Here is a 69,981-nt window from a genome sequence, read left to right as displayed (position 1 = left end):
ACAGGCGTCCACCACCATGCCCAGCTAATTTTTGTATTTTCAGTAGAGATGGAGTTTCACCATGTTAGTCAGGCTGGTCTCCAACTCCTGACCTCGTGATCCGCCCACCTTGGCCTCCCAAAGTACTGGGATTACAGGTGTGAGCCACCACACCCGGCCCTAGACTGTGAGATTTCTTATCAGCAACAATAGAGGTCAAAAGACAATGGTGGCCGGGAGCTGAGGCTCATACCTAGAATCCCAAGACTTTGGGAGGCTGAGGCAAGTGGATCACCTGAGGTCAGGAGTTCGAGACCAGCCCAGGCAAGATGGCAAAACCCCATTTCTACAAAAAAAAAAATACAAAAAAATTAGCCAGGTATGGTTGTGTGCACCTGTGGTCCCAGCTACTCAGGAGGCTGAGGCAGGAGGATCGCCTTAGCCCCAGGGGCAGAGGTTGCAATGAGCCGAGATCTTGCCACTGCACTCCAGCCTGGACAACAGAGTAAGACCCTGTCTCAAAAAAAAAAAAAATGAGTGTTAAAAATTTAACAATAGCTGGTAAAAAAAAATATATAGAAGGCATAAAACTTCCAAAATGGTACAAGAAAGAAAATGGTGGCCAGGCGCAGTGGCTCACGCCTGTAATCCCAGCACTTTGGGAAGCCGAGGTGGGCAGATCACCTGAGGTCAGGAGTTCGAGACCAGCATGGCCAACATGGTGAAACCTTGTCTCTACTAAAAGTACAAAAATTAGCTGGGCATGGTGGTGGGCACCTGTAATCCCAGCTACTCGGGAGGCTGAGGCAGGACAATCGCTTGAACCCGGGAGGCAGAGGTTGCAATGAGCAGAGATCCTGCCACTGCACTCCAGCCTGGGTGACAGAGACAGACTCTGTCTCAAAGAAAAAAAGAAAATGACAAGGGAATAAATAACACTCTACTGGAAATTGGAAAAGGAAAACAGTTAACAGAGGAAACCATGGAAACAGCACATTTTCTTTATATATATATATGTATCTTGCAACACTGAGGCTGTAGACTCTGAGAGCTGGCATCCTGTCTTGTTATATCCCCATGTGTATACAACAGCACCTGACACAAAGAAGTTGCTCATTAGCCCAGTGCAGTGGCTCATGCCTGTTATCCCAGCACTTTAGGAGGCTGAGGCGGGAAGATCACTTGAGCCAAGGAGTTTGAGACCAGTCTGGGTAACATAGGGAAACTCTGTCTTTACAAAAAAAACGAAACCAAAAAATAGCAGGCATGGTGGCACGTGCCTGTAGTCACAGCTACCTGGGAAGCTGAGGTGGGAAGATCACCTGAGCCCAAGAGTTCGAGGCTGCAGCGAGCAACAATCACACACTACACTCCAGCCTGAGCTGGAGACAGTGGAGTCAAAAAAAATTTTGTCCCCCCAGATTCTGGTATCTAAACATGTATGTCACTTTCTATATATTACTGAGTTCTATTTTTCTCTATAACGTAACTTTCAAGATCCTGTCTCAAAAAAAATAAAAAAAAATCCCATTCCAGCAGATATAGCTTAAAAAAAAAAGAATATAAATAAAAATTGAGGTCATGCCTGGCACAGAGGCTCACACCTGTAATCCCAGCATTTTGGAAGGCCGAGGTGGGCGAATCACTTGAGGTCAGGAGTTCGAGACCAGCCAGGCCAACATGGTGAAACCCTGTATCTACCAAAAATGCAAAAAAATTAGCCAGGCTTGGTGGCTCGCACCTGTAATCCCAGCTAATCGGGATGCTGAGGCAGGAGAATCACTTGAATGTGGAAGGCGGAGTTTGTAGTGAGCCAAGATCGTGCCACTGCACTCCACCCCAAACCCCGTCTCAAAAAAAAAAAAAAAATGCCGGCCGTGATGGCTCATGCTCATAATCTCAGCACTTTGGGAGGCCGAGTAGAACAGACCATTTGAGCCCCAGAGTTCAAGACCAGCCTGTGCAACATGGTGAAACCCCATCTCTACTAAAAATACAAAAATTAGCCGGGCATGGTGGTGGGCGCCTGTGGTCTCAGCTACTTGGGAGGCTGAGGCAGGAGAATCGCTTGAACCCCGGAGTCGGAGGTTGCAGTGAGCCCAGATCGTGCCACTGCACTCCAGCCTGGCGACAGAGCAAGACTCCATCTCAAAAAAAAAAAAAAAAAAAGGTCTTTTTTTTTTGAGACAGGGTCTTGCTCTGTCACCCAGGCTGCAATGTGGAATGCAGTGGTGCAATCATAGCCCACTGCAGCGCTGACTTTCTGGGCTCAAGAAATCCTCCCACCTCAGCCTCCCAAGTAGCTGGGACCAAAAGCATGCACCACTATGCCTGGCTAAGTTTTCTTTGTGTGTGTGTGTGTGTGTGTGTGTGTGTAGAGATGGGGTCTTACTATGTTGCTCAGGCTGGCCTTGAACTCCTGGCCACAAGCAATCCTCTGGCCTTGGCCTCCTGAAGTGCTGGGATTACAGGCATAAGTGACTGTACCCAGCCAAGGTCTTGATGTACACATCTTTCTTTCTTTCTTTTTTTTTTTTTTTTAAGACGGAGTTTTGCGCTGTTGCCTGGGCTGAAGTGCAATGGCGTGATCTCGGCTCACTGCAACCTCTGCCTTCCTGCCTCAGCCTCTCGAGTAGCTGGGATTACAGGCATGGCCACCACACAGGGCTAATTTTTTGTATTTTTAGTACAGACAGGGTTTCACTATGTTGGCCAGGCTGATCTCGAACTCCTGACATCGTGATCCTCCCACCTCGGCCTCCCAAAGTGCTGGATTACAGGCGTGAGCCACTGCACCCAGCCCACATCTTTTTGTTGTTGTTGTTGGAGATGGAGTCTCGCTCTGTTGCCCAGGCTGGAGTACAATGGCACAATCTCAGCTCACTGCAACCTCCACCTCCCAGGTTCAAGCAATTCTCCTGCCTCAGCCTTCCAAGTAGCTGGGATTACAGTTGCCCACCACCACGCTTAGCTAAGTTTTGTATTTTTAGTAGAGACCAGGTTTTGCCATGTTGGCCAGGCTGGTCTTGAACTCCTGACCTCAGGTGATCCGCCCGCCTCGGCCTCCCAAAGTGCTGGGATTACAGGTGTGAGCCACCGCGCCCAGCCACAAATAAATATCCTCACCCTTGTCTGTGTTCTCTGCTATACATCTTATCAAATCTTTAGACAGTCTATTGACTTCCTAAAAAGTTAATGATTTTGGTCGTGTGCAATGGCTCATGCCTGTAATCCCAGTACTTTGGGAGACTGAAATGGGTGGTTTCCCAGGAGTTCAAGACCAGCCTGGACAACAGAGTGAGACCATCTCCAAAAAAAAGTGACTTTTAAGTTTTAAATTTTTACATGATCAAGTCTTTCCATCGTTTATTTCTTCCGTCACTGCTGAGTTTAAAAAGTATTGGTTTTCAAATATCTCATAACTTCCAGTTCCCTTTGAATATGAGGATGTGTTAAACTCTGTATTAATAAGGAGAATACATTTGGGACATGCATGGTCTCAGGGTGTTTATATGACTTGGGAAACAGAAGTTGGTCTGAATTTACAAAGACATCAGTCTGTGAATCTGGAAGTATTCCTGTGCAGGGCCCATATTAGTAGCATTACAAAATATAAATATTGGAAACCTAAAAGGTGAACATGTTGGGTTTGTTTCCTCCTTCTGTCTTCCTTTCCTTCTTTTTGCTTTTTAATCAGATGGGGTCTTGCTATGCTTCCCAGGCTGGTCTCTAACTCCTGGGCTCAAGCAATACTCCTGCTTTCGCCTCTGAAAGCGCTGGAATTACAGGCATGAGCCATGGTGCCCAGACTGAAATTCAACAGACAGGTTATATGCCCACTGAAAAGGCAAAATTAATTAGAAAAGAGGTTATTGGCTGGGTGCAGTGGCTCATACCAGCACTTTGGGAGGCCGAGGTGGGCGCATCACTTGAGACCAGGAGTTCAAGCCCAACCTGGCCAACATGGTGAAACCCCGTCTCTACCAAAAATATAAAAATTGGCTAGGCGTGGTGGTGCGTGGCTGTAATCCTTGTTACTCCGGGTGCTGAGGCAGGAGAATGGCTTGAACCCGGGAGGTGAGACTCCATCTCAAAACAAACAAACAAACAAAAGGTTATCATCAAAAGATTAATCTTTTCACTATTCTCCAATGTTTCCTTAAAACAGTTTTCATAATTTTGTTTGACAGCATTAGTGATAAAGAGGCAGACTTTATTTATTTATTTATTTTGAGACAGAGTCTTGCTCTGTCACCCAGGCTGGAGTGCAGCAGTGCCATCTCAGTTCACTGCAACCTCCACCTCCCGGGTTCAAGCAATTCTCTGCCTCAGCCTCCCGAGTAGCTGGGATTACAGGCACCCGCCATCACACCCAACTAATTTTTGTATTTTTAGTAGAGACGAGGTTTCACCATCTTGGCCAGTCTGGTCTTGAACTCCTGACCTTGTGATCCGCCCACCTCAGCCTCCCAAAGTGTTGGGATTACAGGCATGAGCCACCGTGCCTGGACTAAGAGGCAGACTTTAATTTTTACTTTATTTATTTATTTATTTATTTGAGATGGAGTCTCGCTCTGTGGCCCAGGCTGGAGTGCAGTGGCGCCATCTTGGCTCACTGCAAGCTCCACCTCCTGGGTTCATGCCATTCTCCTGCCTCAGCCTCCCGAGTAGCTGGGACTACAGGCGCCCGCCACCACACTCAGCTAATTTTTTGTATTTTTAGTAAAGATGGGGTTTCACCATGTTAGCCAGGATGGTCTCAATCTCCTGACCTCGTGATCCATCCACCTCGGCCTCCCAGAGTGCTGGGATTACAGGCGTGAGCCACCGCGTGTGCCCGGCCTTAATTATTTATCTTTTTGAGACAGAGTCTCACTCTTGTCGCCCAGGCTGGAGTGCAGTGGCATGATCCCGGCTCACTGCAACCTCTGCCTCATGGGTTCGAGCAATTCTCCCACCTCAGCCTCCCGGGTAGCTGGGACTACAGGTATGGACCACCACGCCCAGCTAATTTTTGTATTTTTAGTAGAGATGGGGTTTCACCATGTTGGCCAGGGTGGTCTCGAACTTCTGACCTCAGGCGATCCACCTGCCTTGACCTCCCAAAGTGCTGGGATTACAGGTATGGGCCACCGCGCCCGGCCTCATGCTTCTTTATGTGCCAATTAAGAGACGCCTTTTGCCGATAAGTAAATTTACAGATCTCACATTGTAATAACGGCTTCTCGCCAATGTGAACAATCTGGTGCACTACCAGATTGTGGGAACTCTTGAAGGCCTGAGCACAGTATTCACAGACAGAATCCCTTTGATCTGTATGATGTTTGGCATGTCATAGAAGTTGCTTCTGGAGCCTGCAGAGTAGTCCACAGGAGGGATGCAGACATACATATTTTTTCTTCAACAAATGCTATTTAACGTGGTGCTGTCAATAGCCAGGATGGGCAAGGACAGTTCCACATCCTTCCATCTCACAACGGACATACTGGGTTGCAGGCTTTTTTCTCCTTCTGGGTAAATGTGGACTTTTGCCATCTTTCCATCTTCTTCCTCTCTTCCTCGGAGGTTCCTTATCCTCCCTAATTTCATTCTCCTCTTCTTTCACCTCTACCTCTACTTCCACTTTAATTTCCCTCCTCTCCTTCTCTCCTTTCACCTTCCCTGATTTTCGCGTGGCTTTGGGGTTTCCCTTTCTAAGAGGGGTTTGTAGGTCTCATCTCTTGGGTCAACTTTGAATGGCATCTCCTCTTCACTGATTAATCTCTTCTTCTTCCTCCTTGCTAATGCCACCTGGAGACTGATGCTCTTCTCCAACATCATAATCGAGTTGGTCTGTACTTGGTTCTGATTTGCAGATGAGCTGCAATGAACCAGTCTTGCACCGAGAGCTTCAGGTGTTCTCTGTATCACCATGAGGAGAAACACATGTCCTGCTCCTACTGCACCATCCCCGGCTAGGTCTGGATGCAGCAATGTAAACTTCCCGAGGGAGGGCAGAATCATCTTCCTCTTTTTCTTCTTTGCAATCTTTATCAGTTGTTGGCATAGGAGTCGTGGACTCTTCTTGCCCTGAACTGGAGGTAGGGATTTTGCGGCCTGGGGCTGCTGCCTGGGGACATCGGGAGGCCTGGCACGGGGGGCTGCTCCTCCCGCGCTGGGATACTCGGCCTTCCTCTGGTGGGATACAGCAGCCCTGCCTCGGTCCCGACCTCCCCTCAGCCCGCGGCTGCTAGTGGTCCCTGCAGGCGCCACCACCGCCTCAGACGGCCTTTGTTGGGGGGCTTGTCAGGAGCTGCCTTGGCCGAAGAGGCAGACTTCTAAAAACAGAATTTAGGGTACATCGAAATATAGGACTCAATGAAAGTGACATGCATCTTTTGATCTCAGAATTTGGGGGATCGACGTTTGATTAATGTTCCTGTTATCACTGCTGCTCTTGTGGGCATTGTTCATCTTGCTGAAATTCTCTTTGATCTCAGTGCCCTGCAGGTCATTGTTGGTAGCTAAGAGCTGCACTGTCCAATACATTAGTCACTCACCATATGTGACTATGAGAATTTTAAACTTATGGTCGGGTGTGGTGGCTCACACCTATAATACCAGCACTTTGGGAGGCCAAGGCAGGCAGATCACCTGAGGTGAGGAGTTCAAGATCAGCCTGGCTAACATGGTGAAACCCTGTCTCTACTAAAAAAATACAAAAATCAGCTGGGCGTGGTAGCGGGTGCCTGTAATCCCAGCTACTCACGAGGCTGAGGCAGGAGAATCGTTTGAACCTCGGAGGCGGAGGTTGCAGTGAGCCGGGATCGTGCCACTGCACTCCAGCCTGGTTGACAGAGGGAGACTGTCTCAAAAATAAATAAAATTTAAGCTTAAAATCCAGTTCCTAAGTCATTAGCCTACCATATGCAGAAGCTCCATGCAGCCAGTGGCTAGTACACTGGACAGTTCAGATATGGGATGTGCCCATCTCAAAGGAAGCTGTCTGACAGCTTTGCCTTGCGAATCTTTCAAAATTCCCAGTTGTCTCCTAGGCTGTTTCCCTCACCCCTATCTCACGAGCTCTCTCCTCAAATTCTGTAATTTCAGGTATTCTTGTTTCTCCTTGTAGCTCCACACTGACGCTATTCAAAATGGGGGCTCAATAAACATTTGCTAGTAAGTACGCAGTGCAGGCCGGGCACGGTGGCTCGTGCCTGTAATCCCAGCACTTTGGGAGGCCGAGGCAGGCGGATCATGGGGTCAGGAGATACAGACCATCCTGGCTAACATGGTGAAACCCCGTCTCTACTAAAAATACAAAAAAATTAGCTGGGTGTGGTGGCATACGCCTGTAATCCCAGCTCTCGGGAGGCTGAAGCAGGAGAATCGCTTGAACCTGGGAGGCGGAGGTTGCGGTGAGCCGAGATCGTGCCATTGCACTCCAGCCTGGGCAACAAGAGTGAAACTCCATCTCAAAAAAAAAAAAAAAAAAAAAAAAAAAAACGCAGTGCCACACAACGGAAGGGAGGCATACACCGCTGCTTTGAACCTGCTCCATGTTTGATGGACTCTAGCAGATCTGCCCCTACTCTGCTGTCATTGAATGTGCATTCTCCTTGTTTAGTTCCAAACTGCTCTTCCGCTGATGGAGAGAGGAGAGCCGGGTGTAGGCACAAATACTGATCAGAATCTACCCAGGACCTGCAGTCTCCCTAGTCCCATCTCCCATTCAGGAGTTGCAAACAGGTACTTTTATCTAGTCAAAGATCTTTACAGAAACTTGAGAGCTGTAACCACATATATTTCCTCAATATTTCTCACCGCAATTGTTAGGTTAGACCCTGACAACTGAGCTACACCACTACTGGGACTGACCCTTGACCCAGAACTCTCCCCAAGGAAAACTTCAATATGAGCTGGATATTCAATAACATGCAATACTTGTCAATGTTCCTAAGTGCTATAGTGCCCCATTCCTAGCAATGAAATACAGATAAAGCAAATAGCATGTTATCCGTTACATCAAGATGGTGAACACACAGGTATCAATGTACTAGTCTTTCCAGGTTTTCTGTAAGTATAAAATTTTTTGTAAAAAAATTATCTGACACCAGTGGCATATTTAGTGCTTTTTATTAACAGTATTACTAAGGCAACTCATCGATGCTGAAGTCCCATCTAGTATGCTATTTTTCATGCCTCAGGTCTAATAAATTTTAATAAAACCAGAATGACTAGATGCTATGGTCTGAATGTGCCCCCTCCCACCCAATTGATACATTGAACCCATCACTGATGTAGTATTAAGAGGTGGGGTCTTTGGCAGGTGATTAAGTCATGAGAGAATATCCCTCACGAAGGGGATTAATGCCCTTATAAAAGAGGCTGCGGGCTGGGTGCAGTGACTCATGCCTCTAATCTCAGCATTTGGGAGGTGGAAACAGGTGGACTGCTAGAGGTCAGAAATTCCAGACCAGCCCGGGCAACATGGCGAAACCCCGTCTCTACAAAAAATAAATTAGCCAGGCACGGTAGCTCGTGCCTGTGGTCCCAGCTATCCAAGAGGCTGAGGTGGGACGATCGCTGGAGCCCGGGAGATTGAGGCTGCAGTGAACCTTAATCATGCCACTGCACTCCAGCCTGGGCGACAGAGCAAGATCCTGCTGTATCAAAAAAAAAAAAAAAAAAAAAAAAGCCTGGTCCTTCCATCCCTTCTACCATAAGGAGTTGTTCATTCCCTATGGAAGATGCAGAAAAAAAGGCACCATCTTGGACCAGAAAGCCGCCCTTGCCAGACACTGAACGTACCAGCACCTGGATCTTGCATTTGCCAGCCTCCAAAACTGTGAGAAATAAATTCCTATTATTTATAGGTTACCCAGTCTAAGGTATTCTGTTACAGCGCAGGAACAAACTAAGACACTAAAACTTTCAGAAAGACTTATCTGGTTAATTTAGCTTTCTGGTGAAGTGAGGGTTTGACAACCCATCTTTTTGTTGTATCATTATGTTCCCAAATTCTTTCCTGATTTTACACAGTACAATGAGCCTAACAATGTTTCACAAATTGTGCAAGGTCTCCTAATAGCTATTTTCAATAGCAATATGCTGTCCTGCCCTGTAAACAATTTTTGACTGTCTTGCAGAATAGCTGACCAGGCTTTCAACCTATAACAGCATGAGGTTGCTTTACCAAGTTCCCTAGTATGAGCTGCTTTTTATTATTATTTTTTTTCAAGATGGAGTCTCGCTCTTGTTGCCCAGGCTGGAGTGCAATGGCATGATCTTGGCTCACTGCAACCTCCACCTCCCGGGTTCAAGCAATTCTCCTGCCTCAGCTTCCCAAGTAGCTAGGATTACAGGTGCCCGCCACCACACGTGGCCAATTTTTGTATTTTTAGTAGAGACAGGGTTTCACCACATTGGCCAGGCTGGTCTCGAACTTCTGACCTCTGGTGATCCACCTGCCTCGGCCTCCCAAAGTGCTGGGATTACAGGTGTGAGCCACCGCGCCCAACTGTGAGCTGCTTTTTAAATCTGCTTTTAATCACCTTGATAAATACCACTGATTAGTGCCTAACTATGTGCCAGAGAATTATATACTTCAGTATTCTCAGGTAGCTCACAGAACCCCTGGCACATAGGTGGAAACGCCAGTAAAGATGGTAGCACCGTGCTCCTCAGCTGCCATCTAGCACATGCCTGGATCGTCTGGGCTGCCTTCCAAGTCTCTTCTTCCCATTCCACTGCTTTAGTGCCAATCAGCAGATGTAAGTGCCTCTCTCAAGAAATAATTCTGCAGTACTCACTTTGGCAGCACATATACCCAAATTGGAACAATATAGAGAAGACAGCATGGCCACTGCCCAAGAATGACATGCAAATTCATCAAGCATTAAAAACAAAACAGTTAACTGGAGATTTGGGTAAGCAATTTCACTTTTTTTTTTTTTTTTGAGACAGTTTCGCTCTTGTTGCCTAGGCTGGAGTACAATGGTGCAATCTTGGCTCGCCACCCCCTCTGCCTCCCAGGTTCAAGCAATTCTCCTGCCTCAGCCTCCAGAGTAGCTGAGATTACAGGCATGCGCCACCACACCCCGCTAATTTTGTATTTTAAGTAGAGACGGGGTTTCTCCACGTTGGTCAGGATGGTCTCAAACTCCCAACTTCAGGTGATCCGCCTGCCTCGGCCTCTGAAAGCGCTGGGATTACAAGGGTGAGCCACCACGCCTGGCCCAATTTCATTTATTTTCCAAGTCTGATACTATCAGTTGGTAGGCTACCAAATTCTTGCACTAATTTCTATGAAGCAAGCTGACTTAATCATCTATCTATACTAGCTCATCTGCCTGAGATGCTAAGAATAGTGAACATTTACTGGAACATACTATATATCAGACACCTCTAGGCTCTTTGTAATAATTTCCTCTTCATTCAACCTTCTCAAAATACCCATGGGGCAGATACTATTATCCATATTTCACAATTGAGAACACCAATGAGGCTCAAAGAAGCGAAGTTGCTCAAGGATAAAAAGATTGGCCGGTGGCTCACGCCTGTAATCCCAGCACTTTGAGAAGCCGAGGTGGGAGGATCACTTGAGGTCAGTTCAAGACTAGCCTGGCGAACGTGGTGAAAACCCTGTCTCTACTAAAAACACAAAAAATTAGCCAGGCGTGGTGGTAGGTACCTGTAATCCCAGCTACTTGGGAGGCTGAGGCAGGAGAATCACTTGAACCCAGAAGGCAGAGGTTGCAGTGAGCCAAGATTGCGCCATTGCATCCTGGGCAACACAGCCAGACTCAAACTCAAAAAATAAATAAATAAATAAATAAAAATAAGAATTTTTTATTCTTGCCTTATTTCGTAGCAAACATAAAACCATCCTGATTTTAAAAGCCAACACTGTTCTTTCTCCTTTTTCCTTGGATCACAAGTTCATACAGAGTCAAGCAAGTGCCCCAAAGAAAAACCCCAAAATTGAAAACAAGTGTATTCCCTTCAGAAAAATCAAAGCTAGAATGTTTAGCTATTGAAGTGTTTTCCCCCAGACTGAGATCAAGTGACTTCACTGCAGTGGCTCAAGAGTGGATGACTCCCTCCTTCCAAATAAAGCACTTATTGCTAATTAGCAGGCCAGAGGCTTAGACTGGATCCCTCATAATTGGAGACTTCAAAGTGTTCAGAACTTCAAGCCTGGCCTATGAAGTAAAAAAAAAAAAATTTTTTTAAGTAGAATTGCAATTTTATTTTTCTCCAGAGAAGTTTTTCTTCAGTCCTTAACAACTCCGCTCCTTATATGGGGTTTGGTGGAGGTCATGGGGCAGCACCTGCAGGTCTACGTTGGGGTGGAGGTGTTTGGTCCTTGCCTGCTTCATGAGCTCAATTCCTGACCACTGTGCTGTGAATGGCACAACTCACATGGTAATGTAGCTTCACATCCAGCCTGGGAAGTACACAGGCGTCAAGGATGCTCATTTCAGAAACATCGCTGACTGCTGCGGCCTCTACATTTCAAATGATGAATTTCTTAGTAGCCTTGTCATTGGGCACACAACCACCACAGTTCATACAGCAAATGGGCTGCAGTGAACAGCGCACACCTGGTTGTGGACCTCTTTGGCACGACCATTGTTTCTTCTTTGTTATCTTGGAGGTGCAGGCCCAAGAAAGATGAAGTAAAAATCTTAATTTGAGGGTGACTAAATGAATCCTTCAAGACCACTTACCCCAAATCCACATTCTGCAAGACAGTTCAAGAAGAAAGGCAAAGTAGCCATCTATCTCAAGGGGCTATGGGCTCCACAATACTTAGCACTTGTCCCCAAGTGTAAACACTTCCCATGGCGTGCTTCTTCCGTCTCCCAGGTTAGGCACAACGATGCCAAGGTGCTGTCATCGACACTCCCATCCTTTAAGAATTTCAGGCCAGTTGTGGTGGCTCATGCCTGTAATCTCACCAGTTTGGGAGGCCAAGGCAGGGGGATCACTTGAGCCCAGGAGTTTAAGACCAGTCTGGACAGCATAGTAAAACCCCACCTCTATAAAAAATTTTAAAAATTAGCTGAGAGTTGTGGTGCACACCTGTGGCCCCAGTTATTTGGGAGGCTGAGGCAGCGGGGTCAAGACTTCAGTGAGCCATGACTGTACGACTGCACTCCTCCGGCCCGGACAAGAGTTAAGACCCTATCTCCATTATTAAAAAAAAAAAAAAAAAAAAAAAAAGCATTTCAAACTAACAGCGGTTTAATTCTTCCTTTATTATCTAGGTAAAACTGGTCTTTCTCTATAAAGTCTACTATGTTCTGGTCTAGTTTCAAAAAGTATAAACACCCTGAAATTAAAACATGAAATATTAAGAAAAAAGATGATGTGGAGGCCAAAAACCAGGAATGAGGTACTCAACAGTGTGGTTATGTGACCCCTCATCTCACACTTCGCAGAGGCACGTTCAGGAAGCCACTGGCTGCCACTGCACGAGGCTGCTCCAAGATTCCATGTCACCTGGGCCTGTGAGTTATTTGAAACAGCAACCTAACCCCACGTCAAGCTGGGCTGTTTTCTCCAAAGGAATTCTCAACTGTCTTCAACAGAATTTCTGTGCAAGTCAGCCCCAGACAGTGGGAAGGTGGTGTTATGCCTGGGGATGTGGTTTCTCCGAGCAGCAGTGATGTTTGGAGATTAATACTGAAAGCTGCGCTTTGTCTGGATATCATCAAGAATCTGCTGCAGTTCCTCATCTTCAAACCGTCCCTCCAAGCTACAAGAAAATGAAAAGAAATGAGTGATTTGGCGACTGGCAATTTCCCCACACTCTTCTTTGAGGCGTGCTAATCTACTGCCCACATCTCTAACACCTTTACCTTTCATCTGGATTTCTTTTCCACTTTTCCTGATAAAACATTACAAAATATTTCAAACATATAAAAGATAAAAGGTATAAAAAATATACCTTTACAGTTAGCCCCACTTGACTTAGAGGTTTTTTTTTTTCTTTTTTTTTGAGATGGAGTTTCGCTCTTGCCTCTTAGGCTAGAGTGAAGTGGCATGATCTCAGCTCACCGAAACCTCCGCCTCCAGGGTTCAAGTGATTCTTCTGTCTCAGCCTACCAAACGGAGTCTTGCTTTGTCGCCCAGGCTGGAGTGCAGTGGCGCAATCTCGGCTCACTGCAAGCTCCGCCTTCCGGATTCCCACCATTCTCCTGCCTCAGCCTCCCAAGTAGCTGGGACTGCAGGTGCCCGCCACCACGCCCAGCTAATTTTTTGTATTTTTAGTAGAGACAGGGTTTCACCGTGTTATCCAGGACGGTCTCGATCTCCTGACCTCGTGATCCGCCCGCCTCAGCCTCCCAAAGTGCTGGGATTACAGGCGTAAGCCACCACACCCAGCCCTCACCCAGCTAATTTTTATATTTTTAGTAGAGACGGGGTTTCACCACTGGCGAGGCTGGTCTCGAACTCCTGACCTCAGGTGATCCTCCTGCCTCAACCTCTCAAAGTGCTGGGATTACAGGCATGAGCCACCATGCCTGGCCCTGCATTTTTTCATTTACTGTCTTCATGTTTTCTAATGGTATCAACCTCCCAAAGTGCTGGGATGACAGGTGTGAGCCACCACACCTGGCCAGAGTTTTTTTTTGAGACGGAGTGTCGCTCTATTGCCAAACTGGAGTGCAGTGGCGCAATCTCGGCTCACTGCAACCATCACCTCTCGGGTTCCAGTGATTCCCCTACTTCAGCCTCCCGAGTAGCCGGGACTACAGTCGCACACCACCACACCCAGCTAATTTTGTATTTTAGTAGAGATGGAGTTCCACCATGTTGGCCAGGATGGTCTCAACCTCCTGACCTTGTGATCCACCTGCCTCGGCCTCCCAAAGTGCTGGGATTACAGGCTTAAACCACTGCGCCCAGCCCAGAGTTCTTTAATAAGCAGGAAAAGTGGATGGCTGTGTACACTCTCCTAGACCAGTACCTTCCCTCCTTCCCCAGAAATAACCACCATCCTCAATTTAGTATTTATCATTGCCATACATTTAAAAAAAATTTGTTTTGCCATACATATTTTTATACTGACTACACATTTATGGATACATAAATAATATGCAGCATAGTTTCAAACTTTATAAGAAATGGCATCATACTGTATTTATCCTTCTGCAATTTTTTTCCTCAAAATTCATTCTGGCATATGTTGATATTCCATGTGGTTCTAGTTCATTGATTTTTTTTTTACTGCTGTGTAATAAACATTGTATGATTATACAATGATTCATTTATCCATTTTCTTACTGGCCAAGAGATTATCAAATTTCTGCTATGATTAGCAGTGGAGCATGAGGCTGGGCACCGCAGCTCATGCCTGTAATCCCAGCACTTGTGAGGCTGAGGCAGGCAGATCACTTGAGGCCAGAAGTTTGAGACCAGCCTGGCCAACATGGTGAAACCCCATGTCTACTAAAAACAAAACAATGCAGCAATGAACACTAAAATATACGTCTCCTTCTAAACTTGTGTGAGTTACCTTTAGGATATGTACCAGGAATGGATTTTTGGAACTTGGAGTATATTCATCTTTACCAGACATAGCCAAATCACTCTCCAAAATGATTGTTCTAATTAACACTCACAATCCTACCATCAGCGTACAGAAGTTCCAGCTGTTTCATATTTTTGCTATCACTTGGTGTGGTATAAAACCATCATTCTCACACACTGTTAAAAGGGCACTTTCGGCTGGGCACGGTGGCTCACGCCTGTAATCCCAGCACTCTGGGAGGCCGAGGCGGGTGGATCAACTGAGGCTGGGAGTTCGCGACTAGCCTGACCAACATGGAGATACCCCATCTCTACTAAAAACACAAAATTAGCCAAGTGTGGTGGTGCATGCCTGTAATCCCAGCTACTCGGGAGGCTGAGGCAGGAGAATCGCTTGAACCCAGGAGACAGAAGTTGTGGTGAGCCGAGATCACACCACTGCACTCCAGCCTGGGCAACAAGAGCGAGACTCCGTCTCAAAAAAAAAAAAAAAAAAAAAAAAAGGCACTTTCATTCAATATTGGCAATTATGTACCCAAATATATTACGCATACACATTTTAGACACACCAATTCTATTTGTAGGAATTTATCCAGTATACAGAGAACTTATCACAACTGGTACTAACCTTGGGATTAGAGCCTTGGACTCCTCAGCAGTCTCTGGGCAAAGGTTGGCCAAACAGGCCAACTCAAACTTATGAAGCTTTTTCTGGAGTAGCAAGCTAATCAAAAGGAAAAAAAAAAAATCAAAACAATCAAAAACAAATAAACAACAAAAATCAAAGAGTAATCAACAGGAAAAAAGGGATCAAACGTAGCTAGTATTTAAAAATAGCTAGACGGCCAGGTGTAGTGGCTCACACCTGTAATTCCAGCACTCTGAGAGGCCAAGGTGGGTAATCACTTGACGTGAGGAGTTCGAGACCAGCCTGAGCACCATGGCGAAACCCCGTCTCTACTAAAAATACAAAAATTGCCAAGGCGCACTGGCTCACGCCTGTAATCCCAGCACTTTGGGAGGCCGAGGCGGGTGGATCAACGGAGGTCAGGAGTTCGAGACCAGCCTGGCCAACGTGGTGAAACCCCGTCTCTACTAAAAACACAAAAATTAGCTGGGTGCAGTGGCGGGCTACTCCCAGCTACTCGGGAGGCTGAGGCAGGAGAATTGCTTGAACCCGGGAGGCGGAGGCTGCAGTGAGCTAAGATCGCGCCACTGCACTCCAGCCTGGGTGACAGAACTAGACTCCGTCTCAAAACAGACAAACAAACAAACAAACAAAACCAAAAAAACAAAAAACTAAAAAAATTAGCCGGGTGTGGTGGTGTGTGTCTGTAGTCCCAGCTATTTGGAAGGCTGAGGCATGAGAACTGCTTTAACCTGGGAGGTGGAGGTTGCAGTGAGCCAAGATCGCACCACTACACTCCAATCTGGGTGATGAAGTGAGACTGTCTCAAAACAAAACGAAACAAAACAAAAAAAAGGTAGAAGACGCCAGGCTTAGCAGCTCATGCCTGTAATCCTAGCACTTTGGGAGGCCAAGGCAGAAGGATCACTTGAGTCCAGGAGTTCAAGACGTCTTCAGCCTGGGCAACATAGTGAGACCTTGTCTCTAAAATCAATGAATAAATACATAAAATAAAAATAGCTAAGGGAGACTTGACATGTTCCTAATACATAGAAATGATCAATACCCTCAATACCCTAACATACTCATTACACATTCTAAGTAACAAAATATCACATGTACCTCATACATAGGTACAAATACTATTATCTATCTATCTATCTATCTATCTATCTATCTATCTATAGGCTGGACATGGTGGCTTACCTCTAATTCGAGGACTTTGTTTTTTTTTGAGATGGAGTCTCACTCTATGTCACCCGGGCTGCAGTGCAGTGGCACGGTCTTGGCTGACTGCTACCTCCCTCTCCCGGGTTCAAGCAATTCTCCTTTCTCAGGCTCCCAAGTAGCTGGGACTACAGGCATGCGCTACCACGCCCAGCTAATTTTTGTATTTTTAGTAGACGAGATTTCACCATTTTGGTCAGGCTGGTCTTGAACTCCTGACCGCAAGTGATGTGCACATCTTGGTCTCCCAAAGTGCTGGAATTACAGGCATGAGCCACTGCACCCGGCCAATCCCAGCACTTTGGGGGGCTAAGGTTGGAGGATCAATTGAGGCCAGGAGTTTGAGACCAGCCTAGACAACATAGTAAGTCTCCCCATCTCTAAAAAAAATAACAAAAAAAGTTACTTCCCCACTAACAGTACCATTTAGATCACACATACTGGACTTACACAAAATATGACAGATTCATATTTGAATCTGTTCCCAGACTGGAGTACAGTGGCACAATCACAGCTCACTAAAGCCTCAACCTCCCAGGCTCACATGATCCTCCCACTTCGGCCTCCCAAGTAACTAGGACCATAGGTACCTGCCACCACACCTGGCTAATTTCTGTATTTTTTTTTGTAGGGACACGAGTTTCACCATGTTGCACATGCTGGTCTTGAACTCCTGGCCTCAAGAGACTGGTCCACCTCAGCTCCACAAAGTGTGGATTACAGGTGTAAGCCACCACACCTGGCTGAAATTCTGGTCTTCTAAGTTGCCCAGGTTGGAGTGCAGTTGCGCAATCTCGGCTCACTGCAACCTTGGCCTACAGATTCAAGCGATTCTCCCGCCTCGGCCTCCTGAGCAGCTAAGATTAATGGTGTGTACCACCAGCTAATTTTTTGCATTTTTAGCAGAGACAGGTTTTTGCTGTATCGACCAGGCTGGTCTTGAACACCTGGCCTCAAGTGATCTGCTGCCTCAACCTTCCAAAGTGCTGGGTGTGAGCCACCATGCCCAGCCTAACATTATTTTACTTAAATTCACAAGTGACACCTGGGAAAGGGGGAGGGGACAGCATTCTACATGCAGTTGTCCAATGGTTTGGATTAATAAAAACTTTCTTTTAGCACTCACCTACGAACACTGGCAATGGTCTCTCTGTTTTTGAAACGACTGAAACGGGCTGTGTAGTTTAATGTTTTCATGAAGACTTCTGAGAGCTCCTGTTCATCCTCTGCACTCTCATTCTGCTGCTTTCGATGTTCCAGAAGCATATGAACTTCTGAATTTAGAAGTGTCTCAGCTGTTTCAAACTCTATTTGTGAGAAGCATAAATGGCAGCTGAAAATACTCCTTCAAAAGTTTGCTTCTAAATGTTCACTGTGCATTTGAACATTTCTCCGCCCCTGCAGAAATCGAGGGGTTTCCTACTCCACATCTGCTTTTTTTTGAACTTTTATTTTAGGTTCAGAGTGCATGTGCAGGTCTGTACTACAGGGAAAATGGGTGTTGTGAAGGTTTGGCGAACAGACTATTTTGTCATCCAAGTGATAAGCATAGTACTGATACATAGTTTTTCAATTTGCACCACCCACCCCCTCAACTAGGCCTCAGTGTCTGTTGTTCCCTTCTGTCCATATGTACTCAAGGTTTAACTCCCACTTATAAGAATGTGAGGTGCTTGGTCTTTTGTTCCTGTGTTAATTGCTTAAGTGAATGGCCTCCAGCTCCATCCATGTTGCTGCAAAAGATATGATTTCGTTCTTTTATTTTTTTTTGAGACAGAGTCTCAATCTGTCACCCAGGCTGGAGTGTAGTGGCATGAATACAATTCACTGCAGCCTTGACCTCCCTGAGCTCAGGTGATGCCCCATCCCCATCTCAGCCTCCCAGGTAGCTGGACTGCAGGCACACGCCACCACACCCTGTGTGTTGTTGGTAGAGATGGGGGTTTCACCACACTGCCCAGGCTGGGATCTCCTTCTTTTTTATGCCTGCAGCTACTCCACATCTTTAAGTTCACCCACAGTTACATACCACAAGGCACAGTGGAGTTCACGAGACACTAACATTTAGCTTGTCTGAGCTAGATTCTGACACCAAAAACCTGACCTAGACATGCTACTAAGTAATAACACATAGACTAGTTACTGATTTCAAGAGTACACTGACAATTCCTTCCCCCTAGCCGGCATCAGCTCATCATCTTCCTACTTCCATAATGCTAGTATTATACTCTCAATTTTAAGAATTGTTACATGTTAAATAGGGCCAAGTGTCTGGAAATAAATATAATGTACCCCAAAATCTATTTTTGTGCACACACAAATGTTATAAGCAATTTTTAAGAATTAGGTTTGAGAGAAAAAGAAACCCATGGCCCCTTTTCATAATATACGGCTACCTTCTACATTTCTACAATAGTTCTGTTAAAAAATGCTGTTACCCTTGGGAAAATCATTCTCTCCCTTACGTTCCTGCAGGATCTTATATTCCTAATGTTTATCTCAAAGTATTAGAGATAGTTTTTATCTGCCTTTCTCTTAACAGTGAGTTCCCTTAGAGTAGGAACCATTCATAAACATGAATTCATGTTTATAACCCCACACTGAAGAGGAAGCAACAGTGAGGAAAAGCCAAAACGACTTGCAATTTCACATTTACATGTGCTATGGGTCTGTTTATTATCAGGGAAATCACTAACACCTCCCTCAGAGTAATGCCTTCCCATTTCTCAAGCCAGGTAACTGACAAGAGCTTCATTTTCCTTTTACAACACAGACAGTTTTAAGTGGTGGGTCAGGAGGAAACTGTATTTTTATTTGAAAGGTACTCATTGCTACTAAATAGAATAGGCTGCCAATACAGTTGGAGCACTATTGAAATAAAATTAAAATATAAATTAAAAAATAGGTAACCAAAAACTATTTTCTACCTGAGGGCAGGAGAGTTTAAACGAAAACCTCAGAACACCTTCTTTTTCAGTCTTCTAGCCTATAACAGGGGATGTACTACAGTGAGAGCCTATTTGTATACCAGGAAACTTACCTCTTTTAATCCTTAACACTGAGGCAGTATAGGTACAGAAGAAACTACTGCCTCACAGCAATGAGTAGAGGAAAAGGCATTATATATCAGGACTGCAGAACCTCCAAACTCTGAAGTGACAGTAACAAATGACATCAGGCCAAAAAAAAAAAAAAAAAAGGGAAGCAGCAGCTAATCAGTTACAAATCTGTTTGTTGGAACTTTGATGCTTTTACAGGTCCTGGAAAAATCAATGTTAAGAGATGCCTCCCAGGCTAAGAGCAGTGGCTCACGCCTGTAATCCCAGCACTTTGGGAGGCCAAGGCAAGTGAATCACCTGAGGTCAGGAGTTCGAGACCAGCCTAACATGGTGAAACCCCATCTCTACTAAAAATACAAAAATTAGTCGGGAGTGGTGGCACATGACTGTACTCCCACCTACTCAGGAGGCCGAGGCAGGAGAATTGCTTGAACCCGAGAGGTGGAGGTTGCAGTGAGCTGAGATTGTGCCACTGCACTCCAGCCTAAGGCAACAACAGTGAAACTCCGTCTCAAAAAAAAAAAAAAAAAAAAAAAAAAGAGATGGTCCCTTTCTGCACTAAACCAAATTACTTGTTAAATGGAAAGGAATGGAACTTTTAGGACACCAGGAAACTGGTCAACTGTCCCTATTTCTCATTAAGAACAATACCCAAGTACTACTAATACATTACCCTCATTCCCTTCAACCAAGGAAGGTCAAGGCAGCCAAACTGTAACTCAGAGGGCCTAGGAAAGTGGTGTCTGAGACCTACCACAGAGCTTTTGGGAGGCATTCCCAGGATTCAGCATCAACAAAATGGGGATGGGGGAGGCAGTTCAGACACTTTTGTGTAACTATGGAGAGGAGGGATCCAAGACTTCTCCCCATGGCTAATCCCAAGGAACATTTTCAAGTGAAAGCGCGCACACGCGCGCACATACACACACACACACACACACACAAAATTTATTTAGAAACAAAAGGAAATAGATCAGGGGATCTGCCTGTTATTTTCTCTTGTGCAAATATTTTAAGAACAATGGCCATAATTAATCTCTGTTGCTAAAAAAGGAAAAACAACTCCTTGGCTGTATGTCATCTGGAAATTTTACCGAGGATACGTCATTACGACCATTAATAGGCCAGGTGCAGTGGCTCACACCTATACTTTCTAACACTTTGGGTGGTCGAGGCGGGCAGATTACCTGAGCCCAGGAGTTCAAGACCAGCCTGGGCCACATGGTGAAACCTTGTCTCCACAAAAAAATACAAAAATTAGCCAGGAGTGGTGGCCTGCACTTGTAGTCCCAAGTATTCCAGAGGCTGAAGTGAGGTGAGAGGATTACCTGAGCCTAGGGAAGGTTGAGGCTGCAGTGAGCTGTGATCACACCACTGCACTCCAACCTAGGTAGCAGAATGAGATCCTGTCTCAAAAAAAAAAAAAAAAAAAAAAAAAAAGGCAGGGCGAGGTGGCTCACACCTGTAATCTCAGCACTGGGAGGCCAAGGTGGGTGGATCACTTGAGGTCAGGAGTTCGAGACCAGCCTGGCCAACATGGTGAAACACCGTCCCTACTAAAAACACAAAAATTAGCTGGGCATGGTGGCGGGCGCCTGTAGTCCCAGCTACTTGGGAGGCTGAGGCAGGATGGCTTGAAACTAGGAGGGGTAGGTTGCAGTGAGCCGAGATCACATCACTGCACTCCAGCCTGGGTGACAGAGTGAAACCCTATCTCAAAATAAAATAAAAAATAAAAAATAAAAAAAAAAATTAACAACTAAAATAGTAAGTTCTAACGTATTAAACCATAAAATACAAAAAACACATAATAAACATTTTTTCATTTTTATATTTTTTATTTCTTAGAGGGTAGTATTTCCGTTTTAATTTTAAATTTATTATTTTGCCAGGCAATGGCTCACATCAGTAATCCCAGCACTCTGGGAGGCCGAGCTGGGTGGATCACCTGAGGTCACGAGTTCGAGAACAGGCTGGCCAACATGGTGAAACCACAGCTCTACTGAAAATACAAAAATTAGCCGGGTGTGGTGGTGGGCACCTGTAATCCCAGCTACTCGGGAAGCTGAGGCAGGATAATCACTTGAGCCCAGGAGACGGAGGTTGCAGTGAGCCGAGTTCGTACCACTGCACCCCAGCCTGGGCAACAGAGTAAGACTCTGTCTCTAAATAAGTAAATGAATGAATGAATAAAAGAATAAGATAGGTCAGGTGCCGTGGTTAACTTAAGCCCAGGAGTTTGAGACCAGCCTGGGCGACATAGTGAGACTTTGTCTTTACAAAAAAAATTTTTTTAATGGGCCAGATATGGGGGCGTGCATCTGTGGTCTCGGCTACTTGGGAGGCTGAGGTGGGAGGATAGCTTGAGCGGTTGAGAGGTTGAGGTTGCAGTGGGCTCTGATCTTGCCACTATACTCCAGCCTCGACAAGAGGGCGAGACCCTATCTCAATCAATAAATCAATAAAGTGTAAGACAGCTGTATACATTTTCAAGTTTTTAAGCTGAGGACCTCATCCCTAGGAATACCCTCCCCAACCACTTAAAGTGCGTGCGTGAGAAAACTCAAGGCTGCCAAAATAATTTGTTTGTTCCAGCCAACAGCTGAAGATAGGACTCTGTCTCTCTGCCTCTGTGGGAGGGTAGGGGCCTAACTTCGACAGGTGCGCCAGTCAACAAACCAAGCTGGGTTCACACGGACCAATCCTCCTCTTCCCGCTTTTTTACATTTCTCACTTCCCCGACTCCCCCGAGCCCCGCTCACCACATCCTTATTCCCTAATTCTCCGTTAAAACGCCCAGAGGTTCTGTACTAATCGAAGTTGAGTTCGGTTCACGCTGGGCTCTTTTCCCTAGTGCAACAGTATATTACTGTTTAAAAATCTGTCCTTACCACCTGAGTGTCCGGCTTTGTTTATCTTTGACACAGGTCCCCGGAACTTCGCAGTTTGTTATCACATAAAATAACCCAGTTGCCCAGGCGGTCCCTCCCAAGGCCATGTTCCCTCCCCAGCCCCACGCCGCGCCGGGGCTTGCCCAAGCCGCCGCTGAGGCAGGGCCTTGGGCGAAGCGCGCATAACGCCAGGCCTGCGGCGACCACGCGAAGTGGCGCGGGGGAGTCTGGCAGCCCCGAGCCCAACCTTTAGGAAAGATGAGCTGTGAGGCGTCCTCCTCTACGTCGCCAGCCCGCGGATCGCTGCCACCCGCCGCCATCGCCGCTCCGCGCCGCGCGCCACCACCAGCGCCGCCGGAAGCAGAAGCGCGGAGCAACGGCCGCGGAAGGGGCGTGGTCTCGGGAGGGGCCCCGAGGGGTGGGCGGGGACGGGAGTGCGAGCCGGACGGGGCGCAGCGAGGGGACCGGTTGGTGAGGTCCTGGAGGCTCCCCGCCACCGAGGGGCGCCCTGCACTCCCTCTCTTCTCCCATGCTCCTCGCCGCGCAGACGTCCTGGGGCAGGTCCCTACGCCTTTCTGGACGGAGGAGGTCAGATGAGATGCAGGAACGCCTGCTGATGGAGAGCAGGGCAGCCGGCTCGGAAAGTGCCGGATCCAATTTCCTTCACCGACTTAAACTTCTAAAATTTTATTGATTTGTGGTGGATTATCTGATACTTCTGAGTACGCGGACAATGATATTCAGAGGCTTTTACCACACGTCTGTTGGAACATTTGGGTGATGCGTAGAAAATTAAGCAAATGACGGCCGGGCGCAGTGGCTCACCCCTGTAATCCCAGCACTTTAGGAGGCCGAGGCGAGGGGATCACCTGAGGTCAGGAGTTTGAAACCAGCCTGGGCAACGTAGTGAAACCCTATCTCTACTAAAAATACAAAAATTAGCCGGGCATGGTGGTGGGCGCTTGTGATCCCAGCTACTGGGGAGGCTGAGGCAGGAGAATCGCTTGAACCCGGGAGGCGGAAGTTGCAGGGAGCTGAGATCGCGCCACTGCACACCAGCCTGGACGACAGAGTAAGACTCCGTCTCAAAAAATATATTAAAAAAAAAAAGCAAATAAAAAATGATGCTGTTTTCGACACTGGAGAAAACAAAAGGTTGTACAATAAGGTAAATAATCATAGCTTATTAGTCAACAATATCTTAGCTCATTAGTCAACAATGTTTAGATGGTCATATTGTAAACTCTGTTGATTTAATAAAAAATGAATTGTGCCGGGCACGGTGGCTCACGCCTGTAATCCCAGCACTTTGGGAGGCCGAGGCTGGAGGATCGCTTTAGCTCCGGAGTTGAAGAACAGCCTAGACAACATAGTGAGACCTCGTCTCTAAAAAAATACAAAAATTAGCCGCGCATTGTGGCGCGTGCCTGTAGTCACAGGTATCGGGGAGGCCGAGGCGGGTGGATCGCTTGAGCGATGCAGTGAACTATGATTGCCTCGCTGCACTCCAGCCTGGGCAACAGAGACCCTGCCAAAAAAAAAAAAAAAAAAAAAAAAAAGGCAAAGTCCAGGCGCGGGGGCTCACGCCTGTAATCCCAGTACTTTGGGAGGCCGAGGGGTGGGGGGGGGCAGATCACCTGAGGTCAGGAGTTCGAAAGCAGCCTGGCCAACATGGTGAAATCACGTCTCTACAGAAAAAAAAAAAAAAAAAAGCCGGGGCGTGGTGGCGGGCGCCTGTAATCCCAGCTACTCGGGAGGCTGAGGCGGAGGTTGCAGTGAGCCGAGATCGCGCCACTGCATTCCAGCCTGGGCGACAGCGACAGAGTGAGACTCTGTCTCAAATAATTTTTAAAAAGCCTTAAAAAATTAAAAAGTAAAAAATGTAAAACTGAAGAAAAAGAAAACCTTTAGAAGGCAGTCCTGGGAATCCTGTCTGGCCTGTGCAGCCTGATCTCCTGCGAGGGCTCGTCCACAGCGTCTTGCTGTCTTGCAGTGCCGGCAATGTGGTCTCCCACCACCTGAGAAGTTCCCTCCTCCAGGGCATGCTCTTTGCTTCAGCACTGCTTCTCTAAGGAACCTGCCCAGACCTGAAGGGCTGGCCACGCCCCCTTTCACGTGCTCAGAGAAGCTGAAGGTTCCGGAGGGTTTGATGCTTGCCGGTGTTCCCCTGTACACCCAGCACTGAGTGACAGGCCAGATAACCACAGCTGCCCAGCCACTGCACCATGTGCTGGGGTCTGGGCAAAACATTTACTATTTTTACTTTTTACCTATGACTTCTCTAAGGTCAGGTTACTTTGGAGATTCACAGTCCTGTCACAAAGTAGGAAATGCCTTATAAATGGCAGGACCAAGATTTGCGCTTAGGCCTGTGGGACTGCCAGCCAGAGAAGATTCTAGCTGTCACCCGCCCTGGGTTATTTCTTTGGTTGGGAGCCACGATGTGATCACAGAATAGCCATACTGGGGGAGGGGGTCTGATTGGCAGCAGGAACTTGAGGGACTGATGGTGAACTGGAGACCTCTCTTCTCTGTTTTCCAATAGTTTTGAAATTGGAGTCCTCCCCCCACCAATTTTCCAGGGCATACAGAATCTGTGTGAGTAGAAATAATGCATAAGTGGCAGGAAGAGGCCCTTGAATCCTTGTCTGAGCTTGATTTTAATGAGGAAAACAGACACAGAAGGGACAGGACTTGCATTACATTCCTCAGGCTGCTACTCTGATTCTTGTACGGCATTGGTTCAGTCAAGCCATTCAACCAGCCCACTTAGTATTTCAGTCAGATTATTCAAGCCAAGGTTACAGACCTAGATTGATCTAAAAGCAGCTGTAGAGCACCTCCCCCACCCCCACTCCCACAATTAGCACCACTGACCTCTGATCAGATGGTTTCACACTCCAGAAGTCAACAGTGATGGCTAAAATTACAAATTTTGCTTTATCACCACACTCTCCCCCAAAATCAGTCATAGGCAACTCCACGCTGTTTAATTACAGGTACTATGGAATGTAATCTCTAGAACATTAATTTCCCTTGAAGAAACGAATTCCTCTTCACACACATCAGTTATTAACAAAGCCTGTAAACGTCTAACCAGCTGCTGGTAGTCAGTTTTCAAAATTACCTAACCCTGATAGCATGTTTTTATCTGTAGCCATGTGTTTTTGAGCTTTGCTAAGCGCTAAGGGCCTCAGAATTGAGTACCTTAAAAAAAAATTCTACCTCCCTGCAAATAAGTGTCAACTGCTGATCTTTGGGTGGGTTGGGTTAGGGGGCTGGAGCCAGGGAGGGACAAGCAGACCCCAGGGTGCTGCCCAGATGGAATACTGAATTATTTTTGCCAAGTTAAAAAAAAAAAAAAAGCGTAAACTGAAGATGTCCTTTTCTCCAAACACATCTCATCTTTTCTGGGCCATCCAAAAACAAAACGTCACTGGTTAGGTCAGACTGCACCAGTATGTCCCAGGGTCTTTGCTTGAATTAATTAACATCACCAAATTATATTAAATTTTAGTGTTTTTTTCCTCCCCAAGAGATTTTGGCTTTTTTTGGTAAGGTCAGTCTCATTTGAAAATCTAACAACAGCGAACCTGTCTGGAAAAACCCAAATCTTAAAGGGCTAACGAATGATTGCTCATGGAACTTGGCTCTAAAACACCAGTGACATTGCCACCAACCATAAAAATATACACAAGGGTGGGGTCACGAGCACCACACAAAATATCCAAGCTGACCGAATACTATCTTGTTGCCTGTCTTCAAAAATAAAACAACTGTTATCACCATTCCATATAAATCAAGTCACATGGTTAAAAAAGAAAAAGCAGAACAAAACGATTTTTATCCATTATGATTTATTCTCTACAATACTTCGTTAAAGTGTTCAATGATTTGCACTCAGAAGTTATATAGCCAAGAGGCAACCAAGTGTAATACAAAGAATTGGTCTGAAGTCTTTGCACTGAAGGCCATATAGTCTCTTGCTTCAGGGAAGTAAGAACGAAATGAACAAAAAGAACACATAGCTCCCTAGGCTCCAGAATCTCAATAGAAAATAACGTCAACAGTTAGTGAAATTGTAGATGTCAACACATCATGGAAAACAGATCTTGTGCAAAATATTAACACCCAGGACTTCTTTTGTATAGATGATTTTTATTATAAACAATAAAATATATGTAATGTCTCAACTACAAACCTTTCATGTTGAAAGGGTCTCTAACATGAGTTGTTTTATTATTATGAAGCAAAAAAGTTTTAAGAATCTCACAGTGGAAATAATCCAACACCGACAGACTCTAGTGATCAAAGACATTCTCTTTTAATGTAAAACAAGGACAATTCATAATTACAGAGAGAATGTCCTAGCTGTGGGTATTATGAGACAAGCCAACTTTCCAGACCAAAAGGCACTCACAGCTAGGGATGAAACGAACTCCGAACCAAGCCAGAGAAATTGGGCTGGTCCTTGAAAACAGTGGTTACCTACTGTCCAGCTCGAGCAGCCCAAGGACAAAGGAAACACTCAGCAGAAAACATTCCCTTTTCTTTAAACCTACCACGCACACCGCAGGTACTGGCCGCCCTCATCACTGCTTTGGTCAAGCGTGCAGAGAAGGCAGTTCAGTTCCAGTTCGGAGCTATCCTCTCCCTATGCAAAGCTGCCACATGGATGATCCAGACTTGGTATTTTTCCTGAGAGCCACCTGCTACACACTTTCATGAGGCGACCATGACCGTACACTTCTAGACCGCTTCCTGACTAGGCCCCGTTCAGGACGGATACTGACAATGCCCATTCCTCACGGGGCCAAATGGTTTCCCTTGGTCGACTCCTGAGTCCCCTGACAAAGCAAGAGGAACCCAAGCATTTCCATTGCTGGACTTGTGTGGGAGCATGAGGGAATGTGCAGGGAGTAAGGCTTCTTCACTCCAAAAACCACTGAGCCCACTTCAGTGTGGTGCTGGGCCTAACCAGCCCAATTCTTGTGCACTGATTTTTTTTTTCCCCATTTCTCGGGTTTTAAAATTTTCTATTCATTTTCTTAAATGGCAGGTATCGTACCCCCCCTCAATAAAATAAAATAAAATAAAATAATAAAATAAAATAACATACCATACATTGGAGAAGACAAATAGGGCAACATTTCTACAAGAAAAAATCGGCTTGAGGAGCATGGCACTGTAAATGCTTGCATGACCAGTCTCACTGAGCGTGCTCAGGGGTGAAGGTTTAGCACCAATTTTTTTGCTTTTTTTAATCTTTAGAAATTAAACACAACTCTTAACATAGAACACTTGAACAGTAATGAGTGTAGCCCTATGTATCAATACTGTTGTACAAATTGGAGGTGGGTGGCTTAGTCCAGAGCTGACCACCCTGACATCGATCCATGGCACCTAAGAGTAACCGTTGCCACATGTTTTTAACAAGACATTTATTCTCAGCAGCAGGAAATCACGAAACGACCCCTCCATCTTCATTTACATTGCCAAGGGAAACGTAGCAGGCTGCAGGAACCCAGCACAGCAGTGAAGGGCTGCAGCCTAGGCACCGTCACCCACGTTTCCCTCGCACGTCCCAGGTCCTCTCGAGCAGCACAGGACAGTGTGGAGCAAACCCACTCACCCTTGCCCATCCCTTCCCACAAACTTGCCAGCGATGCCTAGAACAGCACAGGTGTCCTTTCTCAGATTGTGCCCCCACTCCCCTTCCCCATTCCTGGCAGAAGAAAATGCAAAAGATCTTCTGAATATTTGCCCATTTCGGAAAGCCACACCATCACCACATAAACTTCAAAAAATAAATTAAATAAAAACATGTTCACTGGGTTGACACCCAATCCACTTCATGAGTTCTCTAAGCATGTTGTTGAAAACCAGTGTCACATCCTTAGGATCCTTCTTCCAACTGGCCACTCTCCCTGTGAATCATTTTAGCAGTGCCTTTGTAACAATATTTTCAAAGCATCTTCCAAGTCCCCTAGTTCTATGAACCTTTGCCACCAAATGAGTGAAGAATAGGCAAGGAGAGAGGAAAAAATTGCTGACAGCGATTTGGAAATCAGCAACAATGGGAAAGGGAAATATGTCACATGAAAGTTTGAAAGACCTAGAATAAAATGAGCTATTTGGAAATTTGCCCTGGTGGGGTGAAGATTCCCAGCATGTCAGGCAAGATAAAGGTCCACCTTGTGTAATTACACAACTGTTTCCTAATGTCCTGTAAAGGACAGAAACACCAACAGTCTTCCCACCTCTACAGGCAAACTAGAAAAAGGAGCTCCCCTGCTTACAGGCCCCTCAGGATGTCACCTGAAAAGAAAACCAGCTTACAGACCCTGGATTCTCTCCTATGATGTGTCCTCCTAAAGCCCAACTCAATCGCTTGTTTGCACATCTACGCTTCTGAGAACCTAGGTCCAGCTATAGGCACTGCTACCAGCAGAGGAGTGAGGTAGCCGGGCGGTGCAGAAGAGGTCTCTCCTCTCACACCTGCGTGCAGTGATGACATCAGGACCTCCTGTGGGCATCTCCATTCCATTCCATTCCTCAGCAGGCTACAAGACGGAGCTCTGTTCAGTAATCAGGAGACTCAATGCAGGAAGAGTGCCAGAAAATCCAACTGAGAGTGGGATGAGGATGAAAATCTTCACGGCCTACTGAGCAATGAGATCTGCAACGCCACCCAAAGGGCTTCCGATCTTGATGTGGGTCTCTGTCCAGGAGCCTCAAAGGACTCGTGGTGCCCACGTCCAACCCTAACGTGGCGTCCGCTTATGAAGCATGGAGGTTGTAATCAACTCTTGGTACGCAATAAACTGGAAGTTTAAAAAAAGGAATTTAAAACAACCTAAAAATGTTTCTTGGTCTCCGTTGCCCAGACTGCCAGGGGAATACACCTACTTCATCTGGGGAGGCTGCAGGGGTGTGTGTGGGTTCAACCTTCAGGGATCATCAATTTCAGCTTCCAGCGTGTGGCCAATACCCCATGTGGCAAATACCAGACAAGGGTCTTCTGAACCCACAGTAATTCCCACTAGTCATGGAGGAGCCCCAATCCAACGGAACCCCATATTGAGGAAAGGCTGAGATAAGGCTTGGGCCCCTCAAGTTCTGTTTCATTCAAGGTAACCCTACCCTCCCTCAGTCAGCGGGAGGCAGACTTGGCAACGGAAGCTAGCATCATAAAATGGTGCAGTAATAGAAGTAACTGGACCAGGAAGAGGAGGCATCTGCTCCAATGATGTCATAGCCATTGGTGGCCACGGGGGGGTGGGACTGGTCATGCAGCCGTGTGTCAGGAGTAATGATTGTAGAGGGGCGGGGCATGAAGAGTGCCGTTCTGGAAACAGTGCTGTCGGGAAGCAATATACTCTGCGTAACTGATTGTCACCTTCTCACTTCGGTACCTGTATGAGGAAACAGGAAAGGGTATTAGGAACCCCAAACGCTTCATTTTGTAAAGTCACTCAGCAGAGAAAAACCAAAAGCTTATTCCACATTTTGAAAGAATAAAATGGAAGACCAAGAGCAATCTTACTTACAGAAAATGAAAGACAGCACAAGAAAACAATGTTGTTATTACAAATGAACAAGATGAAAAAGCACAATCACAATTCCCCCGAGAATGTGTTTCAGCACATCCCACCTTGAAACACTACACGTGCTTATCATCAGGCTGCTCGTAAGCAATCCGCTACTGGGGTCTGGATGAAGAATTTCAAGGTCAAATTACTCGGGTGGCAGATTGGAAGATGGCTGCACCAAAACCCAGTGCAAACTGCACATCTACTTCCAGAGTAAATGTGATACATTTGACAGAAATGCAACCTCAATTCGCGTAAGAGCAACAAACAAGTTATTATAACTAAAAGGGACACAGATACCTAATTCTGGGTCAAAGTCTGCTGAAGCAGGTTAAAGGATCCTTGGGGCTATATAGGTCTCACTCCCCAGATGAATATGCCATATCACAGGGTCGTCAGAACAGAATTCATAGCACTTTGGCTGTGCTCTGGAAAGAGCCATGAGTCAGGATGCGAAGCATGGGGTGTTACAAACCTATGGAGCCTACTACAGACCACAGGAGCTGGGTGTGACAATCCTTACCCAGAGCCATCTCTTTCCCACTGTAATCACTCCTCCACTGCAAGGTGATTATTCCTGAATTTTGACAGGGAAATGGCTGTTCAAATAAATTATAATAATAATAATAATGCTTTGTATTTGAAGAGTTTTTTGTTGTTTTTTAAAAATTTTTGGAATCCAAAGCATTTAAAAAACACTGGGTCATCTTCCAAACAGACCTGTGAGATTAGTATATGATTATTCAGCATTTTACAGATGAGGGGCCCAAAAGAGGCCCACAAAAGCCCATAGAAGCTAAACCTCTCAGTGTTTCTGATTTCAATAGGGATGAGAAGAGAACTAACATCTCCTGATCACCTACAATGTTGACTGGCCACAGGCTAGAAATTTTCCATACATTACCTTAGCACAGCCTCAAACAACTCTAAGGTATTATCATTCACATCTTACAGACAGGGAACAGGCTCAGAGAGGCAGAATAACTGGCTCAGGTCACACAGCTAGTACATGTTGAGCTGGGATTCCAACTCCAAGTCCATCTGCATTCTACTACACTAGGCAGCCTCCTCCTAGAAGTATTCCCCACAAATGAGAGGCATTTCCTTTTAACTTTTTGTAAAAGCATTTTCTTACTCTCCTGTATCTCCTGCCGCCTGACTACATGTGCAGTCAGAAAGCGGCACCTCAACTGACTCTGGACTTCCAGAGAGAGCCTTGTCTCCTAATCTCAGTCTCCCCCTCAGCCTCCCAACCACATGGGTCTGGCAAAGCCATCCACAGCCTGCAGGGCAGACCTGCCCTGCTCCAACTGTGCCCCCAGCTCAGCTGTGGAGACACATAGGATGCTGGGAGAGTCTCTGCCTTTGCTGCCACTGCTTCCTCAAAATGTGAACTTCACCCACACTTCTTTGATTTAGGGACATTCACAGAGAACACTTCTTCTCCATCCCATCAAAATTATCCTCCATTCAACCCCAACTAAATTGAAACGATAAGGAAAACAAGACAATGGCTTACCTGGTGAGTTTGATCGTTTTTCTGAATTCACTGGTAATTGGAGCTTTAAAGCCACCTTTCCTGAGCAAGGAGTCTATTGTCTGGATCTGATCCCAGTCTGGGGAGGAGAAAGGCCACACTGAGGTCAATGCACATGCAAGAGTAAGGCATGCTCTCACATGGCCCGTGCAAGAAGAGAAATGGGACTCGAGAAGCAGCCGAGTCTGCTAAGGCAGAGGAAGCCCTGGGCACTGACCCCCACGTACCTGGCGCCCAGTCTGTCTGCCAGTCCCGTGGAGACTCTGAGACATGAGATGATAGCCCGACACATGCCATAATGGCTGTCCCCAGGCTCCCTGCTCCTGCGTCCTTCCTGTCAGATGTTACCCCAGTATAATTATCTAGGAACAAACATGGTTCCAACTTAGACCAGCCTATTGGCCTAGTGCTGGTACCCAAGGCTGCTCTGTGGGAAGAGAGGAATTTAAATTCTGCAACTTATATTCCTTTGTGTGATCTTCCTTCAATCTGATGATTTTTGGAGTCCTGTTTTCTATGGTAAAAAATTGACAGCGAGAAGCTGGCTGGGTGTGGTGGCTCACACCTGTAATCCCAGCACTTTGGGAGGCTGAGGCAGGAGGATCACTTGAGCCCACGAGTTCAAGGACAGCCTAGGCAATATGGTTAAACCTCATCCCTATTAAGAATGCAAAAATTAAGTGAGCGTGTGGGATGCGCCTGTAGTCCCAGCTACTCAGGAGGCTGAGGTGGGAGAATCATCTGAGCCCAGGAGGTCAAGACTGCAGTGAGCCAGGATCACACCACCGCACTCCAGCCTGGGTGACAGGAGGAGACCCTGTCTTAAGGAAGAAATAAAAAGGGAAAGACAGGAAGAGGAAGAGGAAGAAGAGGAAGGAGAGGAAGGAAAGGAAGGAAGGAAGGAGCTGTTCCTTCAGGAAGGGCAGGAAAGTTGCTCATGCGTATACTATTGTTATTCTTGCACATTCTTTTTTTTTTGAGACAGGGTCTCACTCCTGTCACCCAGGCTGAAGCGCAGTGGCGCGATATTGGCTCACTGCAACCTCCACCTCCCAGGCTCATGTGATCCTCCCACCTCAGCCACCCAAGCAGCTGTTGACTGTCAGGTGTGTGCCACCACACCCAGCTGAATTTGTATTTTTTGTAGAGACGAGGTTTCGCCACCAGACTAGTCTTGAACTCCTGGGCTCCAGTATCCACCTACCTTGGCCTCCCAAGGTGCTGGGATCACAGATATGAGCAAACGTGCCCAGCCTCATTCTTAACAGATAAAACCAACTTCATCAAATTGAAAAACCAAAGAAAATCCCCTAAATTACTATGCTAGGTGCTCCGAAGTTTTTATTTTTCCAACCAACTTTCAAATGGCAAAAGTAATTTAATTATTTACTTATTATTTACACCTCCCCATTACAAAACATGGTATGCCTCCTTGTACAGAGTGTGTTAGGTTTATGACCTAAAAGAGGTGGCTAAAAGGTTTGCTTTTATGCCACATATACACTGCTCTTGAAAAAGTTTAAGCACAAGCAAAATAAAAACCAACCAGGCAATCGTTTTCCATGTTTGCTCATGATATACACTTCACCGGGTATTTTTTCTGTATTCTAGGCTCATACCCAACAAATACTGTGTTTCACATATTATTTTCAAAATCAGACTAATTCCAAGAAAGAAGGAAAACTGCACTACGTATCACAGAATGCACAAGCAACATGTAAAGGTACCCTTCTAGATATTCTTTTAAAGACAAAATCTGCTTGATCCACCCTACCTTTAACGTCCCCATCAGAAGAACTTATAGGCTACTGAGTTCTTTTTTTTTTTTTGGAGATGGAGTCTCGCTTTGTCACCAGGCTGGAGTGTAGTGGCACGATCTTGGCTCACTGCAACCTCTGCCTCCTGGGTTCAAGTGATTCTCCTGCCTCAGCCTCCTGAGTAGCTGGGTCTACAGGCATGCACCACCATGCCCAGCTAATTTTTATATTTTTAGTAGAGACGGGGTTTCACCATGCTGGCCAGGATGGTCTCAATCTTTTGACCTTGTGATCCGCCCACCTTGGCCTCCCAAAATGCTGGGATTATAGGAGTAAGCCACCACGCCTGGCCGACTACTGAGTTCTTTAAAAAACAGTAGGGACTATGTTTACACCCTTTGCCATGTATAACATTGTTTAATGATTTGTGATCCAAAGTTCGGTACCTACTGAATTCTACAATATGGTCAGGTTGATTGGTGGTATTTTGCTACAATTGCCACTGTAGTTTAAGGGGCCAAGAAATAAAACTATTCATTGAAAAGAAGTGTTTGAAATATCAGGTGAGTAAGTGAACGATTTACCCTTTTGCTTTTCCCAGCTCCTAAACCTTTTTGGAAGTTTACCCTTGGTTCTATAGGAATTTGACAGGTATTAAGAGGCAGAAAGGCCCTCATTCTCAGCTGCAGTTGGGCTGCAAGATGACACACTTCACTTTCTTGCCCTTTAACTGGCACCACTGTGAATGATACTTGTCATTAAAATCCCATTCATCCAACTCACCTTGTTCCTTAGCAACCTCAGGTAAATATGTGGCTGTGCGTTTGACACCTTTTTCATTAATGAATTCAATTCGAATCCCATGGACCCCTACCTATAGAAAAAAGTACAACCAAGTAAATGGCATTTACTTACTCTAATGGAACTTCAGTCCCCACATATAAATCAACATTGTTCCCTGACCAGCTTAACACAGGCCTGGAAAAGGGAGACCTTCTCGCATTTCATGACTAATTCTATCTCAGGAGGTATAGAGGCCAAAGAAAGTTCTGCTTTTAGGGAAGGGTCGAGAGTATGTACAGCCAACTCTGAGAATATGAAGGTAGGAGAAATGCATTCTTTAAGTAACTCATCCAGGAATTGTGAATATGTTCCTTGACCCTATTCCATTAAATAAGCATGCCACAAGGTTTTTATCTGGGGTCATGATCCTTCACATCTGATTCCTAATAAAAACTTTTATTTGGCCAGGCGCAGTGGCTCATGCCTGTAATCCCAACAATTTGGGAGGCCAAGGCCAGTGAATTACCAGAGGTCAGGAGTTTGAGACCAGGCTGGCCAACATGGTGAAACCCCGTCTCTACTAAAAAAATACAAATGGCTGGGCATGGTGGCTCACGCCTGTAATCCCAGCACTGTGGGAGTCCAAGGCAGGTGGATCACGAGGTCAAGAGATTGAGACCATCCTGGCTAACACGGTGAAACCCCATCTCTACTAAAAATACAAAAATTAGCTGGGTGTGGTGGCGCGCGACTGTAGTCCCAGCTACTCAGGAAGCTGAGGCAGAAGAATCACTTGAACCCAGGAGGTGGAGGTTGCAGTGAGCTGAGATTGCGCCACTGCACTCCAGCCTGGCGACAGAGCGAGACTCTGTCTCAAAAAAAAAAAAAATAGCTGGGCATGGTGGTGGGCACCTGTAATCCCAGCTACTTGGGACACTGAGGCAGGAGAATCCCTTGAACTCGGGAGGCAGAGGTTGCAGTAAGCTGAGATCACGTCACTGCACTCCAGCCTGGGGAACAAGAAAAAAATTCCGTCTCAAAAAAAAAACACAAAAAAACAAGCAAACAAAAACTTTTACTCCAGGGCTTGCCAAGAAGGATCTGGAATATTTTCTTTTACCCCATTATCTCTTATTAGACATGGGAGAAGGATGTAAACCAAGCAGACTAGGGAGAATCAGGAGAAGCGAGCCTTTCCACTGACACTTCTGCCTACTCCTGGTATAGCAGCACCTCTTCTGTCACCTATGTTGCCCACAATTGGTTCCAAACTCAGCCTTCACATTCTTATACCCTTTCTCTCAATGAAGGAGATACATTGCCATGTACTAACCCGAACCCAAATGCAACGAGAGATGCAGAGTTCCAAATGCGGCTGTTCTCACCTCCCAGTCCAGGTAATCACTGGCATCCTCAAAGTTAGTAAGGAGGGAGACAGAGCAGAAAAGTTTAGGCAGCTCCTCTCGGGTCAGGGGGGGAAATCGGCTGTCCTTAAGTGCACTGGAGGGGGACAGAAAACATAGGTAAGGCTGCTCTGGAGTCAGGAGCCAATATCAGGTGCCATAGAGCCCACATATTTATGAATCTTGAGCTATGCAGAGAGTATCTATTGTTCATCAACACTAACATGTTAAAAACAACTCGATGCTATTAACTGTCTGTACTTGAACTGATAACTGACTCACCAGATTAAGCCCCTTACATTTCCTGATTACCAAAAAGAGAAAGCTCAACATACATCACTTAGAAGAAATAAAGTCAGGCAGCTATTTCTGATTCTAGCCAATTTATCTACAGTTCTTAATGTCTGGTGTCATTACCTGGTTAACGTGTATTCCCTGAGTCCTGAATGAAGATTCATGGCTGAGAAGGTCCCAATGCAGCCACGAAGCCGCTTGTCCCGCCCTGTCTTCCACGTCACAAAGAGCGGACTAAAAAAAGCAAAACACAAAACATTCTCCAGCCCCAAATTAATCATGGATAAGAACAAAACCTTTTGGCTTTGTCCCTATTCATTTCTGTTATTGCCAAAAATCCCTGTTTTTGGACTTGCCAGCTACCCGAAGGACTCTCTGCCTTTCTGAAAACGGCACAGTCCCTGGCTGGAAACGGGAAACCTACAAGGCAGCGTAAGGAAAGGCTCCATGTAGTGGTTCCCATGTTCCATGCTGACAGCTTTAATTCACTTTGCCGCCAAATTTACATGCTACTTTCCTCTTTCTCTGCCCAAGACTCAACTTTTCCTTCGAATTCTCCAGTTTCCTCTTCCCTAAGTCTATTTATCCAGGTAGCCATGCTCCCCAGCTCCGTCTTTCATGATGACACGCCTCACCTGCACAGCCCCATTCATCTGCAAACCCATGTTGCTTCCATGATCATGTCTGCCCCTGACAACTACAAATATTTCCACTCACAAATTTTCAGAAAAAAAAGTTCCCTCAAAAACCATTTTTTAATTTTTAAAAAAAGATTTAAAAAGGCCGGGTGCAGTGGCTCATGCCTGTAATCCCAGCACTTTGGGAGGCCGAGGTGGGCGGATCACTTGAGGTCAGGAGTTCTAGACCAGCCTGGTCAACATGGCGAAACCCCGCCTCTACTAGAAATATAAAAATTGGCTGGGCGTGGTGGCAGGCTCCTGTAATCTCAGCTACTCGGGAGGCTGAGGTGGGAGAATCGCTTGATCCTGAAAGGCAGAGGTTGCAGTGAACCGAGATTGTGCACTGCACTCCAGCCTCGACAAGAGTGAGACTCTGTCTCAAAAAGAAAAAAAAAAAAAAGATTAAAAAAAAATAGAGGGGGGTCTCACTATGTTGCCCAGGCTAATCTTGAACTCCTGGGCTCAAGTGATCCTCCCACCTCAGCCTCCCGAAGTGCTGAGAGATTACAGATTACAGGCATGAGCCACCGCGCCCAGCCAAGGAACCTTTTTATTAGCAGAGTTGCCATTTTCTGTTTCTAGGCCAAAGTCACACTTCATTAAGACTATATCAGATTGACAGTGACAGATTTTTTAGCAAGAGGTTTCAAGGCCTGTTCCCTCTTCCTGAAATCCCTCCACACTCTAATGTCCTTACCTCTTAGATTGAGTTAATCATTTCTAGAGGCAACTTAAGTTTTCAAAGTTACCTGCTTTGATCACTGTCACAAAGGGCCCCACAGCAGCTCTCCCATCTAGCCATCTTTTCCTCCCAATAAAGCACCTGCACAGCACCAGCCAAAGCTGCAGCCCCAAAGCCTACTGAAAAATCCTTCAAGACAAGGCCTCCATTGCCTGCAGGATGGAAATGCAAAGCCTTGAATACAACAGTCTAAACCTTCCCTAAACACCCACATCACCACCTGTTCTTCCAAACTGCATCTCTCTCTTACGTGGGGCACCCTGGATCTCACTCAGGCTTGGGATCTCCACCTGCTCAGTCAGGTGTTTTCTAACCATGTTACCCCAGGGTGACAGTTCCCAAAAAACCGAGCACACTTCCCTCCACATTTCCTCTCCTCTGACACACTCACAGAGAACAACTTCCCCTTAGCTCTGTGCGTGTGTGATTTGCCAACCTGACAGGTCTCCCAAGGGAAGAGGCTCCTTTTCTTCACACCCTCTCCATGCCCCAGCCAAGGTTTTGTAGTCTCCATATGGCAACCAACAATTGAGGAATGAATAATCTCATATCAATGAACACTCCAAAAGCATACCCCCAAAACAAAAATAAAAAAACAGCAATGCTCTTCAAAGCCAGCTCAGAGCGGCTTCCAATTCTGAGGAAGAAGAAAATGCTAGCATGGAATTCTTCAGTTTACTTTATACATATTGCTTATTTAAGTCACTGAGACCAGTAGAGGGCTTGGGACAAGCAACAAAGAATCTTGAACTAAAAATACTGAAGCAGATTCTGACTTCTTGATGGGATGTGAGTGGCCCTACAGGTTTACCAAGGGATTTCTCATGAACAAAGTGAGGGGACCCCTGTTAACCAAATCACAGATCCCAGTGAATGAGAGCTCCTAGTCTCCAGCCTGGCCCTCAGACTTCCAACTCACCTGGACTTCAACACTATGGGGGTCCCCAATGGTATGGCGTGACTTCCCCACTTGAGAGGTTAAATGACATACCCACTGCCATGTGAACCAACAGAAGAGCCAAGAATGAGCTCACTTGATTTCCAGAACATTACTTTAACAACAAGCCTACAGCCTCCTCCAAATGTGAACTGCTCCCTTCCATTACTGAATCCACTGAATGTTTTAAATATTGTCTGGACATTTCTAATCATTCTCTTCCCATTACCCTTTCCTCAAATGATAATAAAGATTTCCAAGTAGCAGACCCTCTCAAGAGAATCACCCCAGAAAGATGTCACCATGCCTTCCTCAGTGCCCCCAGCACATGATTTACTCACTAGGGGTCATTGGTGAATCTAGGAAGTCGTGGCTGTGGGAAGCCATAGAGGTGACAGTAGAGTACGTCGAAGCAATAGCAGCACATCTCTGCAGTCACCACCAGATTCTTAGTGGTGTTGGCAGTTCCATTAGGCCGGGGAAGAGGGCTCAGCGCTCCCGATGCGGGATTCATTCGTGTGATGGGAGAGTTTCCAGGTCCCAGAGTTAAGTCTGACACATTCTCCCGTCCACTGCTGCTGTCCACATGCTGGTGGTTTTGAAGAGGTCCTGAACTAGAGCCGGGGACAGTTGTGGACTGATTCCCGTGACTGTGCGTTCCACTTCCAGATAATTTGGGCTTCTTGACCCCACAACAGCCTGCTGCCAACTTGGGCTCGAGTGGAGGAACACAACGTCTTTTTCCCATCCTGATTCAGTGCTCAAGGTCTGGAATGCTGCAGAACCCTAACCAAAATGAGAAGTTAAGCATTAATTTGAATGGTTAGTTAAAAGGAGAGGAAAAAACATCAAAGAGAGAGAGTCTGCATGGACCAGCTAAGAGCTGTCAAATTCTTTCTCCCACTCAACCTCCAGGTCACAGACCAGGAGAAGAAGCCCCTAACCTTTTCCTAAAAGAGAACTAATTTTTATTTTCCATAAAATTTCCAGATAACTACCAGGGATGGAGGCAGGCACCAAGCAGCTCCCTGTTCCCCAAGAGTCCCCAGGGCAGAAGACAGGGTGGGGCACCAGCCAGCGTGAAGCTGGCTGAGGACATTTCCAGACTGCCTGGAGGGCTGTGCACGACCTGTCAGACTCATCATCATGATGTCTCTACCTTTTTTAGAGGCTCCAAATTGAACCATCCTATTTTTAAAGAACTCCAGAGGAACTTTCATGATTTTCCTTGTTAACCACATCCTTCTGTATTTTCCTCATCACTAACTACAATCTATCTTCGTACTTTCAGCCCCAAACCACAGCAAGGATGAAAAGCAGTTGGCTGTCACTCTGAAGAGGGCACATCTTCTAACACAAGGCTCCCACCTTTCTGTCTTTGCAGCTCTCCTCCTCCAGCCCCCTCATTCTCTTTGGTTCCCCTCTGAACTCACTCCAATTTCTATACATCTCCCTATCCTTTCAAGACCCCATTCAAAAAACCTGCAACCTAGCAGAAACCTTTATTCACATGAATGACCCAAGCTTCACAGCCCTTTTGTGAGGTGGCAGTTTCTGCCCTGTCATAGCCAGCCAGACAGATACAAAGCCACCCAGCTTAACAAAATGTGGTGTCACATGGGCTGGGGAGCCACAGCCTCCTCCCAGCTGATGATGCGAAGGGAAAGAAGGGATTTTTTTTTTTATTGTTTTTTTCTTTAAAAGCCCGCGGTAAAAATGTATAGCCATAACACAACCAAGGTCCTCTCTGTTGTCTGAAAAGTGTCACTCCTCAACAGAATCAGGAAAATAGAGACTAGTTATTTCAATGTTGAAAATACTGAAGTTTCTAAGTACAGAAAACTAAGTTTTCTCTCAAGTCATTGTATGTTATTGTTTTGGCTGGAAAGAGAGAGAAAGAAGGGCAAGTGGGGGGAGGGAGAGAGAGAAGAGAGATTTGCACTGTCCTACCTAAATTTTCCCCTGTGATTTGGACACGTCATATAATTATCTTTTTAGGCATTGATCTACAAATAGTATTTCAGTTGTAAATTCTTCAACCTTTTAAATTTCAAATTAAATATTTACACACCCATTTGCAATGCCATTATTTCTAAACAACTTGTCACTTTACGTTGAATGATATAAACATTTTACAAGGATTATTTATGTTCTTCATATATGCTGATCCATAACAAAATACACATCAAGGGCATTTCCAATTGAGATCAAAGCTCTCTGTGGCCGAAGAATAATAGCTTGTACATTCTCATGTCTTGCTTGAAATAGGGGCTTCTCTCTTTCCCTCTCCTCCCCTCTCCTCTTCTCTCTCTCTTTCTTTCTTTTTCTTTAAGAGACAGGTCTCATTCTGTCACCCAGGCTGGAGTGCAGTGGCACAATCATAGCTTACCGCAGCCTCCAACTCCTGGACTCAAGTGATCCTCCCGCCTCAGCTTCCCAAAGTGCTAGGACTGCAGGTACACACCACTATGCCCAGCTATCTTTTTTTTTTGGAGATATGGGGGTCTCACTATGTTGCCCAGGCTGGTCTCAAATTCCTGGCCACAAGGGAGGGATCCGCTCCCCGCCCCGACCCCCCACCCGCTGGCTGGACACAGTGGCTCATGTCTGTAATCTCAGCATGTTGGGAGGCCGAGGCAGGAGGATTCCTTGAGCCCAGGAGTTTGAGACCAGTATAGGCAACACAGGGAGACCCAGTCTCTACAAAAAAATAAAAAAAATTAGCTGAGCATGGTGGCACATGTCTGTGGTCCCAGCTACTCGGGAGGCTAAGGAGCGAGGATTGCCTGAGACCAGGGGGTTGAGGCTGCAGTGAGCTATGACCATGCCACTGCACTCCAGCCTGGGCAACAGAGCAAGGCCCTGTCTCAAAAAAAAAAAAAAAAAAAAAAAAGGTGGTGGGGGGGCGGTGCGGTGTGGTGGGGATCCTCACTGCAGCCTCCCCAGTAGCTGTCATTATAGGTGTAAGCCACACCTGGCTTCTTTTTGAGAAAGTCTTACATACTCAATATAATAAAACCTCCAATGACTACACTGTTTCTGACCATGGATGTCACTGTCTTATTTGGACTGTTGAGAGGGGAAGCAGAGTGCCTTGGTTTTTTAAAATGCTGCCTCCAAAGCCAGGTGGCCTGGGCTCAAATCCTGGTTCCTCCACGATTAATCTCTTTCTGCCTCAGTTTCCTCAAAACAGGAATAATAATAGTATTTGCTTCCTAGGGTTGTTAGGTGAATTAAATGAGTTTAACATATGTAAAGAGGCCAGGCGCCCTGGCTCACGCCTATGAACCCAGTACTTTGGGAGGCCGAGGTGGGCGGATCACCTGGGGTCAGGAGCTTGAGACCAGCCTGACCAACATGGAGAAACCTCATCTCTACTAAAAATACAAAATTAGCTGGGTATGCTGGTGCATGCCTGTAATCCTAGCTACCCGGGAGGCTGAGACAGGAGAATCACTTGAACTCTGGAGGTGGAAGTTGCAGTGAGCCGAGATCGCACCACTGCACTCCAGCCTGGGCAATAAGAGCGAAACTCTGTCTCCAAATATATATATATATATATATATATATATATATATATATGTACATAAAGGGCTTAAAACAGTGACTAGTATGTGTTAAGCATCAATACTTTTAACTGCTCTTATCATCTGGGTTCTTGTTCCACTGTTCTCTAGGAGGGCAACTCCTGGGGGGCCAGTACTTGGCTGTGCACTCTGGGCTTACAGCAGAGCTTGCACAGAGCACACACTCTTCAAGAAGGGCTTCACTGAATCCTCTAAAGCACTCAACAAGGCAGATGATGCTACCATCATTTTACATTTTACAGCGTCCACACTGCCACTAAGTGGCAGCGCTAGAATTTTTTTTTTTTTTTTTTTTGAGACAAAGTCTCACTCTGTCACCCAGGCTGCAGTGAAGTGGCATGCTCTTGGCTCACTGCAACCTCTGCCTCCCAGGTTCAAGCAATTCTCCTTACTTGGCCTCCTGAGTGGCTGGGACTACCAGCACGTGCCATCATGTCTGGCTAATTTTTGTATTTTTAGTAGAGATGGGGTTTCACCATGTTGGCCAGGCTGGTCTTGAACTCCTGACTTCAGGTGATCTGCCCACCTCAGCCTCCCAAAATGCTGGGATTACAGGCATGAGCCACCGCACCTGGGCCAGAACTAGGATTTAGATCGCAATCTATGTATCAGGCTGTATGGCCTGGAACTACAAGAAAGAATGAGTCCTGCCAATAATATCCACTGGATTCAGTCTTTCTTTAGGGCAGGATTAAAAAATAAATAAATAAATTCTGGGCTGGGCGTGGTGACTCACACCTATAATCCCAACACTTTGGGAGGTCGATCGAGGTGGGAGGATGGCTTGAGCCCAGAAGTTGGAGACCAGCCTGGGCAACAAAGTGAGGCATCTGTCTCTACATAAAATAAATTAGCTGGGCATGGTGGCACGCACCTATGGTCCCAGCTACACAGGAGGCTGAAGCAAGAGGATCCCCTTGAGCCCAGGAGGTTGAGGCTGCAGTAAGCCATGTTTGTACCACTGCACTCCAGCCTGGGTGACAGAGCAAGACCCTGTCTCAAAATAAATAAATAAATAAATAAATAAATAAATAAATAAATAAATAAATAAAAATTTAAATTCTAGGGTATGTTAAGAACTAATCTAACAGCTTATAGAATCTTGCCAACAAAAATGGAGCCAGGAAAACAATATGAAAAACCAAGCCCAAAGTCAACATCTCAGCCATCACCTGGAAAATTATCCCCTCATCCAGGGTCATTTGAATCCACGATGGGTGTCACCGGCCTGAGTTCTCACTTGACTCTACTTTGTGTGCAACTGTGGGCAGCGAGCTAGAGATACAGGTCAGATGAAGCAGCAGGACCGCATTCCCAGAGAGTTGGTGTTTTAATAGGGCTCTGAGGCTCTGCACCTCTAGAGCCTCAGAATTCAAAGAATCAAAGGGAAAGAATAAAATGCAAAAGCTAAAAAAGCCTTTCATCATTCTCATTACACCAAACCACACCTGAAGGAAAAGCTAAATGTTGTGAGATGGAGGCAACAACTCAGACATTCTCTTCCAGGTGGTATCAGCCACCTGACTGGTGAAACACTCCATCACAGAGCAACAGAAGGGATTTTCAAACCACACCAATGCAGATGAACTCAAGTCCAGAAGATTCTGCCTACATGCCACATACAATCACTGATCCGCAGTGGGTCATAATCACAGTTGATTTTACACAGTTGTGTTTACAGTTCCCCCACATCTTCCAACTATGATTTGCAATGAACAGGACCAACCACAATCTCTGGCCCTTTAAACCCAAGCATTTCTCTGGAGGCCACTAAATAACCAATTCAACTGATAGTCTCAGTTGAGTTTTAGTGACCAAAAGCAGAGTTAGATATTTTCTGCATCAAAAATATATTAGAAGGCATTTCTTTAAAAGCTTATTCCATAAATTCAAATCTATGGGAAATTTCAAACATGACCAAAGTGGAGAAAATAGTATACTCCACAAATAGTATAATGAGCCCAATATTTAAAAATTTCCAACCTATGGCCAATCTTACTTCATCTATACCTCTGTGCATTACCTACTCTCTCCACCTCCCATCCTTCTATGGAATTATTTAAGGCAGTTTTTTGAGGGGTCCAATATTTTACTTATCTGCCAACAAAAAGCAAATATTAACTTGATATAGTTTGCGTGTTTGTCGCCACCCAAGTCTCATGCTGAATTGTAATCCCCAATGTTAGCTGTGGGGCCTGGTGGGAGCTGACTGGATCACGGGGGTGGATTTCTCATGAATGATTTAGGACCAACCTTTGGTGCTGTACTCCTGATAGTGATGACAGTGAGTGTCTTCTCTCAAGATCTGGTCATTTAAAAGTGTGTGGCACCTCCCCCCAACTCTCTCCTGCTCCTGCATTTGTTATGTTATGTGCCCGCTCCTGCTTTGCCTTCCGCCATGAGTAAAAGCTCCAAGGCCTCCCCAGAAGCAGATGCTGCTATGCTCTCTGTACAGCCTGCAGAACCCTGAGCCAATAAGCCTTTTTTTTTTTTAAATAAGTTACCAGTCCCAGGTATTTATAGCAATGCAAAAATGGTCTAATATATAACAACTACAGGTAAAGAATGTAAACCAAGGTGCTGGTAATAAACAAAGACTTCTTAAACATCAACCACTATCAACGAATTTCATCGAAATTTTCTCTTTAGGTTCGAGATTCTCTAGTCCTATTCCAACAATGTAGGTATCTCATCCACAACTAAGTAGTTCCCGACTCAGCTCTCAGCACTGCCCTACAGTGATCAAGAGACACCTGGTCCTCCAGCAGCCCGGCTTTGTGAGTACTAGGTAAGGTACTTCAGAATAATAGCATTCTAAAAGATCAGACTATCCTTCTCATCAGCCAAAAACAAATGCTCCACTTAATGACGTACTTACCTCTTCTAAATGTGTGCCCGCCAAACTTCCCTGCCAAACTTTATAAAAACTACCAAGGATGGTACTGTGAGCATAGTACAAATTACTGTGAAGCTGGTTCATTTGAAATAAGAGAAGCCAGGCGCAGGAGCTCACGCCTGTAATCCCTACACTTAGGGAGGCAGAGGCAGGCGGATAGCTTAAGCCCTGGAGTTTGAGACCTGCCTGGGCAACACAGTAAGACCCCATTCTCCATAAAAATGGAAGGAAAAAGACAAAGTTTGAAATCAGGTGTAAAAACCCTTGCTTTATAAAAGTATATATAACCAAGACCCTTCCAGGCCTTCAGCTGGTTACTTGCACAAAGCTCAGCTCAAGGGCCATGGTGAGAGTCCGCAGTAGTGATCCCCATTTCTTCCTGTTCATCCATTAGGACCACCAATAAGAATAAGCTAGTTAAAACTAGGTTTCCACCAGATGGAAACAATACTCATACTTCAACAAAAAGCTGGCAGAAATCACAGCAACCACTGTTTTACCTCTTAAGACCTCCTAACCTTGCAGGTGTCAAATAAAGTGTGCCCTTAGTGCTTAAAGTCACCAGCCTTCCTCAGTGATGCTGCGGCATCCTCATCTGCCCTGTGCTTGCAGGACGTTCTCTCTTCTCCACCTGATGTACACACTCAAGGGGGCCCTGAACTTCATTAGGGCCCGCAACAAGGGCCACTCAGTGACTCTTCCTCCCTCTCTGTGGGGACGCTGAGCACTGCCCTGCTATTTGGAGCAGCTTACAACTTAAAAATTTCAGCCAGCACTGAACTTGGCATCACCCTGAGCCTGAGAGGCCGCAGGGCATCTGTTTCATCTTTCACGGCACCTAACATGGTGCCCTACATACAGTACACACACACACACACACACACACACACACACGCACACACACTCCTGATTGTCACCAACAATCTTATCTACATATCTAATAATTTAAGTTTGCCTGCTGACAGTGGAGTATCGCAGAACCTGAGGATGACTGAATTACAAGCACCTATTCTTATCAACAATCTCCATTCTATTCAGCCCAAACCAAGGGATAGTTTAATAATTATTCATAGCAAAATGGATAGCCACTGTGGATAATTCATTTTAAAAATTAGGTCAACTATCACCTAAATTCACTTCTTGGTCCAATGTATGCTGGTAGCTGTCATCCTTGCTAAAACATACCAGTAGCTGTCAGTTCTGGAACTGGCTTCAGGTGCCACTTCGAGGTGGCTCAAGGCTTTCTTTTGATAGGTCAGACAATCTAAACTGCAGTTGGGAAGAATTATTTTTTCCTTTTTCAATGATAGAGCACTTTCAGAACTACCCACTGGAGAATTTATTTGCCTGGGTGGCCATTTGTGGTTTCAGGGATTAATACAAACTATTTCTCATACACTGCTAGTATTTACAAACCAGGTATTGAGACTGCTATTGACACAAAGATGTGATGATGCCCTCACTCATGTGTCTGGCTGGGCAAAAGGACCTTCCTCTCTCACTGCAGGTCCCTTCCACGGCTACTAAGTCCACTGAAAACAATAACTCCCATTTTCCCAGAGCAGCTTCCCTTTTCAGGGGACAGAACCTAGATTCTGAGGTTACAATCTCAGCTCAGATCCCAAGTTTGACTTGCCACGTACCAGCTATGCAACTCAGGCAAGTTTTCACATCTCTGTGGACTTGGGCTCCTGCTACCACAGAGGTTTATTTGTGAGCTGTGAAAGACACGAAAAGCACCTGGCAGTTCTGTGGCACATAACTACTATCTATTAAGTGTCTGCTGTTACCAATACTTCCCTACCCCACTGATAAAAGTAGCGTTGGTTATAAAAATAACACAGCTCTGAGTGCTTACAATTTCTAGAGAAATAATGCCCTCCTAATACAATTCCATTAAGAATGACCTTGTAATCTAAAAGATCATATTATTAACATGGGATTATTACTCTCATGACCTTGATGGTTTCCTTCTTTGGAGAGCAATGGCTTCTAATAAATCATCCACTGTTTCTTTTCATTCTGAGATGCCAGAAAACACAGAGAAAAATACTTGGCTGCCTTGAGAGTTGTACAGTTTTATTCCACTAGAGTCCTCATTTAAGCTTACAGACATACACTAAAATAGAGACTAAATTTGCTTAAAATGCTATTATTGTAGACATCTTGATAGATACTGAATACCAATTTTAAAAACTGTTGTCAAAGTAGTTAGGTTTCACACAACCACCAGATTAAAATATCTAGAAAAGCCTAAAGGTGGGGGGAAAAATCTAGATTCACCTTTCGAAGACAAGCCTCAAAACAGCTTATTCGAGGGCACGATCTCATAAAGATTTGGGAGGTGGGAAAAAGGCCAAGAAAAAGGGGGTCTCTGCATTTTCTTCTGTTATCATTTAGCATTTAGATGTTCGCTCAAATCAAGCTTCTCACAGAAGGGAACAAGCTGTTGTTTCCTTTGTGACACAGAGTTGACTTGAAATTCAATTTAATAATTACATTATGGGTACTGAAATGGCACCTGAGCTATAATTCTGTCCTACTTATGGAACTATTCCAGGAAACAGTCAGAAAAACCCACATACATTCTGGTAACCATACCAAATAATCATTTATTTTTGAAACCCCCATCATACACACATCCAAAACATTTGGTGTGTGAAAATTTTCCCCCACAAATCACAGATATACCTATACAATTGTTCCTTTTTGTTTTGGAGACAGGGTCTCCGTCTGTGGTCCAGGCTGGAGTGCAGTGGTACAATCACGGCTCAATGCAGCTTTGAACTTCTGTGCTCAAGAGATCCTCCTGCCTCAGCCTCCCAAGTAGCTGGGACCACCACCATGCACCACCACACTCGGCTAATTTTTAAAATTTTTTTCCTTTTGTAGAGACAGGGTCTCCTTATGTTACTAAGCTGGTTTTGAACTTCTGGCTTCAAGCAATCCTCCTGCCTTGGCTTCCCAGTTTTGGGATTTACACAGGCATGAGTGACTGTGCCCAGACTTTTTTTTTTTTTTTTTTAAAGAGATGAAGTCTTGCTATGCTGCCCAGACTGAAGTGGCTATTTACAGGGCTCAAGCGATCCTCCTGCCTCAGCTTCTCAAGTTGCTGGGGCTACAGATGCACGCCACCATGCCTGGCAACAATTGTTTTTAAGTTTTATAGATTTTTAAAAACATAAAGAACTGCAAATTTCTTTTTTCTTTTTCTTTTTTTTTTTTTAGACAGAGTCTCGCTCTGTCGTCGGGCTGGAGTACAGTGGCATGATCTCGGCTCACTGCAACCTCCACCTCCCGGGTTCAAGCGATTCTCCTGCCTCAGCCTCCCGAGTAGCTGGGGACTACAGGCACATGCCACCACGCCTGGCTAATTTTTGTATTTTCAGTAGAGACGGGGTTTCACCATGTTGGCCAGGATGTCTTGATCTCTTGACCTCGTTATCCACCTGCCTCGGCCTTCCAAAGTGCTGGGGTTACAGGCTTGAGCCACTGCGCCTGGCCAGAACTATACATTTTCATTTCAACTTAGCTTAAAGAAAAACATGTACCTAGGAGTCAAAACTTTTTTCACCTCCCCTCTGTTTTCTATGTGACCTGTAGCAAGGTGCCAGATTTTTCTGGGCCTCAGTTCTTTCATTTGTAAAATAAAAACATTTGTCCCCTGCGTCCCTCAGAGGGGCTGGGAGGCTTCACCAAGAAGTGAAACACTCTGAAAACTCTCTCCTAAGTGTTAGCATACTATCATTAATCAACTCAAGAGGGCACAGCAGTCATAATTTTTCCCCAGAACTTTGTTTCAAGTTCACAGTGAAAAATTTTAATTATTTTCAAATCTGTGATGGGATTTTCAAGAAAATATCTTCACTATTGCAAATTTAGGACAAAATGTTCCAAAAGTCTCTCAGGACTGAAACTATAGAAAAGAGAACCAATAATTGACTTTGATCAGGAACTGCATTAACCTCTGAGTTAATTACCCTAAAACTTAAGACAACCTCTTTGGTTGTATTGAGAAACTCATTTGGGAAGGGTGGGGAGCCAGACCTTACAAACTAGAAATATAAAGGAAAGATCGTGCCACGCCACCACCTAGCTCACTCTAATGGGAGTATGAAAAACAAACTTGCCTTTGCATATTTAAATTATTTTAAAAGGGAACAAGCGGAAAAACTTCATCAACATTAGGACCCCCTCATGGAAGTAGAAAAATACAAATGAAAACACACCTACATCCCAAAATCCTAGCACATGCCTAAAATCAAAAACTACAACGATGCTCTACTCTAAATATGCCCAAGATAATACTCACTGAAAGCAGAAAGTTTGTATTGCCAGAGGAACAGCTACAACAGAGGAGGGGAGCTATTTTGTCTCTGGAATGAATTTTCTTCCTTCCGATTCCATTCCTTCTTCCCGTACCTAAGACGGAAATGCAGGTGCAGTGAACAAACACCCAGGTAGTGCAGAGGTAAGATAGATACGGTTTCTGAAAAATCCCAACTCGACAGAGCAATTTCGGGGGGGTGGGGGGCACAGCAAATAGCTAGAGAACAGGCTCTCCTTATTTCAAAACCTTGCAAACTCTAAATCTGAGGCAGCCGTGAAGTCCCATGCCCTGAATCATCTCATCCTTAGCGTCATCAGCAAGAAGGGAGGACACTGAGAATCAAAGGTTTTATTTATTGAACTCGAGCATGAGACGCACATTAAAACTTCCCCACCACAGATGCAGAGCAAAAGTTGCTCTCAGGCCAGAAGAGACCATTTAAAAGCTCTCCGCCGGTTTCAGAACACAAATAAATTTCCCAATCCTCTGCAAAGACAGAACTGAAGAATTACTGGACAGCACGCCAGAGGCAGGGACCTGAGGGCAGCCCATCTTGCTATGCCGGGAGGAGAGGGTCACTGTTGCTAAGGGTCATCCATCCTTAGTCTCGAAGAAATCTCTTCCTGATCTCTTCACCAACTCTCCCCACTACTAGAGAATTGAGCTACTCCCAAAGATGTAAGTAAACAGGAGACTGTTTACATCTCCTGTGGGTGGGAAAGGCCCCACCCACTCTATCCTAGGAGAGGGCAGTGAAAGAGGATAAGGCCCAGAGGGATAAGGGTGAGGGAGCGTGGCAAGGGGAGGAGTTCAGATCAGGACAGGGAATGGAGGAGGGCAAGGAGTGAAGGGCACAACCCACAGCCTGGGAAAGAGAGGCATGAAACCCAGCGTGTCAGGTGCACGTATCATGGAATGGGGGGCCAGCGGGGCTTAAGGAAGGAGGGCCCAAGGGTAGGGGTGGGAAAAAGAGAAGAGGAGGAGGAGGAAGTGCGCGTGTGAAGAGTGTTAAGAAAACGACAGGACAGAGCGGGGAGGGGAAAAGCGGGCCAAGGGACAGGGTGAAAGGTGAGACACGAGGGTATGAGGAAAGAGGGTCCGGGGCGCTGGGGAGTTGGGGAGACGATGGAGCGACGGGTAGAGCAGCTTGGGCCGAGCCGCGGGGGTGGAATCCAGACGCCGGGCGGGGGAGGGGGCGGCGGGACGGTGGGTGGGGGCCACCAGGCGGCGCCGGAGACCACCAAACTTTACAGCGAGCGAGCCTGCTTCCTGGAGGGAGTGCAGACAAGGACCAGGAGCGGGAGCCGAGCCTCGCGGCCCGGGGCACGGCGCCGCCCGCCCCTCCCCGGCAGTGCCTCCCGACCCCCTGCCCTCCGCTGGGACATGGCCTGAGGCCCCGCCCGCCGGCCGGGACCCCTCCCCCACGCTGCCCCCGGACCCTCGCCCCAGGACCGCGGGGTCTCTTCCCGGCCCCGCCGCCCGCCCCGGCGAGAACAGGCCCGGCGGGCAAGGCGGCGGCGGACCGAGGGAGGCCTGGCCCGGCAGCGGGGAGAAGGGTGCGGCGCAGCCCGAGTTTCCCACCTTTTCTCCTGGCCCAGACGCGGCTGGGGCGGACGGGACCTCTCGCGCTCTGCCTCCTCCTCTTGCTTCATGGAGCCATGCGCCTGGGTGGGGGCTCCCGAGAGAAGCTGGCCTGCGGGCGGGCCGGACGCGCTGCGCGGACGGGGCGGGGCGAAGGAGGCCGGCGGGCGGAGGAGGAAGCGGCGGGGCGGCGGCGGCGGCCGGGAAGAACTAGAGGTATTCCCCGGGCGGCTGGAGGACTGAGTCGAGCCGGGACCCGAGTCCTCCGGTATCCCAGCAGCCACCGGAGGCAGTGAGGTAATGGAGGAAGAATGTAGGGAGTCCTCCAGTGGACCACACTCCTTCTAGCGAGCCGCGGAAACCATAGAGATCAGGGCTCAGCCGGAGGGCCGGCCCACTGCTGTCACGTGGCCTCCATCCGTGCGCTTTATTGGCTGGTGCTGGCTTTACGGGGTTGAATTTTGGACGCTGCCTGCCATTCGTGGGACCGAGTTTCAGGCAGCTGGAATAAAGAGAGACATCGGGGGAAAGCCGCGAGAAGGCCAGCGTCCCTGGCTGGGAGCAGAGCTAGCCGAGTAGGGCGCCCGGCTGTCAAACTGGCCAGCGCAGTGCACGCTGGGCCGCCCCGGAGCGGTCGCAGAGCCCTTCGGGAGTCGTAGTCCGGGACGGGCCCGCGGCATTGTCCGCGACGCAGCTCGGGATCCGGGTCGGGTTGTCGGCCGGGTTGCTGCCGGGCACCGTCGAGCGTTAGCCACCCAGCATTGAGCTGCCAGCGGCTGTTCTCCCTAAGCACCCTCGCTCACGTCGCCTCGCCTCGCCTGACTGGCCGCAGCCTTGGATACCAGCCTTAAATCGAGCGGACTACGGCCCAGCCCCGCCCGCGGCGAGGTGCGCGGGGTTCGGTGCCAGCCGCTCGCCCCTGGCCGGGCCAGCCTCTTGATGCACCGGGGACGGGCGCGCCCATCCGACTCTTCGAGGGGCGGCAGGGCCGCATCTGTGTCTTTCGCTCTCGAGCCCCCAGCTAGAGTTGGCTTCAGCGGAATACCTACTGTGCAGGATTATTCAACAAGCCGATTGATCCCATTCTTCAGCTCTAGCAGTGCAAAGGCTTCACTGAAAAAGAACATTACAAATTTTTTTTGAAAGAAATTTGGGGGTAAATTTAATTTTAAATACTGATTTTTGATAACATTTGATCTTATGACAGCATTTGTATTTTTAATTACAGATAGGATTACACTAAAAGTCATTTCTGACCTGCTCCCTTACCCTTATGGCTAAAATAAACTGCTAGGCCCTGAAGCAAAGGCGAGCCATGTTCTAGAGTAATGTCTTTCTTGTATTAAAATACGGCCCCTTGCTCACATATAGGCTGTTTTGTGTTTTGCTTTTCTGTTGATGCACAAAGGAATCCTTGATATGTTTGTCCTCAAAGACCAAAGACAAGTATCTAGTAAAAAATGCAAATCATATCTAACAGTGAAGCTTTCCAGCAAAAACCTTCTGCTCTAGAATGCATAATTATGCGAGCATAAGATCTACTACTCCAGACTTTTAGCATAATTACCTATAGGCAGCAAAACCCTAGTCAATTGAGTGTCTGGTGCCTTTTGGACCTGGACTTCTCCAAGAGAATGGGCAAGGAGGACGAAAAGGAAGAGACAGCTATGCTTTGTGAAACAGGAGGTGACTTTAAAAAAAAATTCTATAGCAGTCTTCTTAATTCCTGTTACAGACTTGATATGCTTATCTGCTGTTGAGGACACGGTTGCCAATTTGTAACCTTCTCTGTCTGCCTGAAAAACTAGAAATTATATGATCATATGGCCTAGAGCCAGAAGTGCAGGAGGCAGAAAGCCAGGGGCCAGTTTTTTTCTTTTTGTTTCTGAATAAGAAGGCCAAATCCTGACTTAAAATAATCAAAATAAATTTTACGGAGTGACGGTCTTTCCAGCTGAAAACCTTAAAACATGGCATCTGGAAGAAGGCCTTAGTCTATTGCTCCCAGGATGGTACTATGTAGTCATTAAAAGCCCACAGATAAGGGAGTTATTGCTCCCTCGTTATTGGGCTGCCAGGAATTAAATGATGGAACTAAGTTTCACTTGAAACATTCCCAAATTAAAACAAAAACAAGCCTTGCTTTGAGCTGTTGAAAAGGCATTTTACTGAGAAGATCCAGATGCTATTGCTGTTCTTAAATGATGTTGAAAGGCAAAGGGTCAGGACTTTCAAAAAGTCACTTTGAGGTCACCTCATATAAGCAAGCAACAGTTTGAACTGATGCAAAAACAAACAATGAAATTATGAACAGGAGGAAGAAACTAAAATGAGGGCAGTATATGCCATAAATATGGAAGAGGCTGTTTCTTATTTATCTTCTCATTTCCTGTACATAATACAGAAACCTGGTATGTAATAGGCATACAATTATTTGTGGCTCAACTGAATAAACGAAGATGGAAACCAGCAAGCAGCGGGCAGATAATATACTTGGGAAAGGAGAACTGCAGAGACGCTGGGTGGCTCAAGGCCTCTGCATGATCCTCAAATGTCACCCCAATCTGCTGTGACATAGCTATACCACTCATCAGAATACCCCAAAACAAATTGTCTGCCTCCCTTATGTACAACTTTTATCATTTCTTATCTTGGATGGTTAAGAATATGTAGTAATGGCCGGGCGCGGTGGCTCACGCCTGTAATCCCAGCACTTTGGGAGGCCGAGGCAGGAGGATCACCTGAGGTCAGGAGTTCAAGACCAGCCTCAACATGGAGAAACCCCATCTCTACTAAAAATACAAAATTAGCCGGGCGTGGTGGTGCATGCCTGTAATTCCAGCTACTCGGGAGGCTGAGGCAGGAGAATTGCTTGAACCTGGGAGGCAGAGTTTGCGGTGAGCTGAGATCACACCATTGCACTCCAGCCTGGGCAACAAGAGCGAAACTCCATCTCAAAAAAAAAAAAAAAAAAAAAAAAAAAAAAAAAAAACAATATGTAGTAATGGTTAAGAGTCCACTGTGGAATCAGCCTGCATAGGTCCAAATCCCAGCCCTGACTGAATACCTGTGAACAAGTTATATCAGTGACTCAGGCTTATTATCTGTAAAATGGGGATTATAGCATTCCTGCCTCACAGGGATGTTATGAGATTTAAATACCAATAAGTCTGTACATTATAAACCTTATCAGATTGGCGTGGTGAAAATGCTCAGTAACTGAGCCTCGTGAGCATTAGAATGTTGAGATCAGCATGAAGTTAGCCTGTATACTGGGCATACACATTCTTCTGGATTTGCTCCTTTTGTGAGCAATCAATGATGAGCTAAAGGCATTTGCTAACTAGTAGGAATGAAATAAGGTTTCAGACAGGATCTTGGTGGGTGATGTAGATTTTATCTGTCCCATTTGTCCCATTTCTCAACTTGAAGTGAGTCTGGCCTTGGTCTGCATCTGTGCTCTCCCCTTCACAAAAGGCAGGCCCAGAGAGACTCCAGAGATGGACCCTGTCTCCTGTGTGTCCTCCGCCACTGTGTCCACTTGGGCACGTCAAAGGTATGATCGGTACTTATCTGATTAAAACAAATCTTTGTATATACAGTTGTCTACATGGGTTGAATATTTCAGAGGTATAAAGTAGTTTAAATAAATAAGCCCTCCAGTGTTTTGTTTGTTAAGCCACATTACTCAGAAGGTTTTCTTTCTTTTTTTTTTTTTTTTTTTGAGACAGGGTTTTGCTTTGTTGCCCAGGCTGGAGTGTGGCTGCAGTGCAGTGGCAGCACGACCATAGCCCACTGCACCCTTTACCTCCTTGGCTCAAGCAGTCCTCCTGTCTCAGCCTCCCAAATAGCTGAGATCACAGGTACGCACGACCACACCCAGCTAATTTTTGTAGAAAATGGAGTCTCCTTATGTTGCCCAGACTGGTCTCCAAACTCCTGGGCTCAAGCAGTCCTGCCACCTTGGCTTCCCAAAGTGTTGGGATTGCAGGCATTAGCCACTGCGCCCAGCCTGAGAAGATGTGTTTTAAACTTTGTATGTCACTTGGGTGTAGAATTTAACATTTAAAAAGTTCTAAACTTTTGGTACTAGCAGCCGGGCGCAGTGGCTCATGCCTGTAATCCCAGCACTTTAGGAGGCCGAAGCGGGCGGATCACAAGGTCAGGAGATCGAGACCATCCTGGCTAACACAGTGAAACCCCGTCTCTACCAAAAATACAAAAAATTAGCCGGGCGTGGTGGCGGTTGCCTGTAGTCCCAGCTACTCGGGAGGCCGAGGCAGGAGAATGGCATGAACCCAGGAGGTGGAGCTTGCAGTGAGCCAAGATCGCGCCACTGCATCCCAGCCTGGGCAACAGAGCCAGACTCTGTCTCAAAAAAAAAAAAAAAAACACAACTAGTACTACCAATGAAATAAATGCAACAGAGTTGGAGAGCTCAAGTCACATATTCATTTATTCTACAAATACTCTCTAAATGGCTACTCTGTAACCAAGCATTTTATATTGCTTTTTTATTGAGAGAGGACATACATGTTTAGAATTCACACAGCTCAAGTATACAGCTTGACCAATTCTTACATTAGTGTCCATCCATGTAACCATCATCCAATTTAAGATGTGGAATATTTCTAGCAGCTCAGAAGGTTCTCTTGTGCCTTCTCCCCGTTCCTAATCCCCTCCAAAAGATACCCATTATTTTGACTTCTATCACTGTGGGATAGTTTTGCCTGCTCTTGAATTCACGGACATTCAAATCGACTCATCCAGTACATACTCCTTTGGGTCTGGTCTGTTTCGTTCAACATTATGTCCAGGAAATTCATCCCTTTGCTTATGTGCAACTATAGTTCATTCTTTTTCTTTGATGCACAGAATACTATGCCATTCAATACACATTGAACAATATGCCACAATTTGTTTGTCCGGCATTATTTTTAAAGCAATCTTGTTCTCTTCCCTGAATCTAGAGATTTAAGCTTTTTACAAGATCTCCTGTTGTTTTACAACCTCAGTGAGGGGATTGAGATGGAAGGTAGGAAAAATATGGTTCCTTCATGCACACTAAATGTAGCTCACTCTCAGATTTTCATGATTAAAGATGTTGGGCCAAGGCCGGGCGCGGTGGCTCATGCCTGTAATCCTAGCACTTTGGGAGGTCGAGACGGGTATATCACCTGAGGTCAGGAGTCAAGACCAGCCTGGCCAACATGGCAAAATGCCATCTCTACTAAAAATACAAAAATTAGCCAGGCATGGTGGCCCATGCCTGTAATCCCAGCTGCTTGGGAGGCTGAGGCAAGAGAATCGCTTGAACCCAGGGGGCCAAGGTTGCGGTGAGCCAAGATTGCGCCCCTTCGCTCCAGCCTGGGCGAAAGAGCGAAATTCCGTCTCAAAAAAAAAAAAAAGATGTTGAGCCTAGCATGGTGGCTCATGCCTGTAATCCCAGCACTTTGGGAGGTTGAGGCGGGAGGATTGCTTGAGGCCAGGAGCTTGAGACTAGCCTGGACAACATAGTGAGACACTGTCTCTATAAAAATAAGTAAATAAATAAAGATACTTGTATCCACCAGGGTCCAGTCTACAAGGAGTTATTTCAGAGATAGCAATGCACTTTGTCTAGCCTCAGGGCTATGCTACATACCCTTCTGTCTGCCGTAATCTTACCTGCAGAGACTTTAAGCCTCCTGACATCCCACAGAATATCACATTGATTCATTACATCGGTGCCATGTTGCTGAATGGACCCAATGAGCAGGAAGTGGTAAGTACCTTAGATTCATTTGAAAATCGTATGTGTTCCAGAAGGTTGTAAATAAACTCTAATTCTGATTCCAAGTACTGTATCAGTTAGGGTTCAGGAAAGAAAAACCACACCAGGCATTTCAAACAAAAGGAGATTTTTGGTCACATGGTTAGAAGGCTAAAAGAATGAAGCAGATGTTGAGGTAACCCAAAAATGAGCAACTGTAGGAAGGAGCTAGCACCCTTAGGGCTGAGAGAACAAAAAGGAAGAATTAGCATTACTAGCACCCGGGAGCTTGGGAGGACAGGTCACCATGGGGCTGCTGCTGAGAACTCTTAAGGGGTGCCCTTGGGCCGGTGTCAAAGAGCCTGAGAAGTGGGGAGCTGGAACTTCCTGCACTTGCTGGAGGGGTGCCATTGTTGCTGAAATCAGGAAGAGATGTCTTTTTTTTTTCTCCTTCTACCGTCTGGTCTTTCCCCAGCACCTCCCACTGGTGGAATCTAAAAGGAACTCAAGTGGTGAGAGTATCTGGGAAATGTAGTTGTAGACTCCTGGGCCCGGCGCTGAGAAGAGTGGGCTTGGCCTGAGCAAGAATAGGTAAATAAGGGTATAGCCATCACCTCAAGGTGTGACCAAAGTGAGAAGACTGCATCTGGCTCTTCTGGGAATATGCCAGGAGCAGCTCCTTCTGGCTTGGTTGAAACCTTGGAAATTCTGGGCCTACTCCCAATAATGCTGAAAACTCACCGTCCCTAGACTGGCAGCTCAGGGCTTGCTGTGATCCTGGACTCCTGGTTCCTAGCATACAGCAGGGGGAGGAAAGAGCCCATCTCAGCCACAGTTTCCCTTCTGAGCCCTCTCTCAGGTCAATGAGATACATTCCAAGAATTAATGCCTTACACATGTTGCAAGGACTCTCAATATAGTGAGTTTAAATTCAGAGAAGGAAACAAATGAGAACAAAAGACTGTTTTATTCTCCCTCACTTTTTTGGTAGGAGGCCTTGATGTGCAGACGTGATGGGGCAACGATGAGACCGAATAAACAATTGACGTCTAACCCCAGAAGAAGAGCAAGGACCTGGGACCCAGAAGGAAGAGGCTGTGAGAGGTACAAACTGCAGGCATGGACATGATGCGTATAGAGGACAGCCACGCTAAGCTTTGAGGCTTCTGGAGGCAACACAGAGTAACCATTTGAATGGAAATCACTGAACAGACACAGAGAAAGAGAAACCATCCAATGACTTGAGGGTGACACCAAGTTTGCCTGGTGGCCTCAGGACTCCTGGCTCACTGGTCCCACTGTCTCCCCCCGCCCATCAGAATACATGAAGGCTGGTGGGGCACGGTGGCCCATGTCTGTAATCCCAACACTTTGGGAGGCCAAGGCGGGCAGATCACCTGAGTTCGAGACCAGCCTGGCCAACATGGTGAAACCTCGGCTCTACTAAAAATACAAAATTAGCTGAGTGTGGTGGCACATGCCTGTAATCCCAGCTACTCGGGAGGCTGAGGCAGGAGAATCACTTGAACCCAGGAGGCTGAGGTTGCAGTGAGCTGGGATCATGCCACTGCACTCCAGCCTGGCGACAGAGTGAGACTCCATCTCCAAAAAAAAAAAAAAAAAAAAATACGTGAAGGCTTTCCTACCACACCATGCATGTGGGACACGTCAGAGTGGGAAGCTCCATGGATCTACAGCAAGGCTGTTCAACTAAGAGTGAATAAATGGGTGAATTCCATGGGCTGAACATGTCAGGAATATTTTCTTCTTAGGGCAGCGATCTTTACTTCTGGAGAAATTGAGTTCCTAAGCTGTAGAGCCTTAAAACCCTGGCACACATTTCTGTGGAGAAACAGAAAGCCCAGACATCCCAGTCCACACACGTCTTTCTTCTGACCAACACCAGCCATAGGAAGCAAGGCCCGGGAGAGCACTGGGGACAGGGCATGTCCGCCCGGAGCAGGGCAGGAGAGCACAGGCATGTGATGCAGCCCTGGGTCTGTCGTCCCGTTTGCACCGGGAATGAATCGGGTTTTTCTAGCCTCTAAGCACAGAGGTATTTTTGACTCAGCACCGTGAAGAGACGACAATAGCTCAGCTTCTGCCAGGTGCCCGATTTAGACACGAGACTTTCACTACATATTTCTGTCTCTTGCCCTACTCAGAAGAAGGACTTAAAAATCCCCCAAGACGGAACTGAGTTTTCCTCTATTCATTTTTTAAAATTACACTACTTGAAGAACCCCAAACAAATAAGGCTCTGGGCCTCCAAGACCATGTAATCCATTGTGCTCATGTGGAAGAGCTGCCCCCGGTAGAGGCAACAGGAATGGCCTGGTCACTCAGCAGGTCCCCTGCCCATCTTCCCACCACCCCTTGCCCCACCCACCGGGAAGGAGGAGGGAGCACAGGCTGCTTTGAGCAGTCATCGTGCCTCTACCTGGAGCCTGTACTCACTGTCTTGGGGGCCGGTATTTCCCAGGAGGGCTATTGTGTGTTTCCTTGTCTGTTTCTCTTTCTGGAATAGGAGCTGTTTCAAAATGAACTGAAGATCATTCACCTCCACCCCTCAGCTCTCAGCACAGAGGTGTGCACAGAGTACATGCTCAGTAAATGTTTAACAGATATATTTTTAAATTATTTTATTTTACTTTTTTTTCTTTTTCTTTTTCTTTTTCTTTTTTTTTTGAGACAGAGTCTCACTCCATCACCCAGGCTGGAGTGCAGTGGCCTGATCTTGGCTCACTGCAACCTTCACCTCCCGGGTTCAAGTGATTTTCCTGCCTCAGCCTCCCAAGCAGCTGAGATTACAGGCATGCACCACCGCGCTTGGCTAATTTTTGTATTTTTAGTAGAGATGGGGTTTCACCACGTTGGCCAGGCTGGCCTCGAACTCCAGACCTCAAGTAATCTTCCCACCTTGGCCTCCCAAAGTGCTGGAATTACAGGCATGAGCCACTGCACCTGGTCTATTTATTTATTTATTTTTGAGATGGAGTTTTGCTCTTGTTGCCCAGGCTGGAGTACTGCCCAGGTGATCTGTCCGCCTTGGCCTCCCAAAATGCTGGGATTACAGGCATGAGCCACCGTACCCGGCCTGTATCTTGTAGTCTTGCTGAACTCACTTATTAGTTCTAGGAGGTTTTTTTGTAGACTCCTTGGGATATTCATGTGAATGGTCATATCATCGGCAAACAGGGACAATTTTTTTATTGCTTTCCAATCTGTATTCCTTTTCTTTTCTTTCTTCTCTTTTTCTTTTTGTGTCATATTGCACTAACTATTTCCAGCTCCATGTTGAATACATACTTTACTTTTAAAGTAGAATTTTAAAAATCTTTTCTTTCTTTTACAAGTTGCAAAACACTTTTTCTCCTAAACCATCTTCAGCATTTTAAAAATGCATCTGTTAGGCTGGGGATGGTGGCTCATGCCTGTAATCCCAGCACTTTGGGAAGCCAAGGCAGGCAGATCACCTGAGGTCGGGAGTTTGAGACCAGCCTGGCCAACATGGTGAAACCCCGTCTCTACAAAAAATACCCCGTCTCTACAAAAAATGGTGGTGGGTGCCTATGATCCCAGCTACTCAGGAGGCTGAGACATGAGAATCACTTGAACCCGCGAGGCGGAGGTTGCAGTGAGCTAAGATGGCGCCGTTGCACTGCAGCCTCAGCAACAGAGCGAGACTCCATCTCAAAAAAAAGAAAAAAAAGGCCACAAGACACAAAAATCAATTGTATGCAGTAGTCCTTCAGTATCCATGGAGGATTGGTTCCAGGACCTCCTGTGATGCCAAAATCTGCGAATGCTCACATCCTTGACATAAAGTGGCATAGTATTTGTATATAACCTACACATATCTTCCTGTATACTTTAAGTGATCTCTAGATTACTTATGATACCTAATACAATGTAAGTGCCTTGTAAATAGTTATTATACCATATTGTTTAGGGAATAATGACAAGATAAGTCTGTACACATTCAGTACAGATGCAATTTTATTTTCTGAATATCTTCAATCCAAGGTTGGTTAAATCCGTGGATGTGGAACCCACAGATACAGAGGGCTAACTGTACTAGCCATGAACATGTGGAAGCTGAAATTAAAATGTATGTCAGTTACAATTGTTCAAAAAATTATTCATGTATCAATCTAACAAAATAAGTAAATTTATATAATGAACACTACGAAATACTGATGAAAGAACTGAAAAAAGATCTAGAGAGGGGAGAGACATATCGTGTTCATGGATTGGAAGATAACAAGATGTTGGATTTTCCCAAATTGATCTATATACATGTTTAATGCATTTCTTATCAAAATTCTACCAAGGATTTTCTGCCAGGTGAGCTGGCTCATGCCTGTAATCCCAGCACTTTGGAAGGCTGAGGCGGGTGGATCACCTGAGGTCAGGAGCTTGAGACCAGCCTGGCCAACATGGTGAAACCCCTCTCTACTAAAAATACACAAAATTAGCCAGGTATGGCGGTGGGCACCTGTAATCCCAGCTACTCAGAAGGCTGAGGCAGGAGAATCACTTGAACCTGGGAGGCGGAGGTTGCAGTGAGCCGAGATTGCACCATTGCACTTCAGCCTGGGCAACAAGAGCGAAACTCCATCTCAAAAAAAAAAAAAAGCTATTCTAAAATTCCTGTGGAAAGACATGGAAACTATAATAGCTAAAAAAATTTTTGGAAAAAAAAAAAAAGGACAGTGGGAGGACCAACTCTACCTGATATTAAGGCTCACTCTGTAACTATAGCAGGCAAGACCATGTGGTACTGGCTGAGGGACAGACACAGAGATCACAGAATAGAGGGCTCAGAGAGAGCCCATGCTAGTGCAGCCAATTGGTTTTTTTGCGAGGGAGTGTGGTGGGAGGGTAGGTAGTTTGTTTGTTTTGAGATGGACTCTCCTTCTGTCACCCAGGCTAGAGTGCAGTGGCGTGATCTCGGCTCGCTGCAACCTATACCTCCCGGGCTCAAGTGATTGTCCTGCCTCAACCACCCAAGTAGCTGGGACTATAGTCGTACGCCACCACACCCAGCTATTTTTTCTATTTTTTGAGACAAGGTTTTGCCATGTTGGCTAGGTTGGTCTCGAACTCCTGACCTCAGGTGATCCGCCTGCCTTGGCCTCCCAAAGTGCTGGGATTACAGGCATGAGCTACTGCGCCCAGCCACCAATTGTTTTTTGATAAAGGTGCAAAAGCTGTTCAATGTTGAAAAGAGATTCTTTTTTTTTTTTTTGAGATGGAGTCTCACTCTGTTGCCCAGGCTAGAGTGCAGTGGCACGATCTCAGCTCACTGCAACCTCCGCCTCCCGGGTTCAAGCGATTCTCCTGCCTCAGCCTTCCACGTAGCTGGGACTACAGGCCTGCCACCACGCCCGCCTAATTTTTTGTATTTTCAGTAGAGACAGGGTTTCCCCATGTTAGCCACGATGGTCTCAATCTCCTGACCTTGTGATCTGCCCACCTTAGCCTCCCAAAGTGCTGGGATTACAGGCGTGAGCCACCGTGCCCAGCCTAAAAGAGATTTCTTTTCTTTTCTTTTTTTTGAGACGGAGTTTCGTTCTTGTTGCCCAGGCTGGAGGGCAGTGGCGCCATCTCAGCTCACTGCAAACTCCGCCTCCCAGGTTCAAGTGATTCTCCTGCCCCAGCCTTCCGAGTAGCTGGGATTACAGGCACTGCCACCACGCCTGGCTAATTTTTGTATTTTTAGTAGAGATGAGGTTTCACCATGTTGGCCATGCTGGTCTCAAACTCCCAACCTCAGGTGATCCGCCCACTTCAGCCTCCCAAAGTGCTGGGATTACAAGCGTGAGCCACTGCGCCCCACCAAAAAGAGAGTCTTTTCAACAAATAATGCTGCAGTAGTTAGAAATCCACAGGGGAAAAAAAACGGTGGCCTAAACCTCACACTTTCTATAATAATTCAAAATGGGCTGGGTGTGGTGGCTCACGCCTGTAATCCCAGCACTTTGGGAGGCTGAGGTGGGCAGACCACGAGGTCAAGAGATTAAGACCAGCCTGGCCAACATGGTGAAACCCCTTTTCTACTAAAAATCCGAAAATTAGCCAGGCGTGGTGGTGCGTGCCTTTAGTCCCAGCTACTCGGGAGGCTGAGGCAGGAGAATTGCTTGAACCCAGGAGGCAGAGGTTGCAGTGAGCCGAGATAGCCTGGTGACACAGCAAGAATCCATCTCAAAAAAAAAAAAATTCAAAATGGATTGTAGCTTTAAATGTAAAAAATAAAACTATGAAACTATGAGTGGGACCTCATCAAAACTTTTGCTCTGTGAAAGTCCCTCAAAGAGGACAAAAATACAGGCTACAGAGAAAATACTGATAAAGGACACATATCTACAATATATAAAGAACTCTGAAGACAGTAAAAAAAACAAGTGATCCAATTAGAGAATGGACAAAAGGCTTGCAGAGACATTTCACTGAAGAGGATATATGGAAGGAAATTAAGCATGTGAAAAGTTGCATCACTAGTAATTAGCAAAATGCGAATTAAGATCACACTAAGATGTTACTACACATCTTTCAGAACAGCTGAAATAAACCTTGGTAATACTGAATGTTGGCAAGGATGTGCAGAAACGATCCTTCATAGACAGCTGATGGGAATGGAAGATGGTACGACCATTTTGGAAAATTGTTTGGCTTTTTCTTTCTTTCTTTTTTTTTTTGAGGCAGAGTCTCACTGTGTTGCCCAGGAGTGCAGTGGTGCAATGTGGGCTCACTGCAACCTCAGTCTCCTGGCTTCAAGCAATTCTTCTACCTCAACCTCACGAGTAACTGGGATTACAGGCGTGTGCTACCTTGCCCGACTAATTTTTGTATTTTTAGTAGAGACGAGGTTTCGCCATGTTGGCCAGGCTGGTCTGGAACTCCTGACCTCAGGTAATCCGCATGCCTCAGCTTCCTAAAGTGCTGGGATTACAGGCGTGAACCACTGCACCCAGTTTTTTTTTTTTTTTTTTTTTTTTTTTTTTTTTTTTGAGACAGGGTCCCAATCTGTCCCCTAGGCTGGAGTACAGTGACTTGATCACAGCTCACTGCAGCCTTGAACTCCTGAGCTTAAGCAATCCTCCTGCCTCAGCCTCCCGAGTACGTGGGACTACAGGTGTGTACCACTACACCTGGCTTTTTTTTTTAACTTTTAGTAGAGATGAGGCCTCTCTATGTTTCCCAGGCTGGTCTCAAACTACTGGCCTCCCAAAATGCTGGGATTACAGGCATGAGCCACCTTGCCCAGCCAACATTTTCTTAAAACCTAAACATATACTACAATATGACCTGGTAGTTGCACCTCTGGACACTTATCCCAAAGCAATGAAAACTTAGGTCTGCACAGAAACCCTTACATAATTGTTCATAGCAGCTTTATTTGCAATAGTGGAAAACTGGAAAGAGCCCAGATGTCCTTCAACAGGTGAGTGGCTAAACAAGCCAGTACATCCACACCATGGAATACTACTCAGCAACAAGAAGGAATAAACTCTTGATAAACCCAACAACTTGGATGGATCTCAAGGGCATTATGCTGAGTGACAAAGCCCATTTTGACCTAGAGGGTGTAATTGCCTTTATATAACATTCTTGAAAGGACAAAATTTTTGGAGAACAGATTAGTGGTTGCCAGGAATTAGGGATGGTAGGGAGAAGAGGGTGTAGGTGTGACTATAAAGGCATTGCTCAAGGGAGATCTTTGACCACAGTTGTGGTCACCCTGATCTACCTACGTGATGAAATGACATTGAACTATACGCACTATCTCTGCCAGTGTCAATTTCCTGCTTTTGATATAGTTATGGAAAATACAACCAATGGGAGAAAGTGGATTGGTCCATGGGACCAACTGAAAATGCTGTTTCTTTGCAACTTTCAGTGAATCCATAATTATTTCAAAATAAAAAGTGAAAAAACAAAAACAAAACAAAACAAAAAACCTTAGCGAAAAACAAAAGAAATGAAGCTTGCATCGGTATCAGGTAGGAGCAGCTATATAAATTGTGGGGCCACCCAGCCTCGTCTTTGTACCAGGGAGAGCAGAGCAACTCTTATCATTGACGGCAGGAAGTCAACACCAAGATGAGTTTAAATAAACAGACCTTATTAAAATAGCCCTTAACTTCCCCAATCTATTTCCTGGTCACTTTCCCACAGTTTATCATCCTTTGAAGCCCAAATCCTCTTTCCTCTGTTAAAAGGGTATAAAGCCTCCAGTATAACCACGTCTTTGAGTTTCACTTCTGTTAATTCCCCTACACGTAATAATAAAAACTATGTGCTGCTGGGCGGAGTGGCTCACGCCTGTAATCCCAGCACTTTGGGAGGCTGAGGCAGGCGGATCACCTGAGGTCAGGAGTTCGAGACCAGCCTGGCCAAGATGGTGAAACCCCATCTCTACTAAAATACAAAAAATTAGCTGGGTGTGGTGGCGCACGCCTGTAGTCCCAGCTACTTGGGAGGCTGAGGCAGGGGAATCACATGAACCCGGGAGGTGGAGTTTGCAGTGACCTGAGATCGCACCACTGCACCTCCAGCCTGGCGACAGAGTAAGACTCCGTCTCAAAAAAACAAGCAAACAAAAAAACAAAAACCCAAAACCAAAACTATGTGCCTTTTCTCCTGTTATCTGCCTTTTGTTATTTTAATCCACAGGCCCACAGACACTGAACCTAAGAGGAAAGGAAAAGTTTTTCCTCCTTGACACCCCTAAAACTACTGTATTATAACAAGCTGTATCATTGGATTTTATACTTAAGTCCCATAGACTTCAACTACTTTAGCAGACAGTTACAAAGGGACACTTTTCTTGAGCTATTTCAGGAACCTTAGCAGGAGGAGAGAACTGTCCCAAGATATCCTAATTAAATACCTTATCACATAATTGTAAAAGAAGCGATTCCAAAAAAATAAATACCCTGGCTAGTGCTGCGTGCGGCACAGCCCAGTAATTCCAGCACTTTCGGAGGCCTAGGCAGGAGGATAGCTTGAGCCCAGGAGTTTGAGACCAGCGTAGGCCACACAGGGAGACCTTATCTCTACAGAAAATTTAGGTGTGGTGGTGTGCACCTGTAGTCTCAGCTACCAGGGGATGCTGAGGTGGGAGATTTGCTTGAGCCTGGGACTTCCAGGCTGCAGTGAACCATGATTCCACCACTGCACTCCAGCTTGGGAGGCAAAGCGAGACCCTGCTTCAAAATAAATAGATAAATAAATACCCCCCTTGAATTCCTTTATTACAGGAAAAGAGGCAAGACTGAAGATGTGTTTGAGCATCTGCTTGTTCATTCATGCATTGATTCAAAAGGCTTTTGTTTTTGAGATGGAGTCTCGCTCTGTTGCCCAGGCTGGAGTACAGTGGCATGATCTCGGCTCACTGCAACCTCTGCCTCCTGGGTTCAAGTGATTCTCCTGCCTCAGCCTCCAGAGTAACTGGGACTATAGGCGTCTGCCACCATGCCTGGCCTAATTTTTGTATTTTTAGTAGAGATGAGATTTCACCATGTTGGCCAGGCTGGTGTCAAACTCTTGACCACCACACCTGGTCATCAATCAAAAGGCTTTTTAAAGAAGGTTATAAAAATTGATACGTTATGTTTTCTTTTATTAATACTGATTTTAGTTTTGTGAAAGTTGTCAGGATAAAAATGAAGTCACCTGTGTTTTGGAAAACCCTGACACATAGAATCAGAGAAGGCTATGAAGAGAGGGTTCAAGCTTGTCTACCTGATAACAAAAACTATCACAAAAGACTCTGCAAGCCTGGGCGTGGTGGCTCACGCCTGTAATCCCAGCACTTTGGGAAGCCAAGGTGGGAGGACCACTTGAAGCCCAGAGTATGAGACCAGCCTGGCCAACATGGTGAGACCTCATCTGTATTTTTTTTTTTTTTACGAAAAAAGACTGCAAAAACCACAGCATTGCACAAAGACTGTTGCAATCTTGCACAAAAGATACTTCTGCAGGGACATCTAGGCAGCAACTGCCTGTGTAACCTTGGGCTGGTGCCACCCTACTATTAATCCTTGCGGCCAAGGATCATGAGCTCAAAACAATGTGTAATCATTATTCTTTCCTTTTTTTTTTTTTTTTGAGATGGAGCTTTGCTCTGTTGCCCAGGCTGGAGTGCAGTGGCATGATCTTGGCTCACTGCAACCTCCGCCTCCCGGGTTCGAGCAATTCTCCTGCCTCAGCCTCCTGAATAGCTGGGATTACAGGCACATGCCACCATGCCCGGCTAATTTTTTTGTATTTTTAGTAGAGACGGGATTTCAACTTGTTGGCCAGGCTGGTCTTGAACTCCCGACCTCAGGTGATCTGCTCGCCTTGGCCTGCCAAAGTGCTGGGATTACAGGCTTGAGCCACCGCGTGTGGCAAAAACATTATATATATATATTATACACATACATATATATATATATACACACATATATATATACACACACATAATTTTATGTAGACACAGGGTCTCACTATGTCGCCCAGGCTGGTCTTGAGCTCCTGGGCTCAAGCGATCCACCTGCCTTGGCCTTCCAAAGTGCTGGAATTACAGGTGTGAGCCACCGCGACCGGCCTGTCCAGGGGATTCTAAAGCCACCAAGGTTTGAGAAGCATGAGCTGCTGTTATGGACTGAATTGTGTCTCCCAGCACCACACAATCTGTCGGTTAAAGCCCTAGACCCTAGTGCAACTGTATCTGGAGGTAGGAGCTTCAGGAGGTAATTAAGGTTAAATGAGGCCATCAGGGTAGAGCTCTAATCTGACAGGATTGTAGCCTTATAAGAAGAGGAAGGAGTGGCCGGGCGCAGTGGCTCATGCCTGTAATACCAGCCCTTTGGGAGGTCAAGGTGGGTGGATCACGAGGTCAGGAGTTTAAGACCAGCCTGGCCAATATGGCGAAACCCTGTCTCTACTAAAAATACAAAATTAGCCAGGCATGGTGGCTTGCATCTGTAATCCCAGCTACTCGGGAGGCTGAGGCAGGAGAATCGCTTGAACCGGGGAGGCGGAGGTTGCAGTGAGCTGAGGTTGAACCACTGCACTCCAGCCTAGCCTAGGCAACAAAGTGAGATTCCACCTAAAAAAAAAAAAAAAAAAAAGAAGAGGAAGGGAGATATCCCCACCCCAGTCCTGCCCTGCAACGACACAGGGAGAAGGCTGCCGCCAGCAAGCCAGGAAGAGGGTCCTCAGCAGAGCCAAGTTGGCCAGTGCCCTGATCTTGGATTGCCGGCCCCCAGAACCGCAAGAAACGAATGCCTGTTGCTTGACCATTCAGTCTGCAGGATTTTGTTAAAGCAGCCCAGGATGGCCAAGACAGCTTTGGAAATGAAAATGGCCACTGTTCGCTACGGAGAAGAGACCCTCATTCTAGACTCATGACTCTCCAATTCTGCACTCCCATTTAATTTCCCCAGTGCTCTATTTAGAACATATCCTCAGGGTCTGCCAATGCTGATCACTCTCTGGAAGCCTTGCTTCTAGAACTCCTGGGAAATTTCAGCTCTGGCACAGACAGCTCTGGCCTTCACGTCAGGAGGCCTGGATTTGTGCCCGAGCTTTGCTGCTTTGCCTTCAAATAAGACTCTTTCCGGCTCTGGTCTCAGTCTCCTCATTTGTAGAATAAAGGAATTGGATTAAATTTAGGGTATTTAACCAAACACCGCATGTTCTCACTCAGGTGGGAATTGAACAATGAGAACACTTGGACACAGGGTGGGGAACATCACACACCAGGGCCGGTCGTGGGGTCGGGGTAGAGGGGAGGGATAGCATTAGGAGATATACCTAATGTAAATGATGAGTTAATGGGTGCAGCACACCAACATGGCACATGTATACATATGTAACAAACCTGCACGTTGTGCACATGTACCCTAGAACTTAAAGTATAATAATACAAAAAATTTAGGGTTTTTAACTCCTGAGCAGCAAAATCCTCTTTTCAAAAAAAATCTTCTGTGGACTCCAAATATGAATACCCAACAGTAGGCCGGGCGCGGTGGCTCACACCTGCAATCCCAGCACTTTGGGAGGCCAAGGCAGGTGGATCACAAGGTTAGAAGTTCAAGACCAGCCTGGCCAACATAGTGAAACCCCGTCTCTACTAAAAATACAAAAATTAGCTAGGTGTGGTGGTGGGCGCCTGTAATCCCAGCTATTTGGGAGGCTGAGGCAGGAGAATCGCTTGAACCCAGGAGTCGGAGGTTGCACTGAGCCGAGATCGCGCCACTGCACTCCAGCCTGGGCGACATACTGAGACGATGTCTCAAAAAAAAAAAAAACAGTCAGGCCTCCTGAGTGGAGGAGGGAGAAGTGTGCGGCTTCTCGCTCTCTGGCACCTGGGGGCTCCTGAGAAATGGTTCCTATGGCTTGTGGCTGGGGCAGGCTTGCCTGGTGCCCGATGTCCTGGCATAGTGAGGAATGACACACGTGTCACTCTGAAAGCCCCTGGGGTGGACACCGGCACATCAGCACAGGATGCCACCCGGCATGCACCCCACTCTGCCTGCCAGCCATTTCTCAAGTTGGCTTGGCTATTACTGGATGAGAAGGGAACCCCAGAATACACCCAAAACAATCTCTCAAGTTCAAGAAAAACTATGTGGCTGAGCTTCCCCTTAACCGAAAAGGAGTCAGCTAACAAAAGAGAGAGGAATAAAGCCCCAAATAAAAAAACATAATAAAAAACCCTCAAGGATATTACAAGTGTTCCCTCCATCACTTTATTCAGCCATCAAAAATTATGCTGGAAAGACTCATTCCATGATATGGAAAACTGTGTCTTTGATGTAAGTTTCAGTCAAGAAAGAATAAAAAAATTTATGTACAGTTTTATCACAACTATAAAAAAAGGCATATATGGCTGGGCGCGGTGGCCCACACCTGTAATCCCAGTACTTTGGGAGGCCGAGGCGGACGGATCACCTGAGGTCAGGAGTTCAAGAGCAGCCTGGCCAACGTGGTGAAACCCCGTCTCTACTAATAATACAAAAATTAGCTGTGTGTGGTGGCCGGCGCCTGTAATCCCAGCTACTTGAGAGGCTGAGGTAGGAGAATCGCTTGAACCTGGGAGGTGGAGGTTGCAGTGAGCCAAGATCACGCCACTGCATTCCAGCCTGGGTGACAGAGCAAGACTTTCTCAAAAAAAAAAGAAAAGAAAAGAAAAGAAAAAAGGCATATATACACTTTATTTTTATTTATTTATTTTTTTAAAGACAGGATCTGGCTGTGTCTCCCAGGCTGAAGTGGCCAATCTTGGCTCACTGCAACCTCTGCCTCCCAGGTTCAAGTGATCATCCCATCTCAGCCTCTCGAGTAGCTGGGACCACAGGCATGCGCCACCACGCCTGGCTATTTTTTAAATTTTTTGTAAAGGTGGGGTTTTACTATGTTGCCCAGGCTGGTCTTGAACTCCTGGGCTCAAGCACTCGGGCTGCCTTGGCCTCCCAAAGTGCTGGGATTACAGGTGTGAGCCACCATGCCCGGCCATTTACATATTTTAAAGAGACAGAAGGAAACAGAATAATGGCCACAAACAAGGGCTTTGTGGAGACCCAAGATCAAAGTCCCATCTCTGCAATTTTATTAGTTGTATGACTTGGGGCAAGTCAGTTCCCCACAATAAGTCTCAGTATTCGCACCTGAAAAATGGGTACAGATGGTAATGGAGACAGAACATCACAACAGTGTTGGCTGCACACATAACAAGTAATAGCAGCTCTATTGCTATGAGTGATGATAAGATATTACTAGTGTTTATCCCTGCATAAGGTTTTAAGAGAC

General features: G+C 46.1%; 2 protein-coding genes, 1 non-coding gene and 1 pseudogene across 8 annotated transcripts; 1 reads left to right on the top strand and 3 right to left on the bottom strand.

Annotated features, from left to right (window-relative positions):
- Positions 1-5,095: 5,095 nt before the first annotated feature.
- On the bottom strand, positions 5,096-6,507 carry LOC100983380 (E3 ubiquitin-protein ligase ZFP91-like; annotated as a pseudogene).
- A 3,255-nt stretch (positions 6,508-9,762) lies between these two features.
- Positions 9,763-9,868, top strand: LOC112439135 (U6 spliceosomal RNA). The gene has a single exon (XR_003027440.1). It is a non-coding gene; the product is annotated as a U6 spliceosomal RNA (small nuclear RNA).
- A 921-nt stretch (positions 9,869-10,789) lies between these two features.
- Positions 10,790-22,694, bottom strand: POLR2D (RNA polymerase II subunit D). The gene is made up of 4 exons (XM_057301410.2): positions 22,552-22,694; positions 17,481-17,661; positions 15,128-15,223; positions 10,790-12,721 (listed from the first exon to the last, which is right to left on the bottom strand). Exons 1-4 carry the CDS (start codon positions 22,622-22,624, stop codon positions 12,643-12,645), a joined length of 429 nt encoding a protein of 142 aa, XP_057157393.1. The 5' UTR covers positions 22,625-22,694; the 3' UTR covers positions 10,790-12,642.
- Positions 22,695-26,144: 3,450 nt separating this feature from the next.
- On the bottom strand, positions 26,145-50,828 carry AMMECR1L (AMMECR1 like). 6 transcript variants are annotated; one of them, XM_034954209.3, is made up of 9 exons: positions 50,424-50,561; positions 48,825-48,934; positions 38,371-38,815; positions 35,794-35,904; positions 35,359-35,473; positions 33,974-34,064; positions 31,661-31,795; positions 31,416-31,512; positions 26,145-29,719 (listed from the first exon to the last, which is right to left on the bottom strand). In XM_034954209.3, exons 3-9 carry the CDS (start codon positions 38,775-38,777, stop codon positions 29,608-29,610), a joined length of 1,068 nt encoding a protein of 355 aa, XP_034810100.1. In that variant the 5' UTR covers positions 38,778-38,815; positions 48,825-48,934; positions 50,424-50,561; the 3' UTR covers positions 26,145-29,607. The 6 variants fall into 6 exon arrangements, with proteins under 6 accessions (XP_034810100.1, XP_034810103.1, XP_063451257.1 ...); XM_034954210.2 differs by lacking the exon at positions 26,145-29,719 and adding an exon at positions 30,197-30,324; XM_034954212.3 differs by lacking the exon at positions 31,661-31,795 and having other exon boundaries at positions 50,424-50,828.
- Positions 50,829-69,981: the final 19,153 nt, after the last annotated feature.

This window comes from Pan paniscus, chromosome 13 (genome assembly GCF_029289425.2).
Source record: "Pan paniscus chromosome 13, NHGRI_mPanPan1-v2.0_pri, whole genome shotgun sequence".
Classification (NCBI taxonomy): Eukaryota; Metazoa; Chordata; class Mammalia; order Primates; family Hominidae; genus Pan; species Pan paniscus.
The sequence above is the reverse complement of the archived record's forward strand: the minus strand, read 5'-3'. Positions and strand labels throughout refer to the sequence as shown.

What these genes read in the sequence shown, in the direction of transcription:
- POLR2D (XM_057301410.2), bottom strand. Translation starts at nt 22,624, where the DNA reads ATGGCGGCGGGTGGCAGCGATCCGCGGGCTGGCGACGTAGAGGAGGAC. An exon ending in ACAGCTCATCTTTCCTAAAG is followed by an intron (nt 17,662 to 22,551) that starts GTTGGGCTCGGG and finishes TCTCACAAATAG; the next exon opens with AGTTTGAAACAGCTGAGACA. An exon ending in TCCAAGGCTCTAATCCCAAG is followed by an intron (nt 12,722 to 15,127) that starts GTTAGTACCAGT and finishes ATTTTCTTGTAG; the next exon opens with CTTGGAGGGACGGTTTGAAG.
- AMMECR1L (XM_034954209.3), bottom strand. Translation starts at nt 38,777, where the DNA reads ATGGGAAAAAGACGTTGTGTTCCTCCACTCGAGCCCAAGTTGGCAGCA. An exon ending in AGATTCACCAATGACCCCTA is followed by an intron (nt 35,905 to 38,370) that starts GTGAGTAAATCA and finishes TGCTTTTTTTAG; the next exon opens with TCCGCTCTTTGTGACGTGGA. An exon ending in GCAGACAGACTGGGCGCCAG is followed by an intron (nt 31,513 to 31,660) that starts GTACGTGGGGGT and finishes TCTCCTCCCCAG; the next exon opens with ACTGGGATCAGATCCAGACA.